This window comes from Lactuca saligna, chromosome 8 (genome assembly GCF_052625555.1).
Source record: "Lactuca saligna cultivar CGN05327 chromosome 8, ASM5262555v1, whole genome shotgun sequence".
Classification (NCBI taxonomy): Eukaryota; Viridiplantae; Streptophyta; class Magnoliopsida; order Asterales; family Asteraceae; genus Lactuca; species Lactuca saligna.
The window spans coordinates 110,862,619-110,934,707 of record NC_136424.1 but is presented as its reverse complement, the minus strand read 5'-3'; positions in this window follow the sequence as shown (position 1 = coordinate 110,934,707).

The window sequence follows — 72,089 nt, the reverse complement described above, 5'->3', positions numbered from 1 at the left end:
ATTCTTGCAATTGGGCAAGGGAAGGGTAAGAAGAGGAAAAGCCCTTCGAAGGGTACCAAGGGTAAGACTCTTGATGGTTCCTCTGCAAGTGGGACAAAGAAAGGTCTCATTACTCCTTCTTCGAACCGAAAGGAAGCACAATGCTTCTATTGCCATGATAAGGGACACTTCAAGCAAAGCTGTGCCAAATATCTGCAAGATGTAAAGGATGGGAAAGTTAAACCCACCCATCCAAGTATTTACACAATATTGTCTAACAGCTTATCTAATGCTAATTCTTGGGTGCTTGATACAGGATGTGTTATTCACATTTCTACTGATTTGCAGGCACTAAGAAGAAGTGAGCAAGTGGATCATGGGAAGATAAACTTAGTCATGGGCAACAGGAAAGCATCACCTGTTACCAAGATAGGAGTTTATTCTTTATTGCTTAATAATGGGTTAATGTTAGATTTGAATAAGTGTTGTTACTCACCCGAAATGGCGAGAAATATTATTTCTTTTCATGGCTTGTACAAACAAGGTTTTACATTTTAATTTGATAATAAAAATGGTGCTATTAATGTTTATTACAATGATGTATTTTACTTTAAAGAAATACCTTGTGATGGTGTATATGAAGTTGTGAATGTTGTAGACAATTTAGGAAATAATGTGATGTATATTGATTCTTCTCATAGCTTGGACAAAGCATCCTTGTGGCATTGTCGTCTTGGACATGTTAACAAGAAGCGCATAGGCCAACTCCAAAAGGCTGGAGTCTTGGAATCATTTGACCTCAAGTCAGATGATAGTTGCGAGTCTTGTTTACTTGGAAAAATGACAAAGTCACCCTTCACAGGCACTTGTGATAGGGGTGAAGGTTTGTTGGACCTTGTACATACGGATGTGTGTGGGCCCTTCAGAGTTGCTACAAGGTATGCTAATCATTATTATGTGACTTTTACTGATGATTATAGTAGATATGGATATATTTACTTAATCAAGCAAAAGTCAGAAACCTTTGAAAAGTTCAAAGAGTTTAAGCAGGAAGTTGAGAATCAATTGGGCAGGAACATCAAGATGCTCCGATCCGATCGGGGAGGAGAGTATCTTAGCATTGAGTTCCTTGACTATCTTAAGGAATGTGGGATTGTCTCACAATTGACACCTTCCAGGACACCACAGTTGAATGGTGTAGCTGAGAGGTGCAATCGAACCCTGTTGGATATGGTTCGTTCCTTGATGAGTCGAGCTTCGTTACCAATCTCTTTCCGGGGGTATGCCTTAGAGACTGCCGCCCATATCCTTTATCTAGTCCGTACTAAAAAGGTTGCCAAAACACCTCACGAGATGTGGACTGGGAAATTGCCCAATTTGGACCACATCAAGATTTGGGGTTGTGAAGCTTTTGTGAGGCGTGAGACTCATGACAAGCTTGAGCCCCAAAGCAAGAGGTGTATTTTCATCGGCTACCCACAAAGATCCTTTGGTTACCTCTTCTACAGACCCAGTGATAATGTGGTCTTTGTAGCAAGAAGAGGAGTCTTTCGTGAGAGAGAATTCATAAGCCAAGGGGACAGTGGGAGGAAAATTGACCTTGAAGAGCTTCAAGAGTCAAGTGGTGAAGGAACCTCAAATGCTGTCAGCCAACCTGAGGAGGAAAATCCTGTTGAGCCGATAGATGAGTCTGTACCTCCGAAACGTTCCATTAGGGTGAGGAACACACTTGAATTTTGTTATGGTTATCACATCACCACTGAAGGTGATACATTTATCAGTGATAGTACACTGATAGATTTGGATGAACCAAATAATTATAAGGAGTCCATGGCAGGCCCTGAGTCTACGAAATGGAAGGAGGCTATGGACAGCGGGATTCAATCCATGTATGATAATCAAGTTTGGAACTTGGTTGACAATGTACCAGGTCGTAAGACAATTGTGTGAAAATGGATCTTCAAGAAGAAGACCAACATGGATGGGAAAGTACACACTTATAAAGCCCGACTGGTTGCGAAGGGCTTTACTCAAACTCCGGGAGTTGACTATGATGAGACCTTCTCACCAGTAGCTAAGATTCAGTCTATTAGAGTGTTGTTAGCCATAGCTTCATTTCATGATTATAAAATATGGAAAATAAATGTCAAAACCTCTTTCCTTAATGGGAAGTTGGCTGAGGATGTTTACATGGCTCAACCAGAGGGTTTTGTCGACCCAAAATACCCTAATAGAGTGTGTAAGCTTGAAAAATCCATTTATGGATTGAAACAAGCATCTCGCAGGTGGAATCTTTGCTTTGATGAGAAAGTCAAAGAGTTTGGCTTTTCTAGGAGTAAGGATGAGTCTTGTGTGTATGCTAGGGCTAGTGGGAGCATAGTTAGCTTCTTGGTGTTGTATGTGGATGACATACTTCTCATAGGAAACGACATTCCAAATTTGCAGGAGGTTAAGGCCTGGCTTGGGAAGTGTTTTGCTATGAAGGACCTTGGGGAAGCTGCCTATATCCTAGGGATAAGGATATTGAGAGATAGGAGTAAGAGACTAATTGGACTGAGTCAATGTACTTATGTGGATAAGGTATTGAAGAGGTTCAGTATGCAAGATTCCAAGAAAGGAGAATTACCAATCCTGAGTAATGCCAAATTAAGTAAGACTCAGAGTCTGAGTACAGAGGTTGAGATAGCTGAAATGAGTCAGATACCATATGCTTTCGCTGTGGGCTCGATCATGTATGCTATGACTTGTACTCGCCCTGATGTGGCCCTTGCTTTGAGCATGGTTAGTAGATATCAAGGGAACCTTGGCAAGGCACACTGGACAACGGTAAAGAACATTCTCAAGTATTTGCGGAGGACTAAGGACTGGGTCCTTACCCTCGGAGGCAGTGATGACTTGAGAGTGGAAGGATATAGTGATGCTAGCTTTCAAACCGATAGGGATAATTTCCGCTCTCAGTCAGGCTGGGTCTTTATCGTAAATGGAGGAGCGATTACTTGGAAAAGTTCCAAGCAACAGATAGTAGCTGATTCAACTTGTGAATCAGAGTACATAGCAGCAAGCGAGGCAGGAAAGAGGAGATATGGATAAAGAACTTCATTGGAGATCTTAGATTTGTACCAGCTATAAAGGCACCAATGGAAATTTTCTGTGATAGTGAAAGTACGGTTGCTTTGGTGAAAAAACCAAGAGATCACGAGAGATATAGGCACATTGACAGAAAATACCATTTCATCAGACATAGAATAGAAGAAGGACTCCTCGTTGCAAAGAGGGTATCATCAGATGAGAACCCGATAGATCCCCTCACGAAGGGACTGAGCAGGGTTAAGCATTTACAACATGCGAGGCACATTGGGCTGAAGGATGATATTAGTTTCAATAATTAGATTCCTGAAACTTGTAAAATGTAATTGACATTTGATGATAAATAAAAGTTGTTATTTATTTATGAGTAAGGTGTTACTATCTTGTGTTGATTGTTTACTATGTTTCAACTTTGCATGTTTTACTTCTAAATTAATTATGTTATTATTCAAACCATCCACAGTCAGTCATACTTTGTAAGTAAGTATTGATTTAAGACTGTCATGAATTTGGCTTGTATGATTTGTCTAAAGTCCTTTAGACAATGCAATGGTTGCTACAACATTCATGAGTACTTATAAGGGCTGAGTATTGGATTCAACCCACACTCACTTGTATCACTTCATGGAATTTATCTCGAGTGATCGTGAGACGGTAATATCATATAAATCTTCAAACCTAGAGATATGAGTTGTTGACTATGAGTTGATTATTCATTGATTGTACGTAAACGCATTGGTAACTCGATGTTATAAAATGTGCCTTTGTGAGTAATTCAACAAGTAGTTAGTGCAAGCATATCAGTCGAAGTTTATATGTTCCTTCTAGAAATAGAAGCGATATCTGGGCCCCTCGATGATTTGGTTTTGACCTATGTATCGGGCCCGGTCAGAACCTAATTGATGTGTTCAATTTAGTTCTATGTCGAAACAAATTGGAGATCGAGAAACAAATGCTGGACAATAAGTAAGACCATGTTCCATGTGTTTGTCCGGCTGATATCATGAGAGCAGAGGATTATATGATCACTTATCTTAAATGGCTTATCATCATCATCTTAGTTCCGAGAGACTTTGAAAGAGCTACGATTGCTAGTCGGATTTTGAAGTCATATTTGCAAATATAGTTATTAGACTTATCCAAGTAGGAGACTGTTGGATATAGTGTCTAAGTCCATAACTATATTTGGTATGTACTTGACCCGACCCAGCATGGTCCATTTGGGTTGCATGGCATTGCAATACTTGGATAGACTAAATGAGAGAATATGGCACTTATGATTATTAATATATTATAAGTTCTAATATATTAATAATAGTGTTATTTAATTAGTATTCATCAAGTATTAATCTAGTATTAATTTGGTGATCAAAGTGAGACTAATTAAATATATAGGGTTGATTATGACAATCATCAATTCTTTTATGGTGGATTAATGATCCATGGTTTATGGGTTATGGATGTAACCATTTGGAGCTCCATGGATAGTCCATGGGAGTTACAAACCCATGGGTCATGAGAAATTAAGAGTCATGACAATTATGGGTTTTCTTAATGAAACCCTAATTGTGACACCACTATAAAAGGAACCCTTTGGCTAGCAAAATCGCGACCTAGTGTTACTAGAGAGGGAATAACCGATTTTTGAGTGCTAGAAGTATTCTCTCAAGTTATTCCAAGTTTTGTGGTGTTGTGTGAAGCATTTGAGGCACAACATTTGGGGTGCTAGGCTCACAAAGTCTTGAAGGAATCCAAGCAACATCAAGGTATGTATTTCTACTAGTTTTATATTTTATTTATTCCCCATGCCATGCTAGTTAGGATATAACCTTGAAAAAGAAACTTGCATGTATATAGAGAAAACATAGATTCAAGGTTATTAGGGTTGCATGTACACTTAGGAAGTGTTAGAATGCTCAAAACCCATCAAAAACCCTAAACAGACCAATGAATCTGGGGCCCATCTTGCCCCACTTCCGGAATCTGAGGACACCTTTCCAGGGTGATACCTTCAGGAGGACCATATCGCTCACTTGAAACTCCAAGTCCGAACGCCTCCTGTCGGCGTAACTCTTCTGCCGACTCTATGCAATCTACAGTTTGCTACGGACCCGCTGGATCAATTTTGTGGTCTTGAGTACAACCTCCATACTCCCGATGACTCTCTGACTGACTTCACCCCAAGAAATCGGGTCCTACACTTCCTCCCATAAAGCATCTTGAAAGGATGGCGGTCAATGCTGGCGTGGTAACTGTTGTTATATGAAAATTCCGCTAATGGAAGATACGTATCCGAACTATCAACAATATCTAGAACATATGCTCGAAGCATGTCCTCGAGAGTCTGAATCGCCCTCTTGCTCTGCCCATCCATCTGAGGGTGGAAAGCAGTGCTGAAGTGAAGACGAGTCCCCATCTCGTCATGAAACCGCTTCCAAAACCTGGAAGTGAACCAGACGTCTCAATCTGATATCACTGATACAGACACTCCATACCGTGCCACTACCTCGCGCACATAAATATTGGCCAGCTTCTCGGTTGATATGCTCTCCTAAATTGGTATGAAATGCACACTCTTGGTCAGCCGATCCACTATGACCCAAATCGAATCAACTACACGTGCGGTCCTTGGAAACTTAGTGATGAAATCCATAGTGATATCCTCCTATTTCCACACGGGAATGTCTAACGACTGCATCTTGCTGTGGGGTCTTTGATGTTCCGCCTTAACCTTCCTGCAGGTTAGGCATCTCTCCACTTACCAAGCTACGTCCCGCTTCATGCAGGGCCACCAATAGTCGGGTCGAAGATCTTTGTACATCTTCGTCGCCCCTGGGTGGATGGAAAACCGAGACTTGTGAGCCTCGCCCATCAACACTTGTCGTACTCCGCCCCAGTACGGTACCCAAACTCTCCCATGAAGTTTCAACAATCCTCAACTGTCATAGTCAAAGGAAGTTACTCAGCCCATAATCCTCTCACACTTCTGCCTCTCCTCCTTCAGGCCCTCAACCTGATCCTCTATAATCTACTCCACAATGGAGTAATCACTGTCATCCTCAGACATATATCCCTGATTGGGGCTTACACTGCCTTGTGGCTTAGGGCGTCGGCCACTACGTTGACCTTGCTCGGATGATAAAGGATCTCACAGTTATAATCCTTTACCACGTCTAACCATCAGCGCTGCCTCATGTTCAGATTCGGCTGATCCATGAGGTACCTCAAACTCTTGTGATCCGTGTAAATGGTACAACGGATCCCATAGAGGTAATGTTTCCAAATATTGAGGGCGAACACCACTTCCCCGAGCTCTAAATCGTGCGTTGGATAGTTAGCCTCATAAGGCTTCAACTGTCTAGAGGCGTAAGCTATCACATGGCCTCGCTGCATCAAAACCGCTCCCATACCTATGATCGAAGCGTCACAGTAGACTACAAAATCCTCTACTTCCTCTGGCAGTGTAAGAATCGATGCCTCACACAATCTCTGTCTGAGGGTCTCAAATGTTGCCTGTTGCTCAGGCTCCCAACGAAGACCTCCCACTGCATCACGACCTCTATCTTGGCTGGATCTACCAGTATACCCTTCTGGTTGACGAGGTGTCCAAGGAACTGCACCCCGCACAACCAGAACTTGCACTTAGAGAACTTCGTGGAAAGTCTCTCCCTCCTTAGCGTCTCTAGCACCTCTCTCAGGTGCTCCTCGTGCTGCTCCCGAGTCTTGGAATAAACCAAGATGTCATCAATGAACACTATCACATACCAATCCAACATCGGTCTACATACATAGTTCATGAGATTCATGAATGCGGCTGGAGCATTGGTGAGCCCGAACGGCATCACCACAAACTCATAATGACCATAGCGGATCCTAAAAGTGGTCTTCTACACATCCTCATCCCTGACCGACATCTGGTGATATCCTGACCACAGATCAATCTTGGAGAACCAAGATGCTCCCTGAAGATGGTCAAACAAGTCATCTATCCTCAGGAGTGGGTAACGGTTCTTCACCGTTACCTTATTCAGCTCCCGGTAATATATGCACATACTGTGCGACCCATCCTTCTTCCTTACGAATAGGATCGGGGCTGCCCATGGTGAACTACTTGGCTGGATGAAACCCTTGTCTAGCAGCTCCTACAGCTGCGTAGACAACTCCTGCATCTCTAGAGGAGCCAATCGATACGGTGCCTTGGCTATTGGAGCCGCACCCGGAACCAGGTCAATCCGAAACTCGACCTGTCTTTCCAGAGGTATCCCAGGTAAGTCCACATGGAAAACATCTGGATACTCTCATACTACTGGTACATCGTCAACTATCACCTTTCCCTTCTCCCGAGCATCTATAACATAGGCAAAGTAACCTACGCAACCCTATTGAACATAGCGCCTCACTCTCGTCGGTGAACAAAGGATTGGTTTGCGTTGTGGCCTTTCGCCCTAAATCACTAACTCTCCCCCACCGGGAGTGTGAACCCTCACTAACTGCAACTCACAATCAATCACTACCCCATTGGGGCTTAGCCAATCCATATCCACTATAACCTTATTCCCTCGCAGGGGAATAGGATCTAAGTCCACTAAAAACTGCTCATCAAATAACTGCAGCGAACACCCCCTATGTACTCTCGCGACCCTGACGGTCCTGTCATCTGCTATCTCAACCTCAAGTGGACAATCTAGCTCCCCTGGAGCTCTACTAAACCTCTTGCTAAGCGTAAGTGAAACAAATGATCAGGTAGCTCCCGAGTCAAACAATACTGTAGCTGAAATGCTGTTCACTAAGAATGACGCTATATGAAAACATATAACCATGAGAAATAATCAATATCAATAAAGAGATAAGAGGAAAATACATACCCGTTACCACATCAGGAGTCGCTCGCGCCTCCTCTGCTGTCATCTGAAAAGCTCTACTCTTCGCCACTAGCGCCTACCCCGGCCCTGGCGATCGTCTGTAATCCTCAATGTAGCAGGGGCAGGTGCCGCCATCTTCCTTGTTGCTGACAAAGTCGGATAGTGGGACTTTTTATGTCCCCTCTAATTGCAACGGATACAAATCATATCAGATGCTGTGGTGGTAGTGGGAGTAACTGTACAATATTTGCTCATATGCCTGGTCCGGCCGCACTTGTAGCAACCAGGACTCCCTGCCTTGCACACCCCATCACGAAATCTCCCACACTTGCTACACCGATCGTGGCTCTACTATCATCTAGATCTGTGATCTGATACCTTGGGCAATTTTCTTGAAGTCCCTGTGCGATGCGCCACCTCTGGCTTCCTCTTCTTCTCCATCTGAAAATCTATCTCTCTCTTACGAGCCATCGTAATCATATCATCCAACATTTTTACAGCTAGACTGGCTCAGAAACTGGCGGATATCACTTTGCAACATCTCATGATAACCGGCCTTCTTCATTTCCTCATCAGCTGCGTACTGATGAACAAGAAGAGCCCTGAAAGACGCCAACTTTCGTATTTTTAAAAGACCCAAACTTTCATATTTCACATTATCATTACTCCAAAACATGTTATTTGCATATTCATAAAAGCAATATTTTACAGTGATATAAAGGATTTACAAACTATTGGATACAAACCTTCTATTACAAAGTGTTATATATATTACATAACTACCCAGGATATTGTAATTTATACAAACATAAAAAGTAGTACAAAAGTACTATTACAAACTATTCTACATCTTTCATTAGTATGTAAACATACTATTTATTTATCACCTGCAATTGTTAAACATTGATAGGGTAAGCGGTGACGCTTAGTGAGTTCAAAAATAGATACAATATAATGTTATGCCATATATATATATATATATATATATATATATATATATATATATATATATATATATATATATATATATATATACACTTCAATGTGACAAGGTAAAGAGGAACAACAAGATGTATGTGAGATCATGTAACAAGCGTTCATATCAATCAAAGACATTATTCAAAGATATTCTTTTCAATTCTTGATATACATCAATAAAGCTTTGGCCCAATTGGCATAGAAGACATGCAATTTCTGATTAACATCTTGTTAGATTTCAGGCTTATAATCCTGTCTAACCATTTGCCAACGCCATAGAATAGAAGTCATTCTCTTACGGAGACATGCTCTACATGGCCAGAGGCTACGTACCTGTACCAATGTGAATCTAAGTCCTTTCACTGATCACATGGTCAAAGGTATTACAATTGCTATAAACATAGCGAATAACACGAGAAAATAACTCAGAATGATAATACTGAAAAGCACATAGCACATATTACACATAACATACAATTTTTTTCTATATATTGAACTTACCTGAAGTTAACCGAGGGTTAAAATAGTAATTTGGACAGCACTCCGGCTTTAAATATGCCTTTCTATGTTGAAAACCGGGAGTTTGTTTGAAAACCGGGCTCTGCGAAGGTAGGGCTTCAAAACCGAAAAGATAAAATTTTCGGGCTTCTCGGGGGTCTCGGGGCGTGTTTCTGGCTTTAAAAATGGTACCGGGGCTTCGGGAAAAGTCAAAATAGTCAAAATGTAAGTTTAGGGGTGAAAAATGTCAATTTTCCAAAAATACTTGGGAAGGCTCGCAACCCCCTTTATATAGGGTGCGAGCTTCGGATTCTGTGGCTGAGAAGCGACGACGTGGCTGCTGGAGCGAAGCCCCGAAGCGAGAGGAGGGGAGAAGACGTGTACCTACGAGCTGCAGACATCTGGCAGGAGGGGCGAAGGCCACGAGGCCGCTGCGAGGCTCGGACGTGACACGGGAGCGAGGCGGGTAGGCGAGACGTGTCTCGCGTCGGACTTGCCACCGATGCGAGACGTGTCCCCTTCCTACTGGACCTCGGCCTCGCCAAATCCCCTTGTGACACCTGCTGAGTTCGCATTCGGCCACGTCTCCGGTGACGCTGCTGCTTCGTGCGAAGATGACGTGGCCGATACTGTTCATGCGAGTTTTCTCGGTTTTTGGGCCATGAACTTCTAAAATCCATAACTTTCGCATACGAGCTCCGTTTTTGATGTTCTTTATATGGACGCGTAGCTAAAATTACGCTCTACAACTTTCGTTTAGACTTCGTTAGCTAATTTTGACTTTAATTTTAATATTATTATTTTTAACAGACCGGGATAGAAAAATCCGTTAAAAATTCATAACTTATTCATCCGACATCCGCTTTCGTCAGACTTTTTACCATTTTACTATATATGACGAGACCTTCGATTTCTTGTTTAGGATGTATTGGTAAAATATCGCTCGATCTAAAATTCAAGTTTTTAGTTGTCTACTGCTAAGTTGAAACTTCGAAAATTCATAACTTCCTCATACGAAGTCAGATTTTGGCGTTCTTTTTATCGAATTTCTCGGTTTAACGAATACTTTGACTTTCATTTAGGTTACTAAGGCTAAAAAGTAGTTTATCAAAAACTCACTTTTTACGTCATTCAGTGCCGTGCCGGTTTTGTCGCGGATCTTCGGTTGGTCATAACTTCTTCGTTATAACTCGGATTTTGACGAGGTTTTGTCCTACAATTTTCTAACGAGATTCTCTAAAACATCAAATAATAAAATTTTACTTATTTAAAATTTCATATTTTCGCTAAATTTCACTATTTGGCTTTTAATTGGAATCTCATAAGACTTCCAATATTTTCTGAGTGATTCTAAGCATAGTTTTACTTCATTTCTAGTAAAAACCATCTGTTAGAATTCAACACTAAATTTTACATAATATTTCACAATTTTATTCATTACAAAACACGATTTTAAAATGTGTATGTTACAAATACCTCCTCCTTTTGAGGATTTCGTCCCCGAAATTACATCGATTAAAATAAATGGGGATATTTTGCTTTTATCTCATTCTTATTCTCCCAAGTATAGTTTGGGCCACGATGGTGTTTCCACTTGACAAGCACCAATTCTACTTCTTTATTGCGTAGTTTTGTTGGTCTTTCATTCACGATTTCATCAGGCTCTTCTACATATCTTAACATATTATCCAATTTCACTTCGGAAAATGGAACTGTCTCATCGTAGATGCTCAAGCATTTGCGCAGATAACTTACATGAAACACATCATGAATACCCACCAAATCTTCAGGCAATTCTAAGCGGTAAGCTTGCTTTCCAATTCGCTGGATGATTTTGAAAGGACCAACAAATCTAGGACTCAACTTTCCTTTCTTCCCAAATCACATAAGGCCTTTCCATGGGGATAACTTCAGCATCACGAAATCACCCACTTGAAATTCTATAGGTCGTCTTCTCTTTTCCGTATAGGACTTCTGTCGATCCTGGGCCGCTTTCATTCTTTCTCGTACGATTTGAATCTTGTCGGTGGTGTCTTGAATCATTTCGGGGTCTCCAAGGATCTTCTGTCCTATATCACGCCAACATAATGGCGTACGGCATTTGCGACCATATAATGCTTCATATGGTAGCATTTTGATTGAAGTGTGGTAACTGTTATTATACGAAAATTCGACAAGTGGTAAGTATTTATCCCAGTTACCACCGAACTCCAAAACACATGCACGAAGCATATCTTCTACTATTTGGATTGTTCTCTCTGTCTGACCATCTGTCTGAGGATGATAAGCGGTACTGAGAGCAACTCGAGATCCTAATTCGCGTTGCATACTCGCCCAAAAGTGAGAAGTGAAGTGAGTATCACGATCGGAAATGATCTTTAGTGGCACACCATGTCTTGCAATAATTTCATCCAAGTATACCTGTGCGTATTTCTCTATTGGAGCTGTTTCACGCATAGCGAGAAAATGTGCACTCTTAGTCAGACGGTTGATGATTACCCAAATGCTATCATTCTGTATAGCAGTCTTTGGCAATTTGGTAATAAAATCCATGGACAGCTCTTCCCACTTCCATACAGGAACACTAAGGCTTTCTGGAGTTCCATAAGGCTTTTGGTGTTCTGTTTTGACTTGTAAGCATACTAAGCATTCCTGTACATATCTTCCAATGTCTCTCTTTAATCTAGGCCACCAATAATCAGCTCTTACATCATAGTACATTTTACTTGTGCTAGGATGTATTGATAGCTTAGATTTATGAGCTTCATCTAAAATCTTCTGTCTTAAACCACCAATTTTTGGAATCCATTGACGATTCTTAAATACCTTTAATCCTCGTGGATCGTCAAGTAAAACATCGGCATAATGTACCATTCCTTCCTTCTTTACATTTTCTGGCTTTAAGGCTTCAACTTGCCACTTCTCTAGTTCATCAAGAATGGTGAACTTCACCGTAGTGTGAGTAATAGTATAACACATACTATTACAATAAACTTTCCTGCTAAGTGCATCTGCAACCACATTAGCCTTTCTAGGATGGTACACGATTTCGCAATCATAGTCCTTGATTAGCTCCATGGCTCGTTGTTGTCTCATATTCAGAGTTTGCTGACTGAATATATACTTGAGACTCTTGTGGTCGGTGAATAATTGGCATTTCGTACCAAAAAGGTAATGTCTCCAAAGTTTTAGGGCAAATACTACTGCAGCGAGTTCAAGATCATGGGTGGGATAATTCTTTTCATAATCTTTCAGTTGTCTTGAGGCATAGGCTATTACTTTACCACACTGCATCAACACACAACGAAGTCCCAATCTTGAAGCATCGCTATATACGGAGAAATCATCATCACCTTCTGGGAGTGATAAGATGGGAGCATGAGTTAAAAGATCTTTTAGAGTTGAGAAAGATTTTTCTTGATCTTCACCCCATTCGAAATTCACTTCCTTCCGTGTAAGGCTTGTGAGGGGTACGGCTATACGAGAAAAGTCTTTAATGAATCTCCGGTAATATCCCGCGAGACCTAAGAAACTACGAGTTTCGGAAGCCTTACGAGGCACTTCCCAATTTTGAATGGCTTCGATTTTGATGGGATCTACAGATACACCGTTACTGGAAATAATATGGCCGAGAAATTGAACTTGACGGAGCCAAAATTCACATTTCGAGAATTTAGCATAAAGTTTCTCCTTTCGAAGGAGTTCTAGGATTTCACGAATATGAATGACATGATCGGCTTCAGACTTGGAATAGATTAGAATATCGTCAATGAATACGATGACAGACTTATCGAGCATTGGGCGATACACTCGATTCATCATATCCATGAATACGGCAGGAGTATTTGTCAAACCGAATGGCATGACAAGGAATTCGAAATGCACATAATGAGTACGGAAAGCAGTCTTCGGTACATCTTGCTCTTGTACTTTCAACTGATGATAGCCAGATCTCAAATCAATTTTTGAGAAATAGCTAACACCCTGAAGTTGATCGAATAAATCATCGATGCGAGGTAGTGGGTACTTGTTCTTGATAGTCACCTTATTCAGCTCACGATAATCAATGCACATTCGCATCGATCCGTCCTTCTTCTTGACAAACAATACTGGAGCACCCCAGGGAGAGGTACTCGGTCGAATAAAGACTTTGTCAAGTAATTCCTGTAGTTGGATCATCATTTCTTTCATCTCGGCTGGTGCAAGACGATAAGGAGTCTTTGCGATCGGAGCAACACCGGGCACAAGGTCAATTCGGAATTCTACTTGTCTGTCCGGAGGAAATCCAGGCAGATCATCAGGGAAAACATCGGGATATTCGTTAACAATGGGAATATCATTTACAGTTTTATTCTCCTTTCTTGAGATGTCAACTGTATAGGCCAGATAGATAGGACAACCTTTCGATATGAATTTACGAGCTTTGAAGAAAGAGATTATTTTTAAGATTCTTTGTTCACCATAGATATGAATAGGTTCTTCCCCTTCAATAGGAATGTGTACCATCTTTTCGTAACACAAAAGTTCTGCATGGTTCTTTGATAACCAATCCATGCCGAGAATAATATCGAAATTGGGCAAGGAGATAGGGATTAGGTTAGCAAGAAAATAATAGCCTTTAATTTCTATGACACAATCCCTATAGATTTTATCAGCAAGTAATGATATACTTCCTGCAGTATCTACGTGAAATGGTTGCGCAAGTGCATAGCAAATAGCTTGAAAAGAATGTGCAAATTCATAAGATACGAAAGAATCTGAAGAACCAGAATCAAATAAGATGTGAGCAGGTCTAGAGTTGACAAGAAATGTACCCGTCACAACATTTAGGTCCTCATATGCTTCCTCTGCGGTAATCTGGAATGCACGACCCTTAGCTTTTGGCACCTCCTCCTTTTTAGCTGGAGTACTCTTTGGTTGTTGGACAGGGACTTGACTTCTCGCTGGTTGTTGAATAGAAGCTTGACTTCCCGTCACTTGGTTGGTAAGAGTAGGGAAAAAACGCTTCTTGTGGCCATTAAGACCACATGCATAACAAGTCACATCCTTCCTTGGGCAAGCTGGCTTGATATGACCTGTTTCTCCACACCCATAACAGACAATGGATTCTTTGTCTATTTTGCATTGACCCGGATGATTCCTTCCACAAATGCGACATGATGGTGATTGAATAGAAAAAGATTGTGACCTACCACGGCCACGAAAAGAACTCTGAGATTGTGCTTGCTTGTTAGGATCAGTTCGAATAGATTGAGCTGGTGGAATAGTGGAAGCAGGAGTAGTTCTTTCAGTACGTGGATGCTTTGGAATAGTAAGAGTAGCACCACGTATTTCTAAGTCATGCTCACGCCTTCAAGCATACTCAAAGGCTTTATCAAATGACAAAACATCCCGGTTGACAACGAAATCATGGATTTCGTGTCGTAGTCCTTCCATGACTAACTGAATTTTCTCGTCTTCAATTGGAATATACTTCGTAGCAAACCTTGCTCTTTGATTAAATTGAGTTTCATACTCATTCACAGTCATTCCTCCTTGTTTAATCTCAAGGAATTCCTTCTCCAATCTTCTCCTCATATCTAGAGGACAATACTTTTCTATCACACGAGTCTTGAACAATTCCCAGGATAAGTTCTCCTGGTCACATCCATCCGGAGCTTCATATGTTGCTTCCCACCAGACTAAAGCTTCTCTAATGAGCATTGCAGAAGCATAAATAGCCTTGTCTTCATCATCCACATGAGAAACACGAAATACTTTCTCGGTGTTCTGAATCCAAGTTAGAATGATTATAGGATTAAGGACACCAGAAAACTCTATAGCACCACTACTCTTGAAATCTTTGAACGAGGGACGCTTCACTTTCCCGCTTGAAGATTCTCCAGTGACTTTCTCTTTTCCTTTATCATAATTCTTTTTTTGCTCTTCGAGAGTTTATCGAATAACACCGGTAAGTTTACCTAAAAGTCGCTCCTCACGATGAGATACTGGAGTATTCACTTCCTCGGGTTGAGGATCTCCACCAACATCAGGGGTATGGCTACTTACTTGTTCAGCCATTGATCTGAAATACGAAGTAAGATAGTATTTTAGAATATTAGGGTTTACTATTACCTAATACTTTTACTTCTATATTTCCTATGGTTTGTATCCCTATACTTACAATGATTAAGTTCATATATTGAACTTCCTATAGTTTAAGTCTAAATACCAATCCGTGGAATTTAGTTCGCTTAAACTACTGCTCTGATACCATGGTTGAAAGACCCCAACTTTCATATTTTTGAAAGACCCAAACTTTCATATTTCACATTATCATTACTCCAAAACATGCTATTTGCATATTCATAAAAGCAATATTTTATATTGATATAAAGGATTTACAAACTATTGGATACAAACCTTCTATTACAAAGTGTTATATATATTACATAACTACCCAGGATATTGTAATTTATATAAACATAAAAAGTAGTACAAAAGTACTATTACAAACTATTCTACATCTTTCATTAGTATGTAAACATACTATTTATTTATCACCTGTAATTGTTAAACATTGATAGGGTAAGCGGTGGCGCTTAGTGAGTTCAACAATAGATACAATATAATGTTATGCCATATATATATATATATATATATATATATATATATATATATATATATATATATATATATATATATATATACACTTCAATGTGACAAGGTAAAGAGGAACAACAAGATGTATGTGAGATCATGTAACAAGCGTTCATATCAATCAAAGACATTATTCAAAGATATTCTTTTCAATTCTTTATATACATCAATAAAGCTTTGGCCCAATTGGCATAGAAGACATGCAATTTCTGATTAACATCTTGTTAGATTTCAGGCTTATAATCCTGTCTAACCATTTGCCAATGCCATAGAATAGAAGTCATTCTCTTACGGAGACATGCTCTACATGGCTAGAGGCTACGTACCAGTACCAATGTGAATCTAAGTCCTTTCACTGATCACATGGTCAAAGGTATTACAATTGCTATAAATATAGCGAATAACACGAGAAAATAACTCAGAATGATAATACTGAAAATCACACAGCACATATAACACATAACATACAATTGTTTCTATATATTGAACTCACCTTAAGTTAACCGGGGGTTAAAATAGTAATTTGGATAGCACTCCAGCTTTAAATATGCCTTTCTATGTTGAAAACCGAGAGTTTGTTTGAAAACCGGGCTTTGCGAAGGTAGGGCTTCAAAACTGAAAAGATAAAATTTTCGGCTTCTCGGGGGTCTCGGGGCGTGTTTTGGGCTTTAAAAATGGTACCGGGGCTTCGGGAAAAGTCAAAATAGTCAAAATATAAGTTTAGGGGTGAAAAATGTCAATTTTCCAAAAATACTTGGGAAGGCTCGCAGTCCCCTTTATATAGGGTGCGAGCTTCGGATTCTGTGGCTGAGAAGCGACGACGTGGCTGCTGGAGCGAAGGCCACGAAGCGAGAGGAGTGGAGAAGACGTGTACCTGCGAGCTGCGGACATCTGGCAGGAGGGGCGAAGGCCACGAGGCCGCTGCGAGGCTCGGACGTGGCACGGGAGCAAGGCGGGTAGGTGAGACGTGTCTCGCGTCGGACTGGCCACCGATGCGAGACGTGTCCCCTTCCTGCTGGATCTCGGCCTCGGCGAGTCCCCTTGTGACACCTTCTGAGTTCGCATTCGGCCACGTCTCCGGTGACACTGCTACTTCGTGCGAAGATGACGTGGCCGGTACTATTCATGCGAGTTTTCTCGGTTTTTGGGCCACGAATTTCTAAAATCCATAACTTTCGCATACGAGCTCCGTTTTTGACGTTCTTTATATGGACGGGTAGCTAAAATTACGCTCTACAAGTTTCGTTTAGAATTCGTCGGCTAATTATGACTTTAATTTTAATATTATTATTTTTAACAGACCTGGACAGAAAAATCCGTTAAAAATTCATAACTTCTTCATCTGACATCCGTTTTCGTCAGACTTTTTACCGTTTTACTACATATGACGAGACATTCGATTCTCGTTTAGGATGTATTGGTAAAATATCGCTCGATCTAAAATTCGAGTTTTTAGTTGTCTACTGTTAGGTTGAAACTTCGAAAATTCATAACTTCCTCATACGAAGTCAGATTTTGGCGTTCTTTTTATCGAATTTCTCGGTTTAACAAATAATACGACTTTCATTTAGGTTACTAAGGTTAAAAAGTAGTTTATCAAAAACTCACTTTTTACGTCATTCGGCGCCGTGCCGGTTTTGTCACGGATCTTCAGTTGGTCATAACTTCTTCGTTATAACTCGGATTTTGACGAGGTTTTCTCCTACAATTTTCTAACGAGATTCTCTACAACATCAAATAATAAAATTTTACTTATTTAAAATTTCATATTTTCGCTAAATTTCACTATTTGGCTTTTAATTGGAATCTCATAAGACTTCCAATATTTTCTGAGTGATTGTGAACATAGTTTTACTTCATTTCTAGTAAAAACCATCTGTTAGAACTCAACACACATAGTTTTACTTCATTTCTAGTAAAAACCATCTGTTAGAACTCAACACTAAATTTTACATAATATTTCACAATTTTATTCATTACAAAACACGATTTTAAAACGTGTATGTTACAAGCCCTCTCTCTGAACTTGGCGGTAATCTCCTCCACTGTCTCTGTAGTTTGAGCGAGATCTTGGAACACCCTAGCTAACTGCTGCACCTCAATAACTGGTGCAAACTCGGCTCTGAACCTGGTAGTAAAATCAGCCCAGGTCATCGCATCAAGTGTTGCATCATCCCAATGGCATGCGTGATCTCCTCCAACCAATCTCGTGCCCTGTCCTTTAGAAGACAGGATGTTAGTCTGACCTTGTCCCCCTTGGGACATCTGCTGGTGCGAAAAGCATTGGCGACATCTGCCAACCACCTAGTACTCGCTATGGGATCCCGCGCCTCATGATAGTCTGGAGCTCCACAAGCCCGGAATGTGCTCAATCTCTTGTCCATCAGCTCTAGAATACCCTCTTTGATCGAACCGGAGATCATAAGGGTCTGCTTGAGTATGGTGCGAGTAACCTCTGAGGTGAGGAACTATCTCGTCGGCTCATCTAGATGCTCAGCCCCCGAGCCTGATCTTGATCCCTCGCCGGCTCATGAACTGTCGACTGCTGGCCTAGGGAGTAAAACCACCATTCTAAAAACACATCACAACAAACTTCAGAAACACTGATATATCTCAAGGGATCGCTACTACTACAAGTTTCCTGGTCTCATTTCAGTCTTCCTCGATTCAAGTACGGATCCTCTACTTTCAGTAGTACGAGCCCACACCACCTTCCACATCTATCCGTACTTCCTCAAGAGCTTCCTTGACTTCTACCAAGTCACTTCTACTGCGAATGATCTCTATTAATCTCATCCTAGGCTTTCCCCATGGAAATCTCTGACTCCACCCAAACCAGTCCTCGGCTGCTGAATGCCCCCTTGTAATGCCAATTAGCCATCACCTGTATACCATCACATGTGACGAGGCTCAGACAATCCTTTGAGTAAAAGAATCGTCCCTACAACGGTTAGACTTAGATGAGAGTTGCGCAATAGGGCCAAACCCAACACTCTGACATTATTCAACCTTGATTACATGTGACGCAACGTATTCACCTAATGGCTAACTCCCATCACTCAGAGTCCCACAAGGCACAAAGCAAGCAACATTCGGACAAAGGAAACTACTCAAGCAAATCTATCCTCATAACGACAAATTACACTAGTGTACAATGTTGAGCTCATACTGTCATGCATAACCTAAACAGGCTATCCTACTATTGTCTACTCAATACTAGCATGCAATTCTCATAAAGATGGAATACATATAATAGGCACATAAGGAATCCTCCTATATCCTTAGTCCTATTCTAGCATGTTGTTCTACTGACACTGAAACTGATAATCATAACATAAACTTGTATGCGTTGTTTGGGAGTACTTACTTGAGCTTAGTTGATCGCATGCACCACACCTTTATCTTTGCTTTTTCCAAAAACTCTTTTCTTTTTAAGTTTTTTTTTTCAAAAGTTTCTTTCGAAAATGTTTTTCTTTTGAATACCTTATACCAATTCTTTAGTTTGAGTTCAGACACACCCGACAGTGTGCCCGAATCCCTCAAACCAAGGCTCTGATACCAACTTCAAACATCCCAAAAATACAACCCAATTTTTTTTAACATTATTAAAAACCCACAACATCGAATGTTATATAATAAAACCATGCATCGTATGTCTCAAAATGCCATAACAAATGTATCAAATCAAAACTGAAGTTAATATATATCGAAACATTTGAACAATACTCCCAAGATAAAACTATAACTGTGGTGTGTACCATGTCATCAGCCCGAGCTCTTCCCCTTGCTAACGGAAGTACCTGAAGCAAAAACTAAAAACTATAAGCACGAAGCTTAGTGAGCTCCCCCAATCTACCACATACCATACAATAACATATAGAGCACATACTGGGCCTTGCCCACTACATCATACCGAAATCCGGAAATTTCATTGGACCGAAGTCCGAAAACTGCATCGGACCGAAGTCCGGAAACTAACCAAGGCCTTGCTCTCTACATCAGACCGAAGTCCGGAAACTGCATCAGACCGAAGTCCAAAAACTGCATCGGGCCGAAGTCCAAAAACTAGCCAGGGCCTTGACCTCTGCATCGGACCGAAGTCCAGAAACTGACTGAACATAGTATAGCATAATCATAACTACTGGCATAAACACACATATACTGCATACTGCATCGGACCGAAGTCCGAAACACATAACACAAAGACATGCCTGAATCACAAAGACATTAGGCATAGTGAACTACTGCATCGGACTGAAGTCCGGAACTACTGCTGACTAAATGGGCCGACATTGTGGCCGTAGACCCGTTCCTACTGGAAGGAAAACTCACCTCGTAACACTGGCGATTGAGATGCTAAATCTGAAACTGCCTGACTGCTGCTCCGGAACTCCTCGGCTACAAATTCCATAAACACTAAATCAAATACTGATAACTAATCTCAAGGTAAAATGACTATTTTACCCCTGCTATGGTGTGGGTTACAACATGGCCCGAAACCCTTAATTTCTTCTATGTCCATCAATGACCTAATTTCTATATTGGGCCCAAATACCTTTATTGGCCCTTACCATAGGCCCAACACCTATACTTGGCCCATATTCACAGACCCTAATGCCCCTTAAGGCCCAGAGACTCTAAGTCCAAAGCACAACCCACACCGAGGCCCAGTTGCTCAAAGCCCAATCTGGCAGCGTATGCGGGGCGTACCTCTAGGGACACTGGGCGTACCGGCTGCTGGCTTGTATGCGGTGTGTACCTCCTTGTACGCCCAGCATATAGCCCTGTTAAGCTAACTTCCTATTAAGTGCTTAATCCATCGATTTAGAAGCTACAATTACAGATCCACGTTTCATCCTATGTCCTAAGCCATAAAGTTGCTTACTTGATGGCTTGGATGGCTCAAAGAGGCTCAAACTTCAAAAATCAATATCCTAACTCCATAGAAATGGATAGATCTCATGCATGGCCTCATGCAAACCTCAAAGATCGAAACTTTATTACTAAGAAGGTGTTTTGAGCATAAAGGATGACAATCCCAAGCTTAAAAATGAATCTTCATGATCGAGGTCCAACCTTTGGACCTAAATGTTGGATTAATGTCTAAGTCCATAACTATAATTGGTAAGACTTGACCCGACCCAGCATGGTCCATTTGGGTTGCATACCTTCATGCACTTGGATAGACTATAATGAGAGAAATAAGACACTTATGGTTATTAATATATTATAAGTTCTAGTATATTAATAATAAGAATAATAAGATTATTTAATTAGTATTGATCAAGAATTAATCTAGGATTAATTAAGTGATCAAAAGAAGACTAATTAAATATATGGGTTGATTGTGTAAATCATCCATACTTATATAGTGGGCTAATGCTCCATGGATAATCAAGTTGGGCTAAAACCCATAGGATGGTCCATGGATGCTCCATGGTGTATTTGAACCCATGGATCCAAGGAAATGGAAAGCCATGACAATTAAGGATTTACCATAATTGTAACACTATATAAAGATCTTATTCTTGACAAAAATCGGCCACTAGTGAGAGTAACAAAGGGCTAGCCGATTTCATGAAGTGTAGAACTCTCTCAAGTTATTCTAAGTGTTTTGATGATTGTGATTCCATTTGAGGCTTCCACACTATTGGGGCTAGGCGCTCAAGCTTCATGAGGACTTTCTACATCAAAGAGGTATGTATTCTATCTTGTTACACTCATTGTTTTGTATGCTAGATTAGGATAATACCTTGGATGTTCTTATTTGCATGTATAATAGAGAAAACATAGATCCAAGGTATTTAGGGTTGCATGTACACTTAGGAGTGTTAGAATGCTCAAAACCCAACAGTGGTATCAGAGCCTAGGCTTGTTTTCTTGTTATACCTGCAAAACTGCTTAAAAAATCGAAAGTGTTGCTATTTGATCATCAGACTCGGCGAGTCCATGCCTAAAAATTGATCAAAACGATCCAACTCGCCGAGTTGGTTTATGCACTCGACGAGTTGGACCCCCAGACGGCATATTTTCGAGGTTTTTGGCTAGAAATGGACTAGGAACATTACCCTAAGTTGTTTTTGAACTTATAAACTTGTTTTTTAATGTGGTAATGTTCATGCTAATCCATTTTCAAAGATAATTGTCAATAGATTCATGTTTTGTATTAGTTTAAGGTTTAGACTAATTACATGAGAAAGTTTGATTTGAATTATCTTGTTCTTATGAGTTGCTTAGATTAATAGAAAGGTTAATTGAAATAGTTGTTTTCAATCCATTTTAATCTAAGAGTTGAGTATAAAATGTGTTTGTGTAACTTGTCCTCAAGTTACATGAAGAGTCACATTAAAGACTCATAAAACTCATAAAAGTTGGTAATGGTTACATAATGAAGAGTCTTGTGTCATTGAATTTTTTTTATGACTCCATAACTTGTCCTCAAGTTATGGAAGTTCAAGAGTCACTTCATTAATAAATAAATAAATAAATAAAGTGTAACCTTAATTAATTCCATAAGTTATAAAAATAAAGAAAATTTAATTCTTTTATTAGTTTAAAGTCTTCCATAAGTTATGGAACTTGAAGTGTTTTTTGGATTAAAGCTACTTTAAACACATAAGTTATGGAATTAATTAGTTTTGAATAGTTTCAAAACTTGCCCTCAAGTTTTGGAATTTGAAAAGTTTTCACTTATGAATGCTTTAATTCCAAGTTAGCCCTTAGAATTCTAAAGAGTTAAAATTCAACACTTATACTATTTATAACATTAATGGTTAATTATTATATATATGTATAAGAACAAGTCGTTTTACCGTTAGTAGGCCTCATTCACGAAACTGGTCTATAAGGTGGGTATAAGGTTGTTGCCTATAAAATGGCGACTTAATGGGTGTATACTCTCACCCACCGCTTGCTTGACTGGTGGAGGGTCGTTAGCCGAACGGGTAGGACAATGACTTTAAATTCTCCCTTCATTAAAAGTATTAATGATAAATACTAAGTAACTAAAATCTTAATAATTCCCAATCTTAGTTACTTTAGAAAAAATGTGAATTTGGTGCTAGCCCATGGAATTCACACTTTGTACCTTACCAAGTCGTTGGTGGAGCGTGTGTGGTTAACCGGCACACTAACTTGGACTAGTAAGGACCACGAAGGGTGACTTAATGTTTGTCATAGATCAATGGAGCGTGTGTAGTTAGCTGGCACATTGATTAGGTGATAATATTAAGGGTACCAAGTGAATTGGTATGGTTATTCACACCTTGTTTTGTGATCCTCGGCATCCCAGTCACAAAATTTGAGAGGGCACACTCGAGATTGAAACATGCCATTGAAAAGTTCAATGAATCTCAACAGATCTAGGAATTTCAAATCCAATTAAAACCTAATAAATTATTTCGTTTTTCATGGTGGAAATTGGTGAATCGTCATTTGCCTACCTTAAAATATTTTATAGCTTGGATTACGGCATACCTCTTCTAAGTTATAAAATAGTTTGTTGGGTCCTAGCCTAAATATTTCATATTGGGTGTCATATTAAGGACATTAAATCAACTATCTTGAATATCTCCCAAAACATGTCTGGTTTAGACATTTATGATCTTCCCAAATCTCTTGAAACTAGCTTTCCTAAATGAAGATGATGTTCCAATGGAAATAATACTTCTTTCACCTCCTCCAATTATTCTCCCTACCCCACAAGTTCTTGAAAAGTTTAAGGTCACTCGAGCCCTATTGGGAAGTAAAGGTCTTGGTGTGGTCACATCTTGGAGATGTAGTCACATATTGACAAGCCGGGAGAGTTGGGTGTCAAAGTCTTGAGAAAGTTGGTGGTTCAATCACTTTCTAAGTCACATAGTGAGTTCTTTTGGAACACCTATGAAAAAGACTATGACAAGACCCTTAATGATTTTATCTATTTGTTAAGATCAACTTCCTCAAAACTTGATGGACATTGACAATAGTGAGACAGGAAATCCAGAAAAGCATTCTCTTCCCAATGGAAAGGGACCGGCCATAGTCAACTCGGTTGACCAAATGGTAAAGAGAAAAACTAAGTCTGTGATAGTCCCGTGTACCATTATCAAAGGGTCCATATGTTTAGATTGCCAAAGAAAGGGGCATTGGTTGCAAAACTGCCATAATTTACCTAAGGATGTTAAAGTCGATAAGTTTGACTCTACTTCAGGTAAAGTCCACTATCTAACTCTGCTAAGTTTCTATTCTGAGATTCTTGATACATGATGTGACTGGGTCACATGGTGATGTTTTAAGAATCAAAGAAAAGGTAAAGAAACTTAAAGAAAGAATATGCTGAATCTGATCGCGTAGATGGATTTCTATCGTGTAGTTTGAAGATCGGATTCTTGAGCTACTTCTTAGGAGTTATAATATATTGCTTGTGAATAGATAACATCAAGGTTTTCATGTGGATTGTAAGGATAAGTTTTTCCGCAAAGTGTTAAAAAAAAGAAAAAAAAGGGTTTTTAATTTTATTTATTTTAAAAAAAAATATCCTTACAATGGCATCTGTGGAAAATTGTTGCTTATATGTTTCCAGTAATAGCAATATTGGAAAGTGGATTTGATTCTTTCATTTGTGGTAGTGTCTGAATTTACCAATTGAAGAAAGTTTTTCATCACCCAAGTCTCAATTGGACAGAAACTTGGAATCATACAAGTTGTATTGTATGATGAATGAGAATTTTCATCTTTGAAAAATTAAGACTAATTCTTTGATCACATGTATATGTGAGTCAATTGAAGGACTAAAGAATTAGGTACACTGGGTGTGCACTGGTCAAGGTCCACCACAAATATTGATTTGTCATGATTTACTAAATATTAGTAAATATAATTATACTTATAAGGTTAAGTATAATTCTGTAACATTGAAAAGGTTCCAATGTATGGCAGAGCGAATAAGAAGAATCAAATTAGGCAGAAGGATAAAAGTTTCTCAAATCTGAAAAGATGGGAGAGTACTTTAGTATTAGTTTTATGATCATCTTAATGATTTAGAAACCATATCACAAATTCATACTCTAAGGACGTCTTAGTGCATTGTTATGGCTAAGAAGAGAGGTCATGAATTGTTGGATTGGTTAAGATCAAGGAGATGAGTCATACTTCGTTCCAAAACAATTCTTAGAGTCATACTCTAAGATTGTAACATTGAGTGACATAAAGTAAGGTTTAAAACACTTATCAAATGTAGTGTGAAATGTTTCTACTCTTGTACATTTGAGATTGGTAAGTTGTGATGTCTTGGATGAGACAAAGACCAACTAAGACCAATTGTGTGAAGTGTTAGTCTTAATAAGAATCCGCACTATCCCTTGAATATTTGTTTTGTCAAGGAATGGTTCTTGACTGGGAAACTTATATGTCAAGGGGACAGTGGGAGCCTTAAAGATCCTGAAAGAGTTTCAAGATTTACTCAAGAGTAAAATCTGTAATTTATCACTAGCACACGACTTAAGGTTTGCAACCTATCGTGTTGTCATAATTCTTGTTTCTGTACCTACTTCAAATAAGTTGAATTTGCGTGTGAGTTATCAGAGTTCAACTTGGAAGCATTGGTGGGCCTTGTGCTACCAAGGTGGCAAGAAACTAAGATTGAACAAGTCTAATCCATGTAAGGCTGAATTTGTCACTAACCTTATCTTGTGATTATGGTTTTGACAAATTCACATGGATAAGAACTCATACACTATAAAATCTAAGTGTCATAAGGTTTCTCTCCGATTCATGAAAATGATGGTGAGGAAACGCTTTCACTAAGTAGATTTACATAGATATCAATTGTGTTATTTGCATTTTCAAAAGTCATTAGTGGAGCGCGTGTGGTTAACCAGCACACTAACATGGACTTGTGAGAAATGGCAAATGCCTAAGCAATTGAGACTATGATTACGGCATCCCTTTTCATAGTTATAAAAATTGTTTAGACACACATGTGAGCTATCTAAGAAACGGTGTATGAATCTAAATTTCAGAAGTCCAGCAGATTTCTGAAAATATGTCAGAGCTAGTGGGAGCATAAGTGTTATGCTGATAATCATCATGTTAGTGGGAGCATGATTATTATGATTAGTATTGCAAGCTAGCAATGTTAATTATAGAAAACAAAGTTTCAATTCGTGAAGTTGCAGGGGTTGAAAAGTTGTTTTGCTATGATTAAGGGAGAGGAAATTATACTTCATGTCAATTCTAAAGCTTAGATTGAGATTTTAATAATCTTTAGTCAAGAATATATATGAATTTTGTGTTGGAATGGTTCAACTTGAAGAAATTCTATATATATTGCGTTTTCAAAATTCGATTATGATTACGGCATCCCTCTTCATAGTTAAATTTTGAAAACATGGCAAATAAAAAATATTGTAGCAAAAGACTGGTCTAGTATCATGTCTTTATGTCAAACATCACGAATCGTGTCCCATTTGCTTCGGATATAGGATCGATTGCATGTGCTATAATATTCATCCTTTCTAAATTTTCCAAATGCTTAGGGCATTTAGAAGGGAAAAGTCTAGAACTGGATATGACTAAAGTGATTAAGCAATTGTCGAGGAAAATCTGAGGTTTGCCAAAGATTGGTTGCTCAAGGACATTTGGAAGTATAGTGTTAATTTTAGCAGGACCATATTGACATTTTCTGAAAAGAAGTAACTCTGGTTCGGAAGTGATATTCAAAATGGGACTATGGAAATGTCTCCATAGGTGGAAGTTATTCAATCTATGTAAGATTAGAAAACCTTAATGCAAGAAGGATGTTCAAAGCAATGTACTTTGAATATGAGACTTTCGTTCCATAGAGGTTGACCTTCTTTGGAATACTCTGTAATGACTAGTGACAAGGTTTTGGTGACTTTGTGAATAATCATTACAAGAGGAACATTGCATAAAAGTTTAAATTCTAACAGTTTTTTTGGTAAATGATAGGAATCGGGGATTCTCACATTTACAATAAGGATTTGGGATTGTGAAATGAGTATCATTGGAATCATGTTCAATTGATCTACATCACAATGTAAGGATCATAGACAAACATAGTGTGCATACTTGAGGTAAGGCATAACTATTGTTTAGAAAAACAAAGTGTACATGCTAGGAGCATGGGACGACTGTTGTTTTTATTCAAGTCTTAAGTTGATTATTTGAAACATTGAATAATGTGTAATCAATATGGTGATAAATAAAAAGTGGTTTTATTTATATTCAAAAGGGTTCTGAGACCATATTAGATTCGATTATTTTTGTGTTTCACTTTGCATGTTTTGACTTCCAAAATAGCTAGGTTATTCTTTTCGAATAACTAAGTTATTTTAAACACTCCACAGTCGTTCATATGTTGGAAGTAGGTATGAATCAAGACTGTCATGAATCGGGTTTGTAGATGGCTAAATGGGTTTAGTCATGGCAATGGTTGCTACAACATTCATGAGTGCTCATAAGTTATGAGTATTGGAATAAACCCACGCTCACTTGTATCACTTCATGGAATTTATCTCGAGTGATCGTGAGACGGTAATATCATATAAATCTTCAAACCTAGAGATATGAGTTGTTACCTATGAGTTGGTTGTGCATTGATTGCACGTAAACGTATCAGTAACTTGATGTTATAAAACGTGCCTTTGTGTACAATTCAACAAGTAGTAGAACAAGTATATGAGTCGAAGTTTATCTGTTCCTTCTAGAAATAGAAGCGATATCTGGGACCCTCGATGATTTAGTTGTGACCTATATACCGGCCGGTCAGAACTGAATTGATGTGTTCGATTAAGTTATTTGCCAAACAAATCGAAAATCGGGAAACAAACTGCTGGACAATAAGTACGACGTTGTTCCATGTATTTGTCCGGCTGATATCATGAGAACAAAGGATTATATGATCCCTTATCTAATGGACAAGTCATTGACAAGGTCAGAGTTCATCTACAAGGTCAGAGTTCGACAGAAGCTTTTGAGAGCTACGATTGCCAGTTGGTTCCTGAAGTCATACGCAATAATAGTTTTAGACTTATCCAAGTGGGAGACTGTTGGATTAATGTCTTAAGTCCATAACTATAATTGGTAAGACTTGAGCCGACCCAACATGGTCCATTTGGGTTGCATACCTTCATGCACTTGGATAGACTATAATGAGAGAAATAAGACACTTATGGTTATTAATATATTATAAGTTCTAGTATATTAATAATAAGAATAATAAGATTATTTAACTAGTATTGATCAAGAATTAATCTAGGATTAATTAAGTGATCAAAAGAAGACTAATTAAATATATGGGTTGATTGTGTAAATCATCCATACTTATATAGTGGGCTAATGCTCCATGGATAATCAAGTTGGACTAAAACCCATAGGATGGTCCATGGATGCTCCATGGTGTATTTGAACCCATGGATCCAAGGAAATGGAAAGCCATGACAATTAAGGATTTACCCTAATTGTAACACTATATAAAGATCTTATTCTTGACAAAAATCGGCCACTAGTGAGAGTAACAAAGGGCTAGCCGATTTCATGAAGTGTAGAACTCTCTCAAGTTATTCTAAGTGTTTTGATGATTGTGATTCCATTTGAGGCTTCCACACTATTGGGGCTAGGCACTCAAGCTTCATGAGGACTTTCTACATCAAAAAGGTATGTATTCTATCTTGTTACACTCATTGTTTTGTATGCTAGATTAGGATAATACCTTGGATGTTCTTATTTGCATGTATAATAGAGAAAACATAGATCCAAGGTATTTAGGGTTGCATGTACACTTAGGAGTGTTAGAATGCTCAAAACCCAACACTAAAGATGTCCAAAACTTAAATAACTCTAGATCTTGCATATGAGGAAGAAAGTTCGGTGCTTTGTACCTTCTTTTGGTGGAAAAGAGTGAGTCTAGTCCAGATCTTTGAGCTCAATCTTCTTCTCCAACCTTTGCTTTCCTTCTTCACAACTTCTTCCTCACTAAACACTCTTACAAAGAGCAAACTCATACAAAAGAGAGTGTAAGGACATGCTAGGATTTTCTTGGGGGTGAGGAGACCGGTAATAACCTAGAGGGAGGCTATAATGGGGTTTATATAGGTCTCAAACCCTTAAATTAGTGTTTTCTTATCTGCTCACTTACGCTGCGCGTACCTAGTGGTACATTGCGCATAACTGTGCACGTCCCCGATTCCAACCGTGGTCTGCTACGCCCTGCATACGTCTTATGGGTGGCCCAAGACTTGGCCCAAGTGCATAAATCCAAATCCAATACTCTTTTTCTTCCATACTAGGCCCAACTCTAATTTAAGAAAAAATAAATAATTAATACCTTGAGAGACGGACGTTACATTCGGGTTTAGAATGTAATATAGAGTGATGACTTCAGATATTGAACCTAGGAGGGTTCTCATGGCATAAAGGTGCCAATTTTAATGCTATAAGAGCCCCATGCATCTTGTAGACTCCATTTTTGGATCTTTTGGGCTTGAAGACCCATGCTTGGATGTAAAGTTTGTGACTTTACGTGTTAAATCGACCCTAGGAAGTCATATCTACACTTTGAATGCAATGAGCTCAGCTGAAACCAACTATAAGGACATGGACCTTGGGGGACTTGCTGAGTTGTTCATAGGACTCGACGAGTTGGGTATTGGTTCCCCAACCTTTTATGTTCCTGAGGAATCCGGTTGAGTTTAGGAGGGGACTCAACAAGATGAACGTGATTATGGACTTGAAGATCAATGGACTCGACGAGTTCAAGGATGAACTCGTCGAGTTCAAGGCATTATCCCAATTATATGAAGAAGAACTTGACGAGTTCAAGAAGAGCGAGTAGGGTCGAAGTTTTAGCTTTTTAAGGATTAGGAGAATCTCAATGAGTTGGAGGGTAACTCGAAGAGTCAAATCACAAAGTTGAGAATCTCTGAGTTATGGAACTCAACGAGTCCGTGGACCAACTCAACGAGTCGAGTCAACCATATGTTGACTTTGACCAAGGTGTTGACCTTGAATTTGACTTTGACTTGAGTTGACCCTTGAAAGGGTTAAGAGTATGAAACGGTAATTAAGAAAGACTCTTATGTGTAAGAATTGGGAGGAGTTTCCCGGCAGCGAGGACTACTCAGACACTTCATGACACTAAGGTGAGTTACCATAGTAATGATGATTGTATTTGTGATAATTATCTATTATGTTGCTATTTGTTATGATTATGTGCTAGGATGCTAAATGTGTTAGTAGTAGTAGGGCAGAGTAGACCCCAGTTACTGGTTTAAAGATACCGAAGGGGTAGACAACACCTATGCATGCCTAGTTATATGTTCACGATATGTTATTATATGGTAGTGGTAGGGGTGAAATAGTCCCCGGTTACCGGTTGAAAGATACCGAATGGGAGGTTAGCTCCTAGCTACCGGTTGAAAGAAACCGAAGGGGAGGTTAGCGCCTAGTTACCGGTTTTAAGATATTGAAGGTGAGGTTAGCTCCCGATACTGGTTGAAAGATACCGAAAAGGAGCCCAAATCCCAGTCATGCCAGCTAGATACTGATTGAAAGATACCGAGGGATACGTCTTGTGTGGTATGTGGTATGATAGGGGAACTCACTAGGCTTCATGCTTACAGTTTTCAATTTTGTTTTAGGTACCTCTTCAACGAAGGGGAAGAAGCCGACACAGTAGCTGCACCTCACAGACACACAGGATTTCCGCACCATGACATTCTTGGGATTGTACTCTGGTGTTATTATTATTTTCATGATATGATTTTGAGACATGTGACTATGGTTTTGATGAAAAGACTTGACTTGATGATATTGTCTCATAAGCGATTTCCTAAATTGGTATATGAAAAATGAGATTTTTGGTCTCTAAAATTTGGGATGTTACAAGTTGTTATCAGAGCCTTGGTTTGGGGGATTCGGACACACCTTCGGGAGTGTTTGTACTCAAATTGAGGGTTTGAAAGATTTTTCACAAGAAAAAGGTTTTTATAAAAGTTAAAGTAAAAGGTTTTGAGAAAGATCGAGGTGTGTAATGTGCGCGACCGACCGAGATCAAGTAAGTTTTCCCCAAGATACCCATACATTTTATGTTATGCTACGATATGACTATGAGAACTGCATGCTAGATTAGGGCTAATAATCTAGGAAGGATTCCTTTTATCCCTATTGTATATGTATGAGAACTATTTAAAGTAGTATTATAAAGGGGTGTTTTGTCATTTGAATAAGTATAAGGTCGTTTACGTAACTATAAATGGCAGTTTTTGAAAATTCAATTATTATAAATATGAGTCTATAGGATTTCACATTTCTTGCACTATTCTTTTAATTCAATAGCCTTTCTCTTCTTATCCCCGAGCATTTCGGTCCCTCGTGGTTCGACTTGTCTTTCTGGAGTTTTAGTATAGTAAGGTGAGCACTAAAGTGCTACAAAAATCTTTTTAGAAAAAAGAGTCAGCAACCCGCGCAAAGTCTGGTTTCTCGGTAAACCACTTATAAGTAGAGTTATGATTAATGTGCTTTAATTGAAACTTATGTTTATATTCATTATCATTATTATGAACCTATAAACTAGATTTATTAGTGATTCCAATTCGTTATACTGATTAACCTACTTACGGGGATGATGACAAGGCTAGATTTAGTGAGGTGTTTAAAGTGTGATTTCCAAATAGTATACTCTGTGTACCAAACAGACCCTACCTCTGATATGATCTTAGTTGGTTGTCCCTTATCAGCTATAGTTTAGCACACTTTGAATCAATGATGAATCCATACTAATAACTAGTCGTAATAAATATTAGACTAAGACTTTGTGGTAATGATACTAGGTTACATCAAAGGAAAAGATAGTTGCTAGAAACGAAACACTATCCAAATTTCGAGTCGTCACTTTAACAACTGAGTGCATAGTTACTTTCATCTTACACATAGATATGAAGTATTTAACATAAATTACATGTTATATGTGCCTATTATCTATGTTCCTGATATCTACGTTGGATGAACGATTTATACATGTTGTAGTTGATTTAAACTGGATATGTATTTTATACCTATAATTATGTTGGGTAAAGATAGGTAGATGACAGATAATATAAATGATGAAAGATGAAAGATGAGATAAATGATAAGAGGCCCTGAATTTAAAGTTGATCCAGTCATCTGTCAGAGGATAGATGACAACCATGGACTATTCTAGACAGTCTAGGGGAACACTGGCAGGCTCACAATTTGTTGGTGTTTTTGAACTAAGTGTTCACTAGTTGTACTCCATCCCCCTCATGGTTGTCTTACTCGCATATATTGTTGAGGAATCCCCTAAGCATTATTGTCTATCCCAAAGATAATCCTGAGGATAGGTCCCTTAAATTAGATGCTTTAGGGACAGAAAGTGAGGATAATAGGAATGGGTAATCAGGTTGAATGATTTGATGAAAATAAAGAATTTAATTGTTGTAAATTGAAAACCCTATGTGCTCACAAGACTCCCATTCCTAACCCACTCAATTTATTGTATTACAGGTAGTGGCGTAAGGGTACAGGTGTGAAGAAAAGATGAGAGATTTATGGATTATAGGCCAATAGAATAATAGATGTTTGTAAGGCATGTACTATTTCTATTTATGCTTATCTACTGTATTGACGATGACATCCCAACGTTTTTAATATAGTTAAACTAGATTTATTTTGAAATGCTTTGATAATATCTTTAACATATTTTTAGGAACATATTCCGCAAAGTTATCTTTCTAAAGGATACTCTAATTTTAAATAAAGCATAAACAAATAGATTTGTTTTGCCGTGAAATTGGGGATGTCACAATACTGTTATGCCGAAACTTAGAAAAATCATAACTTCCTCTCATGAAGTCAGATTTGAACGATCTCTATATGCACGCTCTCGGTTTAACAACACCTATGATTTTCGTTTAGATTAATAAGGATAAAAAGAAATTTATAAAAAAAACTACTTTTTACGATACCCAGATTTGTGCTGGTTTAAATCGCGAAACTTTGAAGAAGTATAACTTCTTCATATTAAGTCAGAGTTCAGCGTTCTTTATATATATATATACATACATACATACATATATATATATATATATATATATATATATATATATATATATATATATATATATATATATATAGAGCCCTTGTCACATACATTATAATTTTGGTTAAGGGTATTTATCCTAAATAACCTTATATTAAAAATCATTTTTATGCTTATTTTATATAAATTGACTAGCCCAAATCAACGGGCGTTACACACAATGAATAGGAGAGAATATTGAATTAGGGATTAAATGATCTATGCAGGGCATAGGTCAAGTTACGTAGCGTGTAGTTGCCGAGAACCAAAACCCTAATCTTGGGGTTTTGAGCCTTCTTTAAAGGTTATAACCCCCTTGAGGCCATTCCATCCTCAACCTCCATCCTCCCAAATGTCATCCTTAGACACCCTAATCCCCATTTGAGAGTTTTGATCCTTGATAGTATTTTATGTTAATTTATAAAGGAGGAAGAAGATTATGGAACCACTTGGGAGCACAAATCAACATAGATCCAGAAGTTACATCCACTCAACCATTTCCAAAAGGTATAATATTCCTACCTTGTTGAGTTTCTATGTTAGATCTAGTTATGCTTCAGGATTTCATGTTTTTGTCCCCATACCCATTGTGTGTATGAGTAAGAGCCACTCCAGACCATTGGAGTGTTATTTCCAGACGTTTTCAGGGTTGTTAGTTCATAAAAATGAGAGCTTGGTCACTCTTATCCATCCATTCATGTGTTATTAAGCATTAGGTAACTTCTTGGACTTAGGTTATGATTTTGTGTCATTGTTTTGCATAAAATGGATGAAGGCTAAGAGTTCATCTATTAAGACGTTTATATGCAAGAGATCTAGAAGTTGGGAGAGCTTTTGGGCTGAATTAAGGACTTAATAATTAAGTTAGGGTTTCAGGGGTTTGCATAGGGCGTAAATCACCTTACACGGGGTGTAGCATTCATTTTCCCCATCTTTGGTGCCTTGATCTCTATGCAGGGCGTAGACTAACCAGAAGTTGACCATTGACTTTGAACAAGTTTGGCTTTAGGTTAAATGGAACATTTTAAGTTGTAGATTGAGACTTAGTCCATGTTTGTTGTGTAGGTGACCTATGGACCTAGTGTTTGAATTTGTGATCAGCACAACTACCTACTAGACTGCAATGTGAGTTTTCTCATTATACTTGTGGGTCGAAGGCACCAAGGTCGACCCACTAGGTTGTGTTATGTATCCTTGTGTATAGGATCATGTTATGATATAGTGATCAGCTAGATTGGTAGATCTATATGATTACCTGTATTGTTCGTTATTGACTATTGGTTGCATGTGTTGACATTATGTGTTAGGTTGAGGCAGTCTTGCTTTGTGCTAAAGGACAAGATACCCGGGAGTTCCAGTTGATACTGTAGGCCTAAGAAAGTAGTACAACATATGTTGTAGGCTTGGGAGTGGTTCAACTTATTGCTAAAGGCTCAAGTGGCAAGCTAGTATGCATGCATTTCTTATGTGTTTTGCAGGGGTATATTAGGGAAACTCACTAAGCTTTTTCTTATAGTTGTTGGCTTCATGGTTTTAGGTACATCAGACAATCGGAGTAGGGCGAAGGCATGAGTGCACACATCCTCATAATTGATTATGTTTTGAGGGATTTTGAAACTTTGATACTATGATTCTATGGTTTTGTGTTGAAACAATGGATTTCTATCTTATGATTGTGGAATAATTTTTATTAAAGTGAAATTTTTTATTGTGGGTTTTGGAATGCTACAAACTCACCTCTTCTCTTAATGATTTCAATAACTTCTTTTGTTTTGAAACTGATCCATTTCACTCTTGTTTTAAATGTTTTCAAATCATCATGTCTAAGTGGTCTAGATCTTGGACAACCAAATTTAAGTTAGAAATTCACTTGAAATTTCTTAATGGTCTAGGTGATAACTAGGATATAATCAGAATGATTTTTCAAGGATCCATAAACCTCAAAAGGTTTTATCTGTTTGATGTATTTTATGATCTTCACGCACAACGATCTACTATCTTCAAAAGAACCTCAAGGTTGGGTGGTCCTCTAGCTTTGGTGTCAAGAAAACCACCACCACCTCAAGAAGTCTGAGTGCACACTATTATTGATCAAGAAGAATATCCAGTCAGTAGTGATGATGAAGATGACTAGTAATTCTAGCAAGAACATGCCCTACTAACTTAGAGATTCAATCGTGCACCGACAAACAATTTCAAAATAAACCCAGGAAAGCAACGATACCAAAAGAACTCCAAGAAGACATATCATAACCATTCAAGCAATATAAATAAGGTTCTTTATCAAATAATGAGTCTATAACCACTCTAAAACCATCTTATCATCTAAATATTATTGTCGCAGATCAAGCAACTGCTGATGAAGAAATCATTTGTCGCAACTGCAAAGGGCTAAATCACTATGCTAGAGATTGTAAAGTCAAGAATCCATTAGACAAAGCTTACTATATGGGAATGTTGAAGCAACTGGAAAATTTTGAGAAAGCATTTGTGCTTATCCACAATCTTAGGGACTATCAGCAATCCCAATATGCTAAAAACATGCCCTTGGATTAGCAACACACCTCATTGGTTATCTATAACCCCGAGGACTAACAACGGTCCCGTGGACTCATAACAGTCCATGAGCTATCAACAACACAATTCATATATAACAACAATCACAAATAAGACCTAGCTGGTCATCATAAATATACTACCATGCAACAAAGTATAGTGAAAGGACTCACCTCGCAAGTACTAGCTAAACACCATAACTCTCACCCAACTAAGACTTATCCTATATCGTACAATAAAGAGTACCCTCTCAGTCTACACTCCAAAAACATTAGTTTGACCAAAAGCTAACCCACACCAAAACTCAAAGCTCAAAGTCAAATTCAATGTCCAACAATACTAACAGAGTAACAGTTGATCTTCACGTCGTGACCATCCCTTGGGCACATCATGAGAACATACTTAACTCCATTCCACAACTCGATCTCACATTAACTCAACCAACTTGAAACGAAAATCTCACTAAGCAGGCATCAAAACGTGAATCCTCCTTCACCACATCGTGAACACAACAAGACATGATAATCAAGGGATTTTCCATCGTCACGTCGCGAAACTCCATGTCACGATGTGACCATAGCCGAAGGAAAAATCTTAATGGTTTGAGTCCTTAATCCATTAAGTATTCAACTCCAAATTTCTATAAAGCTTTAAGGGTCTCTAGAGGGTTATAAAAATGACAATTTTATAGACATGCATGCTCCATGCATGTCTTCTACCCAACCTAGGTCAAAAGGAAACAAAATGACATAAAACTCATGCAAGATTCACAATCCACAACCAATCATTAGATCCATTAGATATGATTCTCTAGGGACTATGGAGGACTATCAAGTTGCCAACTTTATTCCATCCATTCACTCAAATCAAAACCATGAATGAAAAAGGACCAAAACAACTTAAATCTAAGAGAATAAACCATATAGGTAGAAGCTTGAATCCTTACAAATGGTCTAGAAGGTGATATTAAAGATGAGAAAGTGTTGCTTGCTTGATCTTTGCAACAATTCTCCTTCTACTTTCTTCAAAGAGCACCAAAACCACCAAAATCAACTAGGGTTGGGTTTCTAAGGTTGGAGAGAGATGGAGGCTGAGAAATGAACCCTAAATATGATTTTAAGGTGCTTAAATATGTAAGAACCATATTTGTGACCATAAACATGTGCTTGGGCTACAACCATTTTCACATTGTGACCATAAACATGTCACGTTGTGACTAGCCTCCGGATACACGTTGTCATTCATGACTTGTCACGTCATGACCTCCTTATGGTCATGTCTTGATTCATGTTTTTCCCTAAAAACCATGACTTTGACTCCTTAATGCCTTACACTGATCCATTATGGAAAATAGGTGTTACAACATAATAATAGTGAAGGAAAAGAATGTGTGGGCTCTAGAGTTGTACATTATAACGGGGACGTTTTAGGACAAGAATTTGAAGATTATTAACTTGAAGAGATAGATATAGTCTTAGAAAGGGATTCTAATATCATTTTGAAAAATTATAACCTTATGTGTGATTACACAGTTGGATAATGCCTATAATGACAATGTATATATTAACTCTCATCTGGATAAAGTTTATTATTCTAAAGAATCTCTTAATAACATGATCATTGTAGGTAACACATACAAGTAGGGTTGGAATGCTAAAACAATCCTTGGAAAAAATAATATTCCACTCTTTTGTCCACGTAAGACAAGTGCTGATGTCCCATTTGCAACAATCAGAGGTCATCTGGATCCTTTACTCAAAACTTTTAAAGACAAAAATATCCAGGCAATCAGCAGTCAGGACAAAACTAATAGTAGTCCAAAAGGTTGAACTGATTTCATTTCACACATTGAGTGTTACCATTTAGACAAGACCGATTCTATTCCATCAAGCTTAAAATTTTTAAAATCAACTGATAACAATTGTGTCATACAAGAAATAGCTTGTAGAACATCTGGAATTGACTTTGAAATGACTGTAAATAGACAAGTTGCCGAAAAATGGTAGTCTAGTTCTAATAGTGAATTAGTTGATGAGGAAATTAAGATGGAAAATAAACCAATTCAAACTTTAATCAATTCAAGATCTTCAGATTTAAGACCGGAAATCCTTGGAGTACATTTTAAGAAAATCACTATCTCCCTTCCACCTATTCAAAAGAACAATTGTACTTGTTTAAGACTCTTTTTGGAAAATCATTTTTCTAGAAAACCTGAAAGAGGAGAGTGTTCCAACTCAAACAATGATTCTTTCAGAAGAACTAAGAATAAGTGCACATTAGAAAGAAGAAGTAGTCTCTCTCTCCAAGACTAAACTGTTCAGATATCTTTTCCCCCATAAGAGAACCAAAAGCGGATAAAGGAGTAGATATTCACTACAAAGGAGATAAGGAGGTGAAGAATCGTTTTAAATTCATCTCAAAAGCTATACTTAATAGAAGAAATACTCAAAATTTCATGGACATCAAGGACATGGTTTCATAACATAAGAGGAATCTCTATTTAGAACATCAGAAAGATAAAAAAAAAATACAAAATACAAAAATCAGCAATCTCAAGTGTTTTGGTCACAAATATGCAAAGCAAGAATTAACCAAATTAGTAAAGGCTATGGTGTTGCAATCAAAATCTAAATAAAGATTCCAATGTGCTAGACACAAGAGTTATGAGGAAATCCTTTGATCTTGGGTTAGATCACCGATACAAAACCTCTAGATCCATAAATATATGGGTTGCCTTGATGGTTTTATTATGTACATAATTGAGTACAAGTAGTATATGTTTTTTTTGTTATAGAATACATGTAGAAAATAGAGTGTCTGTGTGTGATTTTTTGAGACATTGACAACCTATTTATATATGAGGCCACTAATGGCTATATGTCGGATCCCAAAAATCTCGATATAGTATTATGATTCGGGATTCTTGATGATCAGGTATTCCTTATCCAAGAATTGCTAAAGACTAATTCATTTCTTCACGTTTCGTATAATACTTCAGATTTGATCGGGTCCTTATTGACACATTCAAGATCTAGATCAAAGAAATGAACAAGTAAATAGCAAATGTGAATGTTATTAATCTCTAGAATCTTGATCAAGATGTTGGTCAAGATCCTTGACATCATGTTGTTCTGAATCATGCGTAAGATTTCAGTTAGGATCTTTACCCATAACAATTGCCCCTTAAAATATTAATTTAAGGATAAAGTCGGATTTAAAAATAGAATTCAAATTTCAAAAATGTGGCTGATGGTATATTGATAAAACGCAACTCTTATCTCAAAGCTTAAAACAAAACCGTTTCTAGCTTTTACTTTTCGAGAATCGTCATCATCACCCGTTATAAATTAGCTACATGATTTCAAATGGAAACCCTTATGAGTTTCCAAACAAGTAGTTATGCTTCCATTAGGTACATTCTTTCTGATCCTTTCTCTTTTCATTTCTTTGTGATAATGGAAAAGAAGAATGTACATTCCAAATCCACGGTCATTGATGATTTCATCGACTAGGATAGTTTAGAAAACCTGAGAAAATCTTGACATTTTCTGATCACGAAATTGCTCAGCTTAAGTTGAACATGGTTTTTCCTCCCTCAAGATTTTTAGGGGTTTTGATCCTCGCTTGAGATGTGATTCACTTTCCTCTTATTGGATTTTCTTCCCTGAGCTCCCCTTTACCTTAGCTTTGAAATACCCTTTTCCCTTTTTGTTGTCTGATTTTTTTAGGGTTTATGGTATCGCTTATACTCTAGTGATTCCCGTAATCTGGAGAATTTTAGCACGCACATAAGCCTTGTTTGAAAACCAACCGAACATAGAATGAATAAACTAAATGCCATGTCCCTCTGAGAATGTCCAGATATCCCAATCATGTCAACTCCTTGCCCTTCAAACCAGAAGGACCTACAATTAAAAACATAGAGTACCAACTGTAAACCATTCACATTAACATATAGCAGTAATTTCATCTAACTTCACATTCAATCACATAATATACATATTTTTTAACACATATTGTCGGTACTAACTCTATATCAGTAGGCTGATTCCCTCAAAGGGTCTATTTCATACCCTACCATAGTATGACTGATCACTTCATTCGAAGGGTATATCATGATCATTCAAACATTGATCGTCTCCCCAATGGGGTCTATCATGGTTAGAAAAACCTATCCTTTTAATCCAAACAGATTCCATCCGATAGGTTTTTCTCTAGTTGACATACATATAACACATATTCTTTATAATAAGTAAGTTCATGAGAACTCACCTAAACAAGCAACGAGATGAATTACACAGAACGAAGCTAGTAGCATTGAGTATTCCTCAAGTCATTACACAACAAATAAACTTAATTTAATAATTAAGGAAAAACCTTTATCTACACTTCCTTGTCGAGACCAGGTCTAAATAATAGTTATTCTATGGGAAAAATACCATTTTTCTCCTCTAAGACCCAAACCCAACATAGTTGACCAAAAGTCAAACTTGGTCATAAAGTCAACAATCCATGTCATCTCATCATGACCAACACATGATCACGACGTTATTCTCTAGGCGAAAAAATTATCGTGTAACATCCTGACTCCCATGTATAAATTTAAATTGTTTTATATTCATTTTGACAGGGCAACTCGACAAGTTGGAAGCCCTAAGCCGTCGAGTAAAGATTGAGATGGTCGCGTGGACTTTAGAACGAACTCGAAGAGTTGGAGCTGAGTGAGAAAACCCTAACATTTAGGGTTTATGCCCTATTTAAAGTACCTTAAATCCTTTATCTCGTCTCCCTCATCGCCTTATCACCCAGAGACAAACCCTAATCGAGCTATTTTCCATTTTGAGTGTATGTAAGGCTAAGAGTGTGTGTATTCATGCATTCCTTAAAGAAACTTGAAGAGTTAAGGGATTGGAACAAGAAGGAGACTTTGGATCCGACATCCATTATGTTGTAGCAGCCATTTGGAGATAAAAAGCCATTACTTTGATCACTTGTTTGATAGATCTCTCCATTGGAGAGTTTATGGCCATTTCTAGCATATTCTTGAGTCATTATTGGTTTTGAGCATGCTTTGAAGCTAAGACTTCAGATGTGGACACTATTAGGCCCTTTAGGCCTAAAGACTCCAGCTTTATCAAGCTTTGGCCAATCTTAATGTCTTAAACCCATTGTTGAGCCTTGTTTTCGCAAAGTTATCCCTAAATGCCATGCATGGATGTAAACCTTGCAGTTTTACATGGTATTTAAGACTTAGAAGGCTAGATATAGATTTTTGGGCATTAGACTCGCTTAAGAGCGTCTGAATGATTGAAAAAACTGAAGGAACTCGACGAGTTCGATAGCCAACTCCACGAGTTTGTTAGTGTTTTCCCTGATATTCTGGATACTATGCAAACTCGACGAGTTGGTGAGATAACTTGGCGAGTTGAGTTGAATTTTCCTAATTTTCTGAGAACAAAAGGAACTCAATGAGTCGCATAGATGCACTTGACGAGTTGAGTCAACATGGACTGTTGACTTGAGTGTTGACTTCCATTGACTTTTAGGGTTGGTCAAGTTGTGAACGTTAGAGACCATGGAGGGGTAAAATAGTCTTTCACCCTTTCTAATAATTAGTAAAGGAGTTAGCTTAACATCTTGGAGTTTTTATTATAAATTATTAATTAGAGATGATTATGATATATGTAGCTGGATTCTAGCTCGACAATTGAGTACGAGACATACTTTCTTTACTTATGAGGCGAGTCTTCTCACTATACTTACCTAAGTGGTAATTACTATGTGACCAGAGGGTTTAATTTGGGTTACTGAACAGAGTGTATTATGTGCTTATACTGAGATATGTGATATTATGCACTTTGTCTTTGTGATTTAGGCTATATATTATTTTGTGCATTATTGAGATAGGACCAGAGGGTCCAACCCGAGCCGTGACTGAGGGTCTTCACTGAGATACAGGACCGGAGGGTCCAACCCAAGCCGTAAGACCGGTGGGTCTTCACTGAGATATAGGACTGGAGGGTCCAACCCGAGCCGTGAGACCGGAGGGTCCTCAATGAGACACATGACCGGAGGGTTGTTATCGAAATACAACCATGATAGGCTAATTATTTGTGTGCGGTATTTTGGTGAACTCACTAAGCTTTGTGCTTACAGTGTTGTGTGAAATGTGTTTCAGGTACATCTTAGGATCGCGGGAAGGTGCCCACTTGATTGTACACACCCGCTAGTTGATTTTTGTGTTGAGGATTCTAGGATATTTGTCAAACAATCTTATGTCTTATGTTTGAAATTTTTTTATAAATTGAGTATGAGAAGTGTTAAATTGTGTTTTGTGTGGATTTTAAAATGACAGTTTTATTTGAAAATTTAGAGTGTTACAAGTTGGTATCAGAGCGTTGGTTTGAGGGATTCGAATGTACCCTCGGGTATCTGGACTCAAACTGAGGATTTGAGGAATTTTTCTAAAAAGAAATGATTTTCTAAAAGAGCAAATGATTTTAAGAGGAAACGAGATGAAGCAGTGTGTACAATTAGCTAGTGCCTAAATGGTGATTTCCCAAAATATCCTTACTTGATTATGTGTTATAATGAGCTGATAGAACTGCATGCTAGTTTAGGGCTAAGGATCTGCTTAGAATTCCATGCTAGTGTGCCTGCTTAGGAGAGATGACTTTACGCTTGTTTTGTGAGCTAGTAGTGTTGCATATGGATAATTAGAGATCTCCGAGGAGTTGAGAGGTAGGATTTCATGAGTTCAATAATTCATTTTGTGCTGAGGATAGAGCAATTGGAGTTGTATGCTAGAGTGGACCTATGAGATGATGGAGGTTGCTAGATGCCTAAATGTTTCTTGCTTTGTGCTTAGTGGAACTTAGCTTGAATAGCTAATTGACATTGCGAGGGGTTCCTCAGCAACTGATGGCAGAGAAGTGTGGGACCCTAGGAGAGCCTAGGGAATAATTTCAGTATGAGGAGTGCGCTGCTTAGAGGTGAGTATTCGCTGGGGAGCGAGCATGTGGAATGGGCTGGTCGATTGAGAAGGTTGAGTAGCTACTTAGGAAACTTGGGATGATCCTTATGGAAAGTATGAGTAGTTATCGAAGGTAGTATTGGCCCATACTACTGAAAGCAGAGGGCCTATACTCGAAACAAGGACAATTTTAGAGGTTCTAAGTGGCAGGTTGAGGCGAGATAACATGGTTCGTGTACCATGATTCGTAGCAGAGTATGTTACCGTCTATACCGGTTATCCGGCTGTGGTTGTTCAAACTGAGAGTGGATATGGTAGATTGTGAGTCTAGAGGGCCATGTCAGTCAAGCTTCAATGGAGTATACCTTGCGAGGAAATTTGAGTTTAGACCCTGAGGGTTTTGACTAGTGAGGTGCCAATTGGAGTCGCCTGACTCAAAGAAAAAGTGGAGATGATGTGCATGGAGGATGGTAGTCTGAGTTGAGTGATCACACTAATAGAAAAACAGCCTTTTAGGACACGCAATGCGTGTCGTAAAACGCTCAAACGATGCGCAAATGCGTGTCAAGGAAGGCCATGTCATAACGAGAGACGACACGCTTTTTCACTACGTCTATAGATGACATGCATTTACGACGAGCATATATGACACGCGGTGCGTATCATTAAAACCTCTATCAAGAAAGGCCATGTCATAAATGAAGATTACACACATTTTTGCGTATCATAAATTTAAATGTTTAAAAAAATATATTTATATATTTATTACTTTTTAATTTAAATTTGCATTTAATGTCTCATAATAGAAATAAAATACCATATACAAAAAATACACTCCATTGCATAAAATTTAATGTCATACAATTCTATTTCTTACAATATATAAATTTGCATTCATCTAATCTACTCTGTGTTTCATACAAAAAATCTATTTCATGAGGCTTCTTCCATTTCCTTTATTAGTTGCTTCCATCATTAGTATATCTACAAAAAACTTGAAAAAAACAACAAAGATTTAATGTTTATATATATATATATATATATATATATATATATATATATATATATATATATATATATCAAGAACATATTGAATGCATAAAATAACAAGATCTAATAGGAACTCATTTTCTATTCCCTTCTCAGTATGTGATGATTGGGGCAGTTGATTGCAACAATTAATCATCTGCTTCTGATGAAAGTAGATACCATTTTCACAAAAGAGTTGCCTTTATCCAACAAATTGTTAACTCTAAATAGAATCTAGAGTTAAATGAGTCAAACCATATCAAACCATTTGTTGTTTCCATTGAAGAAACACGTGTGGAATCATCCTGTGATAATTGTGAATCCATAAATTCCAATGGCTTCAAACTGTCCCCTTGTGACATAACACATCACATAAGCAATTTAATCACTCATACAAATATATAAAAGCCAGCTATTGCAAATTTGCATGAATTGAATTTTAATAAAGAAGCTTTCATGTTCGTGTTCAAGGAAGGAGGATATATATATATATATATATATATATATATATATATATATATATATATATAAATGACAATAAACAAAAAACTTCTCAAGATGCATATGAGATGCACAAGCTAACATTTATTGGCTTACTACTAGAGGTAATCCTTTTCTTACTTGTCTTTAGCCTCTCCTGCAATCTTCTCATTGTACAAGTTTTTATTCCCACATTGACCTGCTATCATATCAAAAACACAAGAAACGTAAAGTAAAAGCCAAGCCACCATATAATAATACAATAGGAGAACAACTTTAACTTTACTAAAGACAGCAGTAGCACTAGTGTGCCTTCCAATATTATTTGGCATTTCCCCGTGGTCACCCTGCTGAAATATTATTCCTTCTTCGGTTTCTGAAGCTACACCCTTACCTGCACTTTTATGTAATCTTATGTTTCCCTCCATGTCAAAAGAGCCTCGTTCTATGGCCACTGTGTTGTCAGAGGATTCATTAATGTCAGAAAAGAATGGACATGCAATTGCTCCTAAACTAGATCTAGTACTATGCAAACCAATTATTGTCTCATCCACCAGCAGTCCTTGTGATGTGTTGCCTGAGTTAGATCAAGAATTGAATTTTAAATTGGTAGCAAGACGATGTCAGTATGCCTTCTTCTGCCATACTCACACCAACAACAGCAAAGACCAATCTCAGGATGCCTTCTTCTACCAAACTCACACCAGCAAGCATCTCTAATGAACTAATTATCCATAAAAAAAATAAAAAAAAATATAAAAATGAGATAATGTCATATTTAGTTATGTATCAATCAAACTGAAGTTTATAAATAATAAATCTTACATTTCAATTAGGTTTACAAAGTAATCCATAGAGCAATCGCTTCAACAGGAATACAACCAGAAGCTATTTCCAATGAAATAGAGGGTAGAATTATAGAAATACCCTCTGATGTGACAAAATAAAAACATCCATGAACCACACATCCAACAACATCTCCTATAGTAACTTCCTTTTCGTGACCACCATTATTCATAATCATAGCCTTCGGATTTCACCGTTTTGGCTTTAGTAAGGAAAGTTCTCAACAATCTCCTTTGTTCACTATCATTTTATGGTTTATTTATATTCTTTGCATCATTAGATGGGCCCCATTCAACCCATTATCCACTATCTACATCCGGCATGTGTTCAAGGGATTCACTGTTGCACTCAGTGGATTGATAAAATGCATGGGCAGTCAACCCATGATCTCCAACCACAAAGAGAAGTTCTCTACATAAAGCCCCCTCATGTTGACTATTTGAATCTTCACATATACCCCAAGAAAGTGAATTTATATCAGAAAGCATGGGATAACTTACAATACGACTTATAGCTTCACCTGCACAAAAGATTCATATAAATAACTCACATCTTAAAATCAACATAAACCAGGTTTGATCATAGCATAAGCACTTAAAAATTTTAGATTGGATGGTCACTTTTGACTGGAGGAAGAATTAACCTTCATGGTGATATGAAAGCAATAATATAAGTTCCCTAGTTGGGGAAAGGAAAGCTTCATGAAACTGTGTCAGGTTTGCTTGCAATCGAGAAGATTCCCACTTTTGCAATTGCACAATGGCAGGGCCCTCTTCACCAAAGCTATAAGTCATGTCTCTTCTAGCCTTCTACTACAGAAGCAAAGAACATAAATCAATTTAAACAAAAAAGTGGATGTAATCAGGTTTTTACTTTTTCTTAAAAATCATATACAGGATGCAAGAAATATGTAGCAGAAATTGAATTGGTTAAATCTGGAAATTATATGAGGTTTGTGTTTTTTGTAAGGATGGGATTAGTTCTTTGTTATATTCATTACATAAATCCAACATATATTGTGCATTAATATACTCTCATAAATTATACAAATGAAACTATCTAACCGATAAGCTATAATCTCAAGGTTATTGAATACTCAACATAAACCAAATCTAATATTCTACTGAAATGGTAATTTAATTATTTGCGTAAGTTTAATCATCTTGTTTGTAAACTTTCTTAATATAATAGATGGTCATGTTCAACTTCTAAGAAACTTGACAAGTAGAAGAATTATGGTGATGAGCTTGCTATTATATCCTTTTCATTTTTATATTTAGGAACCACTAGGTTTAATTTCAAATCATCTGCATGCATCTATTTTTAAGTATAGCGCAAATACGCAATACACAGAGGGTTCCATCTTCATTCTACTCAACAACGTAATAAATTACAAATGAGAAAAAACCAACCAAATACCAAATCAAAGTCTGTCTGTCTTACCTGAAACCCAAAAGGTGTAAGGGTTCTATTATATGCTCCTGAGCGAGCAATGCCACAAATGAAAAGATGAGGGGCATGCGACAACAACTTTGCAGTCATAAACACCCCGTATGAATGCCCACCGATTGCAATTTTGCCTAGATGAGCCACCTGAACCACTTACCATTTCCAGTTTAGTCAATCAAACATCTCACTCACTGACTCACTGAGTCGATCAGTAGTACACTACATCATCTGATATGGTGGTTCAGAATATGAATAGATTTGATTATATCAATGATTGAATACAATGTAAAAAGGAAACATCTCCAATCACACAAAAAACCTAAATCCAAAGGGGGGGGGGAGAGAAAAAAATAGGGTTAGAATCGAAGGAAATATCCTTAGAATTAAAGACAAAGTTTAGGAAATAACCTACCTGAGCAACGTTGTACAAGTATATGGTAGCATTTCCTAAGTCGTTTGCTTTGATTTTTCTTAGATCAACTTTTTCTCCTAACCCTATTAGTTGTTGATACCGATTTTAGGGTTTCACATGGAACAAAAAAGAGGTGGTGATGGAGAAGATGGTAGGGTGGCGATGGATGATAGGAATGGTGGTGATGGTCGATTGTGTTGAGGTTGCAAGTGGTGAGATGTAGCTGCGACGACCATGGCGGTGGTGCAAGATAGTGGTGGTCTATACCATAGAGGATATATATATATATATATATATATATATATATATATATATATATATATATATATATATATATAGAGAGAGAGAGAGAGATGGTGGTGGTGAGTCTGATGAGGTGGTCGTTCCTTTGGAAGGAATAGACGCAAGTGGGGGTTTTTTATTTTTTGGATTTCATTCCCCCCAAAAAATGAAAACGCGCACTCATAGACTAAAATTATAAAGCGACATGGTAACACTAATTTTCATAGACTAAAATTATAAAGCGACATGGTTTTTTATTTTTTGGATTTCACTTTTTAGGATAGGTGCCCTCCATGTTTTTAAATTTTGTTTGTTGGACACTAATTTTAGGGCGCACAAAAATATGTGTCCTTTGTCCTTCAAATTTTGCTAAACTGACATTATTTTTTAGGCCACACACAAATAAGCGTCCTATATCAGCATGTGTCATTGTTTGCACGTCATTAAAGGGTTGTTTTCTAGTCGTGTCGACCGACGGATTGTGGTGGAAATTCCTATGAAGAAGATTATATTATTCTGGCTTTCCATTTTGGAAGAATGGTAAGTGAGCTTTTGATTTTAGAGATTAGAGGAAGACCCTGTGGGGTCATAGATAGTTATGGTACTAGCACCAAAGGAAATTATGGTGTATAAGTGCTTTGAGTTATTCATATACCGGGAAGGAATCATCAGTGGGGACTGTGACAGTTGAAGACAAGGATTCTACTCAAATGAGCATTGTAAGGCGTGTTCTAGCTACAATTCCAGGTAACCACGGGAAGTTTCTTGGGACGAAGACCTATGTTGTCTATGCTGCGAATCGACTGGGAGAGTGAGGTCTCCTGTTTCGATGTCGACTCTTGCAATGGGGTGTTGGTTGAGGATTTAGAGAATGAAGTGTGTGATAGTCCATTATCTCCCTATAAAGAGTCAGTGCTATTTTAGGACTGTCAAAATATTTTTTTGTGCATCCAAATGAGATTTTGGGTGACTGGAGGTAGTCATATTGGGAAGTTTTCGAGGTTTCCATCTGAGATTCAGAATACTTGGAGTGCTTGGTCTTTATTTGGAAGATCATCAAGTGTTGTAGGGTATGCGCCAAGAGTCGAGTATGGTATATCTGGTGAGCCGGTCTATAGTGTAGACTATTTGATATGCCCATTTGTGATGGTTCGAACCCTGATTGGGGGAGAATTCGGTATTATGTATGGAGGATCAACAATCTGTTTAATTTATGTTGCATACGAGTGAGTTACGGGGATCTGTGGTCCGATTATATGAGGCTTGGGTCTTGTGGTAGTCAAGGCAATGTACAGAGCAAGACGATGCATGTTGTATGTGCCCAGGTGAGATTGAGTGTCTTCACAGCAGGTAGCCATTGTACAGAGGTCTTATTGTGGTCAGTGTTTCTTTTGGGTTCGCCAATGTACAAGTTTCGAGGAGGTTGGGTCATTGAGGCCAAGTTTAGATTGTTGATACATGTGTTAATTCAACGTATAGATTGCTATCTATACTTCAGGAGGGGTAGTAGTTGATTTGTCAATCAATTTTAGAGTCGGTAGGTGCAGTTCGCATGGGTTGATCAGTAGCAATGGGGTTTTGGATTGTCACCAACATATTTTCATGGGTTGATGTTCTTTCCATACATCATTAAGGAGTTGGGGTATTTCGAAGGCTTCGAGATGTGTAGTTGAAGATCAGTGATTGTGACAAGCTATCGTGAGATTCTGGGATGGTGTATTAGGGTTTCCAAGTATGATTCCATATATTGTTGGAATGTAAGATTGTTGTAAGACTACGAGGCATCGTAGCATTCACGAGTCAGTGAGAGAGTGGTGTAAGACTACGGGGAGCCATAGCATTCACTACTGAGTGAAGGAGTGTCGTGAGACTGTGGGGAGCTGTAGCATTCACTAGCCAGTGAGCGAGTGTTGTAAGACTATATAGAGCCATAGCATTCATGTCACACCCCGAAAACCTAAGGCGGAAACATTTCTGGGGTGGACTCCACGTTGAGTATCAAATCCAATGTACATAGTAAGCAAAGTAAACAACCATTACATTACATAATAGAAATTACATTTGTTTAAAAGTAAAGTGTTACAGGTGTTATACATATATCATATTAAAAAAAGTTAAGACAAGTCTTATGTACGCTCTAACTTCTCTAAAAGGATTGTTGGGTACCTATCTAATATGGACCTGAGAATACAAGCAGTTTGAAAATCAGCATAAAGCTGGTGAGTTAATAAGATGTTAGTTTTCTGAAAATGTACAAGATCCCTTTTGTTTTCTGAAAAAGTTTGTTATGCAAGAAAATCCCATATTTTCTTATTTGTAGAGTTTGATTAACTGTTTTATTACACGAATCTGGTTATGTTCAATTGTTATCATATGAAAATCCTATATTTTACTATAAGTAGTTTTAGTTATTGAATCCCAATGTAATTTTGATTATCTATCATACTTGTCATATTAGCTAGGTATTCTGATATCCTAATTGTGTTACGCTTGAATGTACCTAAATGCATGCCATCGTATTTGTATTCATATTTGTGTTCCTATTCGTATTCGTATTCGTATTTTATATTTGTATTCGTATTCATATTTGTGTTCCTATTCCTATTCCTATTCGTAGTCGCATTCGTATTCGTATTCCTAGTCCTATTCCTAATCCTATTAGTATTCGTATTCATATTCGCATTCGTATTGGTATCCCAAGTCCTAATCCTAATCCTATTCGTATTCATATTCGTATTCGCATTCGTATTCGTATTCCTAGTTATACTTTCGTATTCGTTCTGTTCCTAGTTGTACTTTCGTATTCGTATTCGTATTAGTTCTAATTGATGATTAGTATGAATTATTCGTAAATTATGAAATATAGATTGTAACACTTTATCAAGTAATCTATGATTAGTTTGAAAGCTAACTTCGTAATTTGAACTATTTGATTAACACAGTTTTCGATATTAAAAACATACAGATTATAGACATTTGAACTGAAAATAATAAGTTTGAGTACAAGATTTCCTTGTACTTTTGCTTGTATTCCCCCCCTGAAAACATTAGAAAAACATTTGAAAAAGGGGTAGGGGTATGAACTCACCGGTCGAGAAGCGTGTAGGTATGGATGCTAAGTATCGGTTCAGGGGTTCGATAATGCGTGAGGTTTCTATGTAATATGAAATGATATACAAATGTATCTAATTAGACTTTCAATAACTAATTAGATATGATTATACACTCCAAGATGCGAAAACACTTCAAATCAAGTGTCTGGAGTGACCCGGGTGACATCTAGGGACGTATAAGGCTCCGATATGGAGTTTACTCCTCAAGAGTAAACTCATAAGAGGGTTTACGGTTCTAATGACTCATTCCCCATGAGTTTACGATCGTAAACTCATGGGTGGTGTGTTCTTGGATGCCACAAAGTCTTACAATGCACACGGGAAAGTTCTAGGGTTGATTCAATGGCTTAGGAAGTGATCGGGACTTGAAATGGCTTTGTGATTGGAGTTTATGGTCTATGAAGGTGTTCTTGGGGAGTTTACTTCCTTAAACACATGAGTTTACAACCATAAACTCATGTTTGTCCAAGATCCATGGGTGTTGGTGTTTGTAGGTTAATCACATGTGATTCTAGTCCAACTTACAAGTCATTCAAGGTGATAAGGGCACTTAAACACCCATTAGAAGAGTTTATGGTCTAAGAATATGAGTTTACGGTATAAGAATGTTCTTGGACTGTAAACTCTAGTTTTTCCAATTTATGAATGTTTTGGTGCATTTCTAGAAGGGTTGTAAGGTTATAAGCACTCATGGAAGTTCATTGAAGGTGTTTAGGGGCAAACTAACATCCTAAAAGGCGTTTAAGGTCTAAGAATGAGGTTTTATGGTCCAAGCATGTTCTTGGACCGTAAACTCATGTTTGGTCCCTTCTTGTATGATTTAGTGCTTCAAATGATGGAGTAGAGTGTCCTAGACACGTTTGGAAGCTTGTGGTGGTGTTTAAGGGCATTTTTAACACCTTAAAAGGAGTTTATGGTTCATGCATGGGGGTTTACGGTCCAAGTAGTTTCTTGGGATGTAAAATCGTGTTCATACATCAAATGATAGGATTTTGGGGTCCTTGGTTCATGCATGCAAGTTTCTAAGTCGAATCTAAGCCCTAGAAGTGTTTTGGAGGGGTTTTATGGTACAAAAACCCCATTTTCATGAGTTCACGGCCTAGGGATGTTCTAGGACCGTAAACTCATGCTAATGGTCCTAATCTTCATAAAAATCTCGAATTTGAAGGCCAAAGATGTTAAACTAGAAGCTAGGATAATTACCTTGATCTTTTGAAGCTTGATTTGGGCGTTTTTGGCTCAAAATCGGATTTTAGAGAGAGAGTAGAGAGAGTGGAAAAAGCTTCAAATGAGGCTCTCTCAACTTTATATATGCTGAAAGTTTGGGACACGGTGGAATTCTACCCGATACTGTCGTCAAGTGAGGCTTTTGGTCGTACCCGATTTAATAATTTTTATAACTTGACGAAATAAAACAAATTTTTTTTCAAATTAATAAATTGAAGCGTTTCCATGGATTTCTAACGTATTTGGAGAATTATTAAGTCAAAATAATAAACCTAAAATAAATGACTTAATTTAGAAATGAACGGAAACAATTTAAGACGACGAATTTTTAATGACGTATGGGGTTACGACGATGGAACGAACTTCGGGTTGTCACATTATCCCCCCGTTAGAGGGGATTTTATCCCAAAATTCAAACGTTAGATGCGACTCGCAGAATTGGAAAGAGGATATGGATACTTTTTTTCTATCGGATCATCACGCTTCCAAGTGAATTCGGATTCTCGCATGGCATTTTGTGGAACCTTTCACTGATCAGGAGACGGCTTGCTTCATACATTTAATCTCTCGCTCTATGATTTTGATTGGATCTTACCATAAGGTTTAGACTTTCGTTGATTTCGGTCTCTTCAAAGGGATTACTGTGGTTTCATCGGGTAGGCACTTCTTAAGGATAGAGGCGTGGAATACCGGGTGGATACTACTAAATCCTGAGGGTAGTCGGAGTTCGTAGGTTACGGGATCAATCCTAATGGGGATTTCGAAAAGTTCTATGTACCTCGGCATACGCGTTTCACAAAGAAACATGCCTTCTTTCTTATCGTTAACTATCTCGATGGTAAACGTTTCGGTTATTAGTTGAGGGCTATGTTTATGAAGATGTTCGAATGAATAGCTTACAGTTTATCTTTCAGGTCTAGAATTGAAAAGGATTGCAAGCAGAAGGGTTGTCGAAGTGGAATATACCTGTGGCAACGGTGGGATCGACGGCTGTCTCACCTTGTCCTATAGCAAGGACTCTTCCAGTGTTGTCAGCTGTTGTTGTCTTGGGGCAGTTTCTCTTATAATGCCCAACTTCACCACAACCATAACAGGCCCCGACTGATGCCCGCTCCGAAAGCTTGGTTGGTTGGTGTTCCACTACTTCGCGCAAGGTGACCCTCTTTGCCACAATTCTTGCGAAATTTCACACGACAAGGACCGGGGATGCGGTGGTGGTAACTGCACTGGTTACACCACGGAATAATATCGGCATATCCGGTGATAGGTGCTTGAACTGAAGAACCGATGACAGAAACAATGGCAGGAGTAGTGGCAGCGTGGACTGCCACTATCTGTTGTTTCTTTGAGAACTTGTGTGAAGGCTGAAATTTCTCCCCTACCTCCCAAAACTTCCTTTTCTCACCGCTTCTTTCTATCAGTTCAGGAGTGGTGGCTGCTTCCTCTACATCCTCAGTACGGTCAATCAAGATTTAAGCTAGGCATTTAGCGCTGTCGTATGTATTCGGCTTCGCAGCTAAAACGTTCCCTTTGGTTGGCTGGGTCAACTCCTAGATGAACCTCTCTACCTTTTTGCTTTCCGGGGTAACCATCCCCGGACAAAGAAGTGCCAAGTCGTCAAACCTTGAAGTGTAAGCAGCGATATCAGAACCTTTCATCTTCAAGTTCCAGAGTTCATGCTCCAGCTTCTGAATTTCACCCCGAGAGCAATACTCCGCACGCAGAAGTTCCTTCATAACTTCCCAACCCATAGCATTGGCTACAGGTAGAGTTAGGGATTTGACCCGGCCGTTCCACCAAGTCAGAGCTTTATCGGTGAGCGTGTGGGTGGTGAATTTCACCTTGTCGGATTCTGAACATGCACAGATCTCAAAGATAGATTCGATTTTCTCTAACCACCTAGTTAGAGCAATGACACCTCTTATGCCATTTTAGAACGTAGGTTTCGTACTCATGAAATCTTTATAAGAACCCTCTTTTCGGTGTCTCTGGGTATCATCTAGGTTTTGGGGCTGGGGACCACCTCTTGAACTACCAGGGTTCATTTGTGACATGGCGGCTATCACTGCGACAGTAATGGCTGCCTGAAGTGTTACCAGATCGATTTGAGGAGAAGGTGGTGGTGGCGGAGGTTTGCTTTTGTTATTCTTGGAACTGGGTCTTTTTGTTGGAGGCATCTTGATCTAAAAAGATCAGGAAAGAGAGGATGATAAGTCCTCTGAATTGAATCGAGAGATATGAGACAAGGGATATCTCATTATGACAGATATAGAATTCTATTAAGCGATAAAGCAGGAAAGAGTTATCAAAGCAGATAAATTATCGCTAAAGGAATGATTGAGGATCAACACTTGGATAAGGATTTCTAAAACGGAATTGGCTCGAGAAATACTCCCATTGTATTTCTTGCCTCGTTGCAACGTCGACTCATTGTTTGGGTATTGGGTAAGTTTTAGGCATGCCGCACACCACAGTCAATCCCAAGCACATGTTGACCGTGTCTAGAATGAATATAGTTGGCCAGACTATATTGATCCTAGACACGATTACATAATTGGCCAGGTTTAACCGCAACGTAAAACACCCATTTACTTATGTTCTGTTCTACTTGTAGTTACGGATCGACGGTTAGGTATACTTATATACTTTTGAAAATACTTATATTTTGATGTATACTTTTAGTTCAGACCACTTAGGCCCCTTAGTGTTTATAGTCTTATACCATGTAAGGTTTGGTATACTAGTTCACTATAAACAAGGGCTCTGATACCAATCTGTCACACCCCGAAAACCTAAGGCGGAAACATTTCTGGGGCGGACTCCACGTTGAATATCAAATCCAATGTACATAGTAATCAAAGTAAACAACCATTACATTACATATTCGAATTGACATTTGTTTAAAAGTAAAGTGTTACAGGTGTTATACATATATCATATGAACGAAAGTTAAGACGAGTCTTCTGTACGCTTTGTCTTCTCCAAAAGGATTGCTGGGTACCTAACTAATATGGACCTGAGAATACAAGCAGTTTGAAAATCAGCATAAAGCTGGTGAGTTCATAAGATGTTAGTTTTCTGAAAATATACAAGATCCCTTTGGTTTTCCGAAAAAGTTTGTTATCCAAGAAAATCCCATATTTTCTTATTTGTAGATTTTGATTAACTATTTCATTACACGAATCTGGTTATGTTCAATTGTTATCCCAGAAAAATCCTATATTTTCCTAAAAGTAATTTTAGTTATTGAATCCCAATGTAATGTTCGATCATCTATCAAAGTTGTCATATTAGCTAGGTATTCTGGTATCCTAATTGTGTTACGCTTGAATGTACCTAGATGCGTGCCTTCGTATTCGTATTCCTATTCTTAATCTTATTCATACTCGTATTTTATATTTATGTTCATATTCATATTTGTGTTCCTATTTGTATTCGTATTCGTATTTTATATTTGTATTCGTATTCATATTTGTGTTCCTATTCGTATTCGTATTCGTATTCGCATTCATATTCGTATTCCTAGTCCTATTCATAATCCTATTAGTATTCGTATTCGTATTTGCATTCGTATTCGTATCCCTAGTCCCATTCCTAATCCTATTCGTATTCGTATTCATATTCGTATTCCTAGTTATACTTCCGTATTCGTTCTGTTCCTAGTTGTACTTTCGTATTCATATTCGTATTAGTTCTAATTGATGATTAGTATGAATTATTCATAAATTATGAAATATAGATTGTAACACTTTATCAAGTAATCTATGATTAGTTTGAAAGCTAACTTCGTAATTCGAACTATTTGATTAACACAGTTTTAGATATTAAAAACATACAAATTATAGACATTTGAACTGAAAATAATAAGTTTGAGTACAAGATTTCCTTGTACTTTTGCCTGTATTCCCCCCTTAAAACATTTGAAAAAGGGGTAGGGGTATGAACTCACCGGTCGAGAAGCGTGTCGGGGCTTGATAACGTGTGAGGTTCCTATGTAATATGAAATGATATACAAATGTATCTAGTTAGACTTTAAATCACTAATTAGATATGATTTTACACTCCAAGACGCGAAAACACTTCAAGTCAAGTGTTTGGAGTGACCCGGGTGACATCTAGGGATGTATAAGGCTCGGATATGGAGTTTACTCCTCAAGAGTAAACTCATAATAGGGTTTACAGTTCTAATGACGCATTCCCCATGAGTTTACGGCCATAAACTCATGGGCGGTGTGTTCTTGGATGCCACAAAGTCTTACAATGCACACGGGAAAGTTCTAGGGTTGATTCCATGGCATAGGAAGTGATCGGGACTTGAAATGGCTTTGGGATTGGAGTTTATGGTCTATGAAGGTGTTCTTGGAGAGTTTACTACCTTAAACACATGATTTTACAACCATAAACTCATGTTTGTCCAAGAGCAATGGGTGTTGGTGTTTGTAGGTTAATCACATGTGATTCTAGTCCAACTTACAAGTCATTCAAGGTGATAAGGGCACTTAAACACCCATTTGAAGAGTTTATGGTCTAAGAAGATGAGTTTAGGGTCTAAGAATGTTCTTGGACCGTAAACTCTAGTTTTTCCCATTTATGAATGTTGTGGTGCATTTCTAGAAGGGTTATAAGGTTATAAGCACTTATGGAAGTTCATTGAAGGTGTTTAGGGGCAAACTAACATCCTAAAAGGTGTTTAAGGTCTTAGAATGAGGGTTTACGGTCCAAGAATGTTCTTGGATCGTAAACTCATGTTTGGTCCCTTCTTGTATGATTTGGTGCTTTAAATGATGGAGTAGAGTGTCCTAGACACGCTTGGAAGCTTGTGGTGGTGTTTAAGGGCATTTTTAACACCTTAAAAGGAGTTTATGGTTCATGCATGGGGTTTTACGTTCCAAGAAGGTTCTTAGGCTGTAAACTCATGTTCATACATCAAATTACAAGATTTTGGGGTCCTTGGTTCATGCATGCAAGTTTCTAAGTCGAATCTAAGCCCTAGAAGTGTTTTGGAGGGGTTTTATGGCACAAAAACCCCATTTTCATGAGTTCACGGCCTAGGGATGTTCTAGGACCGTAAACTCATGCTAATGGTCCTAATCTTCATAAAATCTCGAATTTGAAGGCCAAGGATGTTAAACTAGAAGCTAGGATAATTACCTTGATGTTTTGAAGCTTGATTTGGGCGTTTTTGGCTCAAAATCGGATTTTAGAGAGAGAGAGTAGAGAGACAGAGTGGAAAAAGCTTCAAATGAGGCTCTCTCAACTTTATATATGCTGAAAGTTTGGGACATGGTGGAATTCTACCCGATACAGTTGTCAAGTAAGGCTTTTGGTCGTACCGATTTAATTATTTTTATAACTTGACGGAATAAAACAATTTTTTTTCAAATTAATAAATTGAAGCGTTTCCATGGATTTCTAACGTATTTGGACAATTATTAAGTCAAAATAATAAAGCTAAAATAAATGACTTAATTTAGAAATGAATGGAAACAATTTAAGACGACGAATTTTTAATGACGTATCGGGTTACGACAATGGAACGAACTTCGGGTTGTCACATTATCCCCCCGTTAGAGGGAATTTCGTCCCGAAATTCAAACGTTAGATGCGACTCGTGGAATTGGAAAGAGGATACAAGTGAATTCGGATTCTCGCATGGCATTTCGTGGAACCTTTCACTTATCAGGAGACGGCTTGCTTCATACATTTAATCTTTCGCTCTATGATTTCGATTGGCTCTTACCATAAGGTTTAGACTTTCGTTGATTTCGGTCTCTTCAAAGGGACTACTATGGTTTCATTGGGTAGGCACTTCTTAAGGACAGAGGCGTGGAATACCGGGTGGATGCTACTAAATCAGGAGGTTAGTCAGAGTTCGTAGGTTACGGGATACGCGTTTCACAAAGTAACATGCCTTCTTTCTTATCGTTAACTATCTCGATGGAAAACGTTTCGGTTATTAGTTGAGGGCTATGTTTATGAAGATGTTCGAATGAATAGCTTACATTTTATCTTTCAAGACTAGAATTGAAAAGGATTCCAAGCAGAAGGGTTGTCGTAGAGGAATATACCTGTGGCAACGGTGGGACCGGAGACTGTCTCACCTTGTCCTATAGCAAGGACTCTTCCAGTGTTGCCAGCTGTTGCTGTCTTGGGGCAGTTTCTCTTATAATGCCCGACTTCACCGCATCCATATCAGGGCCGACTGATGCCCGCTCCGAAAGCTTGGTTGGTTGGTGTTCCACAACTTCGCGCAAGGTGACCCTCTTGGCCACAATTTTTGCAAAATTTCACACGACAGCGACCTGGGATGCGGTGGTGGTAACTACACTGGTTACATTACGGAATAATACCGTCATATCCGGTGATAGGTGCTTGAACTGAAGAACCAATGACATAAACAGTGGCAGGAGTAGTGGCAGTGTGGACTGCCACTATCTGTTATTTCTTCGAGAACTTGTGTGAAGGCTGACATATCTCCCCTACCTCCCGAAACTTCCTTTTCTCACCGCTTCTTTCTGTCGGTTCAGGAGTGGTGGCTGCTTCCTCTACATCCTCAGTATGGTCGATTGAGATTTAAGCTAGGCATTTGGCGCTGTCGTATGTATCCGGCTTCGCATCTAAAACGTTCCCTTTGGTTGGCTAGGTCAACCCCCAAATGAACCTCTCTACCTTTTTGCTTTCCGGGGTAACCATCCCCGGATAAAGAAGTGCCAAGTCGTCAAACCTTGAAGTGTAAGCGGCGATATCATAACCTTTCATCTTCAGGTTCCAGAGTTCATGCTCCAGCTTCTGAATTTCACCCCGAGGGCAATACTCCGCACACAGAAGTTCCTTCATAACTTCCCAACCCATAGCATTGGCTACAGGTAGAGTTAGGGATTTGACCCGGCCGTTCCACTAAGTCAGAGCTTTATCGGTGAGCGTGCGGGCGGTGAACTTCACCTTGTCGGATTCTGAACATGCACAGATCTCAAAGATAGATTCGATTTTCTCTAACCACCTAGTTAGAGCAATGACACCTCCTGTGCCATTCAAGAACGTAGGTTTCGCACTCATGAAATCTTTATAAGAACCCTCTTTTCGGTGTCTCTGGCTATCATCTAGGTTTCGGGGCTGGGGACCACCTACGGAACTACCAGGGTTCATTTATGACATGGCGGTTGTCACTGCGGCAGTAATGGCTGCCTGAAGTGTTACCAGATCGATTTGAGGAGAAGGTGGTGGTGGCGGAGGGTTGCTGTTGTTATTCTTTCAACTGGATCTTTTTCTTGGAGGCATCTTGATCTAAAAAGATCAGGAAATAGAGGATGGTAAGTCCTCTGATTTGAATCAAGAGATGTGCCACTAGGGATATCTCATTATGACAGATATAGAATTCTATTAAGCAATAAAGAAGGAAAGAGTTATCAAAGCAGATAAATTATCGCTAAAGGAATGATTGAGGAGCAACACTGGGATAAGGATTTCTATAATGGATTTGGCTCGATAAATACTCCCATTGTATTTCTTGTCTCGTTGCAACGTCGGCTCATTGTTTGGGTATTGGGTAAGTTTTAGGCATGCCGCACACCATAGTCACTCCCAAGCACATGTTGGCCGTGTCTTGAATGAATATAGTTGGCCAGGCTATACTAATCCTAGACACGACTACATAACTGCCCAGGTTTAACCGCAACGTACAACACCCATTTTCTTATGTTCTGTTCTACTTGTAGTTATGGATTTCGACGGTTGGGTATACTTATATACTTTTGAAAATACTTATCTTTTGAGGTATACTTTTAGTTCAGAGCACTTAGGCCCCTTAGTGTTTATAGTCTTATACCATTTAAGGTTTGGTATACTAGTTCACTATAAACAACACCTTTGATACTAATCTGTCACACCCCGAAAACCTAAGGCGGAAACATTTCCGGGGCGGACTCCACGTTGAGTATCAAATCCAATGTACATAGTAAGAAAAGTAAACAACCATTACATTACATATTCGAATTTACATTTGTTTAAAAGTAAAGTGTTATAGGTGTTACACATACTACATAACTGCCCAGGTTTAATCGCAACGTACAACACCCATTTACTTATGTTCTGTTCTACTTGTAGTTATGGATTTCGACGGTTGGGTATACTTATATACTTTTGAAAATACTTATATTTTGAGGTATACTTTTAGTTCAGAGCACTTAGGCCCCTTAGTGTTTATAGTCTTATACCATTTAAGGTTTGGTATACTAGTTCACTATAAACAACGGCTCTGATACTAATCTGTCACACCCTGAAAACCTAAGGCGGAAACATTTTCGGGGCGGACTCCACGTTGAGTATCAAATCCAATGTACATAGTAAGAAAAGTAAACAACCATTACATTACATATTCGAAATTACATTTGTTTAAAAGTAAAGTGTTACAGGTGTTACACATATATCATATGAACAAAAGTTAAGAAGAGTATTCTGTACGCTTCGTCTTCTCCAAAAGGATTGCTGGGTACCTATCTAATATGGACCTGAGAATACAAGCAGTTAGAAAATCAGCATAAAGCTGGTGAGTTCATATGATGTTAGTTTTCTGAAAATGTACAAGATCACTTTGGTTTTCCGAAAAAATTTGTTATCCAAGAAAATCCCATATTTTCTTATTTGTAGAGTTTAATTAACTGTTTCATTACACGAATCTGGTTATGTTGAATTGTTATCCCAGGAAAATCCTATATATTCCTAAAAGTAATTTTTGTTATTGAATCCCAATGTAATGTTCGATTATCTATCAAACTTGTCATATTAGCTAGGTATTCTGATATCCTAATTGTGTTACGCTTGAATGTACCTAGATGCATGCCTTCGTATTCGTATTCCTATTCTTAATCATATTCATACTCGTATTTTATATTTGTATTCATATTCATATTTGTGTTCCTATTCGTATTCGTATTCGTATTTTATATTTGTATTCGTATTCATATATGTGTTCCTATTCGTATTCGTATTCGTATTTGCATTCGTATTCGTATTCCTAGTTCTATTACTAATCCTATTAGTATTTGTATTCATATTCGCATTCATATTCGTATCCTTAGTCCTATTCCTAATCCTATTCGTATTCGTATTCGTATTCGCATTCGTATTCTCATTCGTATTCGTATTCCTAGTTATACTTTCGTATTCGTTCTGTTCCTAGTTGTACTTTCGTATTCGTATTCGTATTAGTTCTAATTGATGATTAGTATGAACTATTCATAAATTATGAAACATAGATTGTAACACTTTATCAAGTAATCTATGATTAGTTTGAAAGCTAACTTTGTAATTCGAACTATTTGATTAACACAGTTTTCGATATTAAAAACATACAGCTTATAGACATTTGAACTGAAAATAATAAGTTTGAGTACAAGATTTCCTTGTACTTTTGCTTGTATTCCCCCTTAAAACATTTGAAAAAGGAGTAGGGGTATGAACTCACTGGTCGAGAAGCATCTCTAATTGGATGCTAAGTATCGGTTCGAGGTTTGATAATGTGTGAGGTTCCTATGTAATATGAAATGATATACAAATGTATCTAATTTGACTTCAAATCACTAATTAGATATGATTATACACTCCAAGACGCGAAAACACTTTGAATCAAGTGTTTGGAGTGACCCGGGTGACATCTAGGGACGTATAAGGCTCGGATATGGAGTTTACTCCTCAAGAGTAAACTCATAAGATGGTTTACAGTTCTAATGAATCACTCCCAATGAGTTTACGGCTATAAACTCATGGGTGGTGTGTTCTTGGATGCCACAAAGTCTTACAATGCAGACGAGAAAGTTTTAGGGTTGATTCCATTGCTTCTGAAGTGATCGGGACTTGAAATGGCCTTTGGATTGGAGTTTATGGTCTATGAAGGTGTTCTTGGATGCCACAAAGTCTTACAATGCACACAGGAAAGTTCTAGGGTTGATTCCATGGCTTAGGAAGTGATCGGGACTTGAAATGGCCTTGGGATTGGAGTTTATGGTCTATGAAGGTGTTCTTGGGGAGTTTACTACCTTAAACACATGATTTTACAACCGTAAACTCATGTTGTCCAAGATCCATGGGTGTTGGTGTTTGTAGGTTAATCACATGTGATTCTAGTCCAACTTACAAGTCATTCAAGGTGATAAGGGCACTTAAACACCCATTTGAAGAGTTTATGGTCTAAGAAGATGAGTTTAGGGTCTAAGAATGTTCTTGGACCGTAAACTCTAGTTTTTCCCATTTATGAATGTTGTGGTGCATTTCTAGAATGGTTATAAGGTTATAAGCACTCATGGAAGTTCATTGAAGGTGTTTAGGGGCAAACTAACATCCTAAAAGGTGCTTAAGGTCTAAGAATGAGGGTTTACTGTCCAAGAATGTTCTTGGACCGTAAACTCATGTTTGGTCCCTTCTTGTATGATTTGGTGCTTTAAATGATGGAGTAGAGTGTCCTAGACCCGTTTGGAAGCTTTTGGTGGTGTTTAAGGGCAGTTTTAACACCTTAAAAGGAGTTTATGGTTCATGCATGGGGGTTTACGGTCCAAGAAGGTTCTTAGGCTGTAAACTCATGTTCATACATCAAATGACAAGATTTTGGGGTCCTTGGTTCATGCATGCAAGTTTCTAAGTCGAATCTAAGCCCTAGAAGTGTTTTGGAGGGGTTTTATGGCACAAAAACCCCATTATCATGAGTTCACGGCCTAGGGATGTTCTAGGACCGTAAACTCATGCTAATGGTCCTAATCTTCATAAAAATCTAGAATTTGAAGGCCAAAGATGTTAAACTAGAAGCTAGGATAATTACCTTGATGTTTTGAAGCTTGATTTAGGCGTTTTTGGCTCAAAATCGGATTTTAGAGAGAGAGTAGAGACAGAGTGGAAAAAGCTTCAAATAAGGCTCTCTCAACTTTATATATGCTGAAAGTTTGGGACACGGTGGAATTCTACCCGATACTGTCGTCAAGTGAGGCTTTTGGTCGTATCTGATTTAAATATTTTTATAACTTGACGGAATAAAACAATTTTTTTTTTCAAATTAATAAACTGATGCGTTTCCTTGGATTTCCAACGTATTTGGACAACTATTAAGTCAAAATAATAAACCTAAAATAAATGACTTAATTTAGAAATGAACGGAAACAATTTAAGATGACGAATTTCTAATGATGTATCGGGTTACGACGACGGAACGAACTTCGGGTTGTCACAATTCACGAGTCAGTGAGAGAGTGTTGTAAGACTGCGGGGAGCCGTAGCATTCACTAATCAGTGTGAGTGTGTCGTAAGACTGCGGAGAGCCGTAGCATTCACTAGTTAGTGAGGGATTGTCATAAGATTTCGAGGTGCCATAACATTCACTAGTAAGTGAGAGAATGCTGTAAGGTCGCGGGGAGCCATAGCATTCACTAGTCAGTTTGTAACGCAGGGGGGGTTTCATAGAATTGGGTAGCCTTGCCATTTGAGTCTTTGGGAACCCGGTGGCCGGACCAGGGGAAATACTAGGGTCTCAAAGATGGTCGGGAACCGTTATATCTCAATTTACAGAGGGCTTGTTGCAAATCGAAAGGATTGGAGAGTAATGCACGTGTAGATTCGCAGATCTCCGGTCAAGAGTTGAGAACCAGATTGGATACGAGTAGTTCCAATTTTGTTGTCGGACCAAAATCTTGTGATTCAGTTTGGCTCTATCTTTGTAAAGGATAGACCGGTTGGGATTTCGGATTTTCAGATGGGTTACATTCTTAGTGGTTACGATTTTCATCTGATGTTTTAGACCTGGGTGGGTTGGTTCATTTGGCTTGAGGAAGACCATGACACGCATGGGATCAACAAGCGATAGATGATGGAGGTCGAAGATGATGTGAGTATGCAAATTGGTTGCAATATTTGCTTGGGGTAAAACAAACTTAGTGATAGCGTGAACAGTGTGATTAGTTGAGATTACTCGGTTGGATTTTGGAGGGAGTTAGGACCTGGTACGCACATGTGTTATGGACTTTGGAGGGAGTTAGGATTCCTACCTACCCTTGGCTGAGTTTTCGTACAACAACAACCATCACTCCAGTATTAGGATGCCTCCATTTGAGTTTTTTATATGGGAGGAGGTGCTGGAATCCCATCTGTTGGGGGGAGGTCAGGCAGAGAGTGATGGGGAGCATTGAGATAGTGCTCAAGATGACAGAGCAAATCCAACAGCTTAGAAAAATGATTGTTGATGGCCCAAAGTAGTCAGAAGAGTTATGCAGATCGGAGACTATCCAAGCTATAGTTCCAAGTCGGCGACTTTGTCCTCCTGAAGATATCCCCATGAAAAGGGGTGATTTGATTTAGGAAGCAGGGAAAGCTGGGCCCTAGATACATTGGTCCTTTCAGAGTGATTGCTCGAGCAGGTAAGGTAGCTTATCGGTTAGAGTTTCCTGCATAGTTGAGCCAGATTCATGACACCTTCCATGTATCCCAATTAAGGAAGTGTATAGCCAACGAGATGGCAGTGGTTCCTTAAAGGAAATTCAGGTTGATGACCGCCTAAACTACATTAAGAAGCCGATGGCGATTCTGGATAAGAAGCCGGAGCTCTTGAGAAATAAGGAGGTGCCACTGGTTAAGGTTCAGCGGCATCATTAGAAGGGATCCGAGTAGACTTGCGAGCCGGAGTCTGAGATGCGTGAGCAATACCCAGAGCTATTTACATAGGACCTTAAGTCCTTTATCCCGCCTCCTTCATCACCTTATCACCTAGAGACAAACCCTAATCGATCTATCTTCCATTTTGAGAGTGTGTAAGGCTAAGTGTGTGTGTTTTCGTGCATTCCTTAAAGAAACTTGAAGAGTTAAGGGCTTGGAACAAGAAGGAGACTTTGTATCAGGAATCCATTTTGTTGTAGCAACTATTTAGAGGTAAAAAGTCATTACCTTGATCACTTTTTTGATAGATCTCTCCATTGGAGAGTTTATGGCCATTTCTAGTATCTTCTTAAGTCGTTATTGGTTTGGAGATTGCTTTGAAGCTAAGAGTTTAGATCTAGACACTATTAGGCCCTTTAGGCCTAAGAGTTTAGATCTGGAAGTTGTTATTATAAATTATTAATTAGAGATAATTATGATATATGTAGGTGGATTATAGGCTGACAGTTGAGTATGAGACATACTTGCTTTACTTACGTGGTGAGTTTTCTCACTATACTTACCTGAGTGGTAGTTATTGTATGACTAGAGGGTCTTATTTATGTTACTGACCAAAGGGTCTTATGTGCTTATACTGAGATATGTGATATTATGCATTTTTTCTTTGTGATTTATGTTGTATATTATTATGTGTATTATTGAGATACGATAAGAGTGTCCAACCCGAGCCGTGAGACTGGAGGGTCTTCACTGAGATTGTAACATCGAGAATTTACAACCCAAAAATATTGTTTTAATATTACTAAAAAAATCACATGATAGAATGTCATATATAACAAAAACCATGGAATGAGTAACTCAAAAGTCGTAGTAATTGTGTCAAAACAAAAACTGTATCAATCATATCAAAATATATGAATAAAACTCCCAGGATAAAACTGAAGTTGTGGTCTGTGCGATGCCATCAACCCGAGCTCTTCCCTTTGCTAGCGGAAGTACCTAAAACAAAAACTAAAACTGTAAGCATGAAGCTTAGTGTGCTCCCCCAAATTACCACATACCATACAATAACATATAAACAACTATTGGGCCTTGCCCAATGCATCGGAACGAAGTCTAGAAACTCATCGAATCGGAGTCTGGAACTAACCAGGGTCTTGCCCTCTACATCGGACCAAAGTCCGGAAACTGCATCGAAACCGAAGCTCGGAACTGACTGGGACCTTGTCCCCTGCATCGAACCGAAGTCCAGAACTAACTGCATCAGACCGAAGTCCGGAACTGACTGGGACCTTGTACCCTTCATCGGACCGAAGTCTGGAAACTGACTGAACATAGCATAGCATAAACATATCAACTAACATGAACACATATACTACACATTGTATCGGACCGAAGTCCGAACATATAACACAAAAACAAGTTTGCATCACAAAGACATCAAGCACACTAAACTACTGCATCGGACCGAAGTCCGGGAGTACTGCTAACTAGACGGGTCGGCATTGTGGCTGTAGACCTGTTCCTACTGGAAGGAAAACTCACCTCGTAACACTGGCTACTGAGATACTGACTCTAAAACTGACTGGCTGCTACTCCGGAACTCTCCGGCTACAAATCCCAAAAACACTAAATCACGTACTAATAACCGTCCTCAGGGTAAAATGACTATTTTACCCCTGATCAAAGTCAACTTCATGGTCAAAGTCAACTCTCAGTTGACCAGACTCGCCGAGTCAGGGGGTAGACTCGCCGAGTCCCTCCATTACTAGATCTGAACTCTAACTCACCGAGTCCATTCGCACTCACTGATTCACCCTAATCTCTCAGATCAGGGAAAGGCTGGGGACTCGCGACTCGTCGAGTCTAAAGAACAACTTGCCAAGTCCCAAGCATGCCATTATTATACCGTCAATTTTGCTTGATTCCAATGCATCCAATTCATAGATCTAGGTTCCTAGGATTGATTTCACACGTAAAGTTTCTAACTTTACCTTCATGCATGCTCATAAGAATCTAAAATGCCCAATAAAGAGCTAAAAGAGGAGATCTAGGTTTGGAATGGGTGTTTAGCTCAATAAAGGTGGCAACCTTGAGATTAAGGAGTCCTGAAATGCTTAGATCTGAAACCCATTCATCTTAACTACCCAAAAATCAACCTCAAAGTCTAGAAAATGGATAAAAAAACAACACTAGCAAGCTTTTAAGGAGATCTACATGATGACAAGCAAAGATTCAAGCTTTATACCTTAATGGAAACTGGAATGACACAATAAACTCAGATCTTCTTTGCTCCTATTGAAAACCCCTATTCTATCTTCTTATTCAAACTTTAAAATGCACCAAAATCCTCCACAAAATGAGAAATGCTCCAAGAATGGTTAAAAGGAGGCTAGGGTTTAGTAAGGGACATTCTGAAGGTGGTGGAGGCTGGTTTGGGGCGCATAATGTTGTTTAAATATGGTGCAAACCCTTGAAATTAGGGTTTCATCCAAACTGGCAGACTCGTTGAGTCTAAGAATATGGACTCGTCGAGTAGCCAACTTAAAATGCGTGAAAAACCCGTCTCTACTCGACGAGTTGGGCTACAAACTCGTCGAGTACCCCTTAAGAATTAATTATTACTTTATTTAAATCACATACCAGAAATGGGGAATTATAAAGATACAAGACCAAAGGGTCCAACCTGAGCCATGAGACCATAGGGTCTTCACTGAGATATAGTACCGGAGGATCCAACCTGATCCGTGAGACCGGTGGGTCCTCACCGAGACACATGGCTGAAGGGTCTTTATTGAGATATATTCATGATAGGCTAATTATTTGTGTGTGGTATTTTGGGGAACTCACTAAGTTTTGTGCTTACAATGTTTGTGTGAAATGTGTTTCAGGTACATATCAAGATCGTGGGAAGGCGTCGACTTGATTGTACACACCAGCTAGTTGATTTGTGTTTTGAGGATTTTGGGATATTTTTCAAACAATCTTATGTCTTGTGTTTGAATTAATTTTATAAATTGAGTATGAGAAGTGTTAAACTGTGTTTTGTGTGGATTTTAAAAATGAAAATTTTATTTAAAAATTTAGAGTGTTACAAGTCGTGACCAACTTGAACATCGGGGAGCTACATTGACTAGGATCATGATGCAAACTTTGTTGATCAACCAACTTTCAACAAAGTGTTAACGCTTTAACTCTTAACCTCTAAATCTCCATAACTTGTGAAAATGTGTTCTTAATGTATAAAGTTTCCAACCTTATCCATTTGCATGTCCGTAAGACAATCTTCTCAAGTGTAGGTCAAAATAGGACCAAAACCCTTTTAAAATTTCACATCTTCTTACCATAATGGGTCTAGAAGTCATAATAATACAACCTTCAAGGTTATAGTTCTTCAAACTTCAAACAAATAGCATCCAAACTACTAAAACTTGCATAAGACCATTAAGACCACATAACTCATAAAGCTTCAAGCTTGAAGGCTTACAATGGTCCAGAAGATATCCAAATGGTTAGATATGAAATGCTCCTTACTTCCTTGCTTCACAAAATGCACTCCTTTCTCCATCAAGGTGTATAAACAAGCATGAGAGGATACAAACAAAAGAAAGAGACTAAGGTTCCTCCGAAGGGATTCCGGATGTGATAGGGGCTGCAAATGGCCTAAACCTAAGAGAAAAATCCCTTAATTACAGGGTAAAACCATAATTTCATAGGCTTGAGCTGCAAATACTTCGAGTTGTGACAACCCTTACACTGCGTCACGAACATCCTTACTTAGCAAGGCCCAAAACCAGCCTAAGCCCAAACTATTTTCAGCCCAAAACTAAACCTTGAGTCAAAAGTATTATACTCTTAACCCAGTAGCCTCATTCCTTAAGGCCTAATCTTCATCCTTTATGACTCGAGAGCCTCCCATGATTAAATCCGAGTTTGTTTTTCCAACAACATAAACATCCTGAAACTGAATTTACACCATGTATACTTCAGAAATAAAAGAAACACAAAGACTTGTAACCAGCCTATATATCTATAAACTTGTAATAGATGTTGAAGGCGACGCGGAGGTTAGGTTCCTTGCTAAACATATGTGTATGTGATATTAGCCTCTTGTAAGTACGTACACATAAGAAGGGTTAAGGTCACTGTCACAGCCCGAAATCCATGTATTCTTCTTTTTTGGTTATGTTGTCATTTTAGGGTTTTCATGATAAGTGAGTACGCTGGGCGTACATGGTGTACGCTGCGCGTACTCGCGCGCCTCATTTGGACACGTTCACCCTCAGGTACGCTAGGCGTACCCAAGGTTAAGCATGGCGTAACTTGCTCAGATCTAAAAACCCTAATTCCTTTGGAGGGCTATTAAAGGAATGTGTGGCCGGACTTCTCAGCCACCATCCCTCAGAGTGAAACCCTAAATAGAGTGTGCCTTCGTTCTTAAGCCATTTGGTGTATATTCTAAGCTTGGTGGTTCCATTCCAAGGTTCCAAAGGAGAAGAAGAGCTCATTGGAAAGGCTAGAAGTGGTGTTCAAGTGTAGATCTGAGCTTTGCAAGGGTTAAAGCTTCATTATCAGGTAAAAAGTTCAGATCTTGTCATTTGGTTCATCATATATGCTTCAAGTACCATTTTCTAGGGTTTTAGTCCCAAAGGTGGAGACTTTATGTGCAAATGGCCTCCATAAGCGTAGATCTTTTATATTTCTGGTCTATTGGAGTTGTAGACTCATAAAAATGACATCTTGGACGTGAATATTGCTCCATGCATGAGATCTAGGTCCTTGAGTTGGAATAGAATGTTGTTAAGAGGTGTTGGAGCCTTTACAGCCATGCCAAGGCTTATAGGTCTCGACTTTATGGGTTTAGACACATTAACAGAGTCGAATCTAGAAGTTCGAGTAATGGCTTAACCGATTAAGAGCAGAAATGAAGAGTGTTATAATCTGATGGTTACGCTGGGCGTAACTTCCAGTACGCGCAGCGTACTGGGTGGAAACCCCGATCCATGGGTTGGCGATGTACGACCTGCGTACATCTAGCAGTACGCCCCGCATACTCTCATGGTTGACTTTTGTTGACTTTTAGGGTTTTGGTCAACATGAGGACTTTAGGTCAAGGAAGGGTAAAATGGTCTATTACCCTATGAGGAATGATGATAAGGGGTAAAGTTTTAGTGGTGGAAGTCTTTGAGTATTAAATGATATTTTTATGTTTAGGCGAGGTAGAGTCGTTGTTGGGATTTGGAGATAGCAAGGACGCGAGATCTTAGATTTTCCACGAGGTGAGTTTTCTTACTATACTATACCCGTAAGGGTTTGTCTGTGTGACCAGAAGGTCGAATATGTAATGATTTATATGTATTGTGTGTGATAAGTTAATCGTTTATATGTGCCATGTATGATATGCTTAATATGGGCCGGAAGTCGAATATGTTATAGGCCGGAAGGCGTTGTGATGTGGACCGTATGGTTGACGTGGGTAGGACCGGAAGGTCTACCTAGTCGGGACGGAAGTCCCCTGAGACACTTGGACCGGAAGGTCAGGGCCTGGAAAGGCGTATGTACGTAAGTTGTATTTTGGGGAACTCACTAAGAATTATTGCTTATAGTTGTTGTGTTATGTGTTTCAGGTACTAGCGAGGACCGTGGGAAGGCACCGGCGTGATCGTACACATTGTCGGAGAGAAACTATTTTATGATCATTGGGATAGTAACGCCTGGGTTTTCAGGGCTAAGCATTTTTGTCAATGTAATAGTCTAGGTCAACTATTGTAACTCTTTTTGAAGTAATAAATATGAAATATTTGAGTATTATGTGAATTATGTGTGTTTATGTGTTTATTATTTAATTATAAATGTATAATTAATAAAGAATAAAAATGAGCGTCAAAATTAAAGTTTGAGATAATCCCGATATCTCTACATAAAGTTGTAGAATATGTCTCAAGGTTTCCGTACATATAAAGAATGCCGAAATCCGAGCTATAACAAAGAAGTTATGACCCGCCGAAGTTTTACGGCAAAACCGGCACGGCACCGGAAGACATAAATAGTGAATTTATGATAGAAGACTTTTTAGCCTTAGAAATCTAAACAAAAGTCGTAGAATATGTTAAACTAAGAACATCGATAAAAAGAACGTCCAAATCTGACTTCGTATGAAGAAGTTATGATTTTTCTAAGATTCGGCTTAGTAGTGCACGTCCCGAAACTCGAATTTTAGTTCGAGCGGTTTTTGGATTACACGACCTAAATGAGAGTTGAAGATCTCATTCACAGGAACTCAACGGTAAAAAGACAGATGAAAACGGAGTCCGTATGAAGGAGTTATGAACTCTTCGCGGTCATTTAACAGTTTAAACTCCTCCTACTGTTAAATTTGAGATCGGTCGAGAATTAGCCGATGGAGTCTAAACGAAAGTTGTAGATCTTGATTTTACCTACGCGTGGATATAAAGAACGTCGAAAACGGAGCTCGTATGCGAAAGTTATGATTTTTCTAAGTTTGAGGGCTGATACACGATAGGGGGTGACGTGGCACCACCAGAATTGGACACGTGGCACCACCAGAAGGCCACCACATGGACCAACTCGGCGAGTAGATCCCCCCTACTCGGTGAGTCCATCAGATTCCACCCCTATAAATAGAGGAGCCGGGTTCCCTCATTTCCTCATCCCTCACCCTCTTCTTTCTCTCTCTAAACTCTCTCTCTAAGTTCCCTAACCCCCCTAAAAGCCTAGGTAAACCCCCTAGCACCCGAAGGAAGCCCCGAGGCTCCCGGAGTTCCGAGAAAAGAGCCTTTCGGCTCGGGAACTCTGCTCCAGCGAAGCCCGGTTTTCGAGAAAAACTCGCTGTAAGTGAGTTGTACCTATCCTATCTTTAGTTTAGCTTATGTTTTAATATAGGAATGTTATTAGGTCCTTAAACTAATTATTTGGGCTATTATTATGAGTTATATTGAGTGTTATTAACGCTTATATAATAATAATAATAATAGTCAGATAATTAATTTGTCGCGGTTATCATTAGACTAAACCCTAGTGGTATCAATACTAGGTTTTATCGAAGGAATATCATTTTGAGAGTATCGAAGCGCTGTCCGAGTGCTGAGTCACCACCTAATCAGGTGAGTGCATATTTACTTTCAACTTACACATATATATGAAGTATTTAATATAAATTACTTGCTATGTGTGCATATTATCTGAATACTTGCTATCTATGCTGGATGAACGTTTTATACATGTTTTCAAAGATTTAAACTGTATATGTATTTTATATCTACAAAATGTGTTGGGTGAAACATGGGTAGATGTAATAGTTTCTGTGTGACAAAATAAAATAATGAGAGGCCTCGTTATAGATGTTATTGATGATCCAGTCATCTAGCGGAGTATAGATGACGACCACGAACTATTCTAGATAGTCCAGTGGAACACTAGCAGGCTCGCAACCTGTAGGTGTTTATTTGAACTGTGTGCTCACCAGATGTACTCCATCCCCCACATGGTTGCCTATTAGGACATTTATTGCTGAGGAATCCCCTTAGCAGTAGTGTCCGTCCCGATGATGATCCTTAGGCTAGGTCCCTTATGATAGGTGTTTAGGGACGTAAAGTGAGGATAACGGGAACGGGTAATCGGGTTATTGTTGATTGATGAAATTAATAAACTTATTTATTGTGGGTTGAAAACCCTATGTGCTCACCAGGCTCCCAAGCCTGACCCACTTAGTTTTTATGTATTACAGGTAGTGGCGCATGAGCATAGGTGTGATGTTTTGGACGAGGGATTACGGATATAGGCCTGTAGATATTAAATAATGTAGTAAGGCTTATAGTATACTGTTTATACTTTTGATCTGTACGAACATGACATCTTGAGTCTTTTAATGAAATACATTTCTATGGAAATGCTTTTGATAAATCTCTATCATATTATTGTTTTGGGACAA